The sequence below is a fragment of the Strongylocentrotus purpuratus genome, unplaced genomic scaffold (assembly GCF_000002235.5).
Source record: "Strongylocentrotus purpuratus isolate Spur 01 unplaced genomic scaffold, Spur_5.0 spur5_scaffold_16, whole genome shotgun sequence".
In the NCBI taxonomy this organism is placed as follows: Eukaryota; Metazoa; Echinodermata; class Echinoidea; order Camarodonta; family Strongylocentrotidae; genus Strongylocentrotus; species Strongylocentrotus purpuratus.
Window position 1 is genome coordinate 29,897,533 of NW_022145601.1, and position 72,089 is coordinate 29,969,621.

Genomic DNA, 72,089 nt, shown 5'->3' on the forward strand with positions numbered 1-72,089 from the left:
TAGAAAGTGATGCCATACAGCATGGACACTTTGGTGGAAAGGTAAGCAGGCTTCTTGATCGTCTGTGTCCACTACTTTTTAAAAGTATTCTTCTTTATTCTAATTGAACTGTCATTGGAGAAAAATAATCAATGTGCAAATATGTAAAGGTAAATCTAAATCATGACATTATATGCACTGCGACAATTGCTCTTTGGTGAAGTTGAATATTGCAGTCAGTGCCCTGCATGGTAAGAAAGACAATACATTTCTAACACTAATAGAAGTCATCCAACGTTGATACCCTAAGACCCAACAGCAACCCAAATGGTAACCCTGTAGCATATATACATATATATATATATATATATATATATATAGTAGTGGGCTCTCATGGGTAATTTGACACCATTCGGTGTTTATCCAAGTGTTGTCAATCACCAGGATTAGCCTTCAGTTTTATGACCAAACAGCTAATTAATGTAATGCTCTATCTTTTCCCTATATGGTAAAGTCCTTATCTGACATTTGCATTACCCGAAGACTCTCCGAGAAACGAGGGGGTAGTTCTTGATTGACCTACGGGTTTGCTGTGTGCAGACTTGTACACCCATTATAATGGTATGACCACGAAATCTGGTACGGTGTCAGCAAATTATGAACCTCTGCACCTGGAAACTGACGACCCATTCCCTTTACCAACTTTGAACCCCGAGTAAAAACTTCACCGGAGCAAATATCTGATAACTAAAAAAATGGTCCTCAGATTAAACACCCATCAGATAATGTAACTCTCTGCCCTTAATAGAAATATGCCCTACTTTATTTGGTCATGCAACGTTCGTAATTAGCCCATGCCCTGTATACTTTTTCTTCTTCATATATTATTAGACTAATTTGAGTATCAATTAATTTGCAGGAGATGGCAAACACATCATCAAGATCATCATGCCACAAAAATGATATCTTGAAAGGAACAGATGATGTGATGTTATCACAGCAGCCTTACCTGACTGAGTTACTGCTTGTTAAAGCTGGTGATGTGGAGCTTAATCCGGGTCCTCTTGACGGGTAATACAATTTAAAATAAATATATTAGTACACACGACATGCACCATGTACATAGCAGAACATGCACACTACCCACGCGTACACACGCGTGCACCTATATTATATATTTATATATGCGTACTAAAAATATTACAACATCTTATAGGATTCAAACGAGAGGAGCACGGTGCAAGTGCTTTCGATTTTTGTTCGCATCATGTGAAAATATAACGAGATTAAAACAAAAGGTCTTGTAAAATTAAAACATTGATCCACTCATGTGTATTCTATATGATGTTGTGAACTTTTCTTTTTTTTAGTACATATTTTAACACTCCCTCTTGTCGGATTTTATTTCCCTCTTAATATATATATATATATATATATATATACATACGAGTGCATGGGGTGTGTATGTGTGTGTGCGTGTGTGCAGGCGCGTACGCAGGATTTTTTCGAAGGGGGGGGGGGTTAAAATTTGTAAATCGTGCCGAAAATTTCGCAAGAGCACTTTTTTTTGGTCCAGGATTTGATGAAAAATTCGCAACGACTCAGCCAGCCGCTGAATAAGCGAGGGGGGGGGGGGGGGAAGTGTATTCACGGGCTTTTTTTTTTTACATTAAAAAAACCAATCGAATTATTCGATTTCTTGTACAATGTGGAATTTTTGAAAGTGATTATTACTCCTTTATGATCCTAGTCATGTTGTACATTTATTATTATAAGTTTGTTCAAACCGATTATCAACCATGTCCTGCACATGTCAACATGTAGTTTGTTACTTTATGTTTGGAAATAAAAATAAATAAAATGAAATGAATTTGTTCCCCCTTTTCATGAGCAAAAAGTGAAAGTATTTCTTATCTTGAATACATTGATTTTAATCTTTTTTTCTCTTCTTCTTTTTTCTTTCAGATCGATAGACAGTGTACTGCAGGAGAGTGAACTTATAAAGCTTGCTGAAGAAATTCCAGGCGACTGTTACTCTAAACTGTGCATTGGTCTTGGTTTCAACTTAACGCAGAGCAAAAATCTACTGACCCAACATCATTTGAACCTCACAGGAGCTTTGATCGAATTCTTCTGCAGATGGAAAGTCAGGCAGAGAGATGGTACCAATTGTAGAGTACTTCTTGGAGAAATTCTTCAAAATGCTGCTATGGGTGCACTTCAAACAAAATTATTGAAAGGTAACTTTGCTATTATATTTGTTTCATGAATGTCGTCATTTTTTGCGTAATCACAGAGGTAAATGATAACGATAAACATTGTGATACACATATATACAACGGACAGTAAGAAATAGATACGAAAGCGTGAATTTTTTTATTTATTATACATTATTATCACAATTTATTAAATATAACTTAAAAAGTATAAGTATTATGAGTCAAGAAAAATTACTAAATAGGCGTGGAAATCATATCCCCTTAAAACTCCTTTACTTTATGTACAATGTTACAAGATATGAGAAAAGAGAAAGATGAGGAACTATGTCCCACCTTGCTAATTATTTACATAATTTTCAGACTTATGCTCTACCCTCCCCCTGCCAGAGAAACACTGTTTTGAATATGGTATGTGGAAATCTTTTTTACAACTTTATTTAACAAAATGTTAAATGTTCCTTTATCCGTGTAATTTTATTTCCGTTCTTAAGGTGAATATCTTACATCTGGAACCTCACCGCCTGGTAAGTGTATATTACACATTTTACATTCATTAGGGAACTTTATCGTGTCTTATCAATAAAAATTCCAACAATTGAAATGTAGCTATACTGAATTTTTAAAGTAGTTACAGAACAATTTAGGTTTGGTTTAGATAAATATTATATATTTCAGTGTGAAAATTCTTTAGATTTAAGATACTCTGTTCTCTCATTCTCTGATCATATTAAGAATAACATTATTTTAGGGTGAATTTTCTCTTTAAAGCTAGCCTTTTGGACATATTACTGGACAAATATGTAACGTAATTTGTTACGTTGTGTACCCGTTACTATTAAGAGCATTGATCAAGTTTATGTAAATCGTCTATTCATGAGATATCTATAACGTACCGTCGAAGACTGATAGTAATTGTATGTTCGGCCCATATCATTTCATTTCAAATGGGTTGTGTCCAAAGATATATAAAAACATGTAGATATATGATTTGTTCTTATATTCACCACCCAAAGATGTAAATTGCCTTTCTAGAAGGGTTAGTCATTTAATATCCGTGTCCTTATTTATAACATCTGTTGAAATATGGATGTAGTTTGTTGCATTTACATACACTGTTTTTAATCTCGGTACAGATCCGATACTGGATACTTCCCAAACAATTTTGACTGAGGCACAGGTGTTACAGTGTGGGGAAGACTTGAAGACATTCTATAGCGAAGAAATGTGCAAAATTAAACCTGACCCGCTTGATTTCAATATCATCGTTGAATTCGAGCAAATTTACACGAACTTAACGCTGCTTAGGAAAGAAATGGGAACAAAGATAATCGAAAAGCCACTGGATTACACCAATCTTCTTACTACAAAGATTAATGGGGTACTCCCTAAGCGTCTTCTGGTAGAAGGTGAAGGTGGAGTTGGTTAAAACGACCTTCTGTTCAAAGATTGCATGGGACTGGGTCAATGGATCTTCAGAGTTTCAGCGCTTCAGTTGGGTTTTGGTTATACCCCTGCGCAACGTTGTCAAGGGTCAGACAATTGGTGATATTATGAAAAACTATCTCTCTGACAATAATGCTGTACACCCTAAGCAGATCGATAATTACATATTGTCTCAACCTACAAAGGTTCTGATTGTACTTGATGGACTCGATGAGTATGATGGGGACCTCTCTGTCAAAGAAAGCTCAGACATTTCTCAGATTCTACGATTGGAGAAATTCAAGAAATGCGTAGTTCTGGTGACAACAAGACCATGGAGGGCGGATAAGATCAAATCCAACGAAGGATTGAGTAGGTTGTATGCTTTCATTGCGGTAAAAGGATTTAGTGCTAAAAATGTGTCGACATACATTAGCAAGTACTTTGTGAAAGATGAAAAGGCGGGATCAGAACTAATTCGGTTTATTAATGTGAATGATGTAATCAAGCTGAACATGACTCCCTTCCCAATTTACGTAGCAATGCTATGCATCTTATGGGAAAATTGTGACAGTGAGAAACGAGAAATAATACGCAGACTGAAGACATTTTCTCAATTATTTGAACAAATGATCATGTTTCTACGAGACCATTATGTATCAAAGGTTGCCAAAGTGTTAAATGAAGATCTAGACAAGGAAATGGAAGATACCAAGCTTTGTTTGCAAAGAATAGGATCGATTGCCTTCTCAGGACTCCTGAAACAAAGATTGGTTTTTAATGAGGAGGACTTCAGCTCGTGTAAGAAAGCCATGGAGAAATGTTGCAGAATCGGAGTTCTAAGCCGGGAAAATCGAAAAGTATCCAGATGGAAAAGAACTTTGACTGCTTCACAGCCTATAACCACTTGTGTCTTCTTCCCTCACAAATTATTTCAAGAATATATTGCGTCTGTTTATCTAGCCTCTCTATATGACACAAATCGCGAAGAGTACAGTAGGTCGATGGGCGAAGTACTGAACAAGAACCCACAAGAATTCCGTTACCTCTTTTATTTCACCGCTGCACTGGGAGAAGAGGTGGGACTTGATATTGTCAAGAAAATACAACAAAATGATGTATGCCGTAGTAAAAATATTCCAGCCCTTTCAAGAGACAGGCAAGGTGACTTCGCATACGAACAATCAAGAAAGACATACGATAATTTTCTTGTAGATGTCACTTTTGAAGCGTATAACAAAGACACGGCGAAAGCAGTAGGACAACAGTTATTTGAAGACGAGAAAATGTTGACCATCGATGAAATCATGCCTGCTCACACAATTTCTGGTTATCTATACATCATGGAACAGCATGGAATGGTATGTAATAGTATAGAGATATCGACTGCTACGAGAGAACTGGCTGTTCTAATACGCTCAAGGGCGCCTGGGTGGGCGGCGCGCCGAGGGGTGATGACAAGATGCAACTTTCCCGCGAGCCAGTATAGAAACAGCCAGTCCTCGAATATTAAAGCAGTTGATATCCCTTTTATATACCGAATTGACACAAAAATCTACCGAGAATTCTTACCTTATCTTTCTTGAGTAAAGATTGGTTAAAACATCAAAGAAAATCTGAGACACTGTCTGTTAATCTTCGCTGGAAAATTGACTGAAAGTTTCAATCATTTGGGAATCGAAGACAAAAAGCACTGTATGGGTGTCCGCGCTCGCACAAAGACAATTTAAACACGTAAACCAATGGGGATCGCATTATATGAAGGCACTTTTCAAAAGACTAATGACTGGTAGGCGGGTATGAAGGCACTTTTTTTTAAAGACTATTGACTGGTAGGCGGGGCATGGCTAAAATCACGACTTCAATTTCGACCAATCAGATGGCTAGATTTATAAAGTGAGGTATGTAATATCGTTTATAGATTGCATATGAGGATCCTAAACCTCTGATAGGTTGAAACAGCAGGCACGAAAACCACTACTGACTGCTGGGCAGTATAGCGAAAAATATTGAATCTGCATAGTTCAAAGACGCAATGGTTCTCGACAGTGTCAGTGAATTAGCACAATGAAAAACGCGCTGTTAATTTAGACGTGCAAAAACTGCAAATAAATACATTTTGACAGGTATTTTTGTCAAAATATCTTTTTTTCAGAATTGATTGCCGGGATGCGGTGTATAAAACAAATACTGCCTATTGTTCGGGTCACGCTTAAAACTATAGCTCCTCTGTGATCTTGAGACTGTACTATGTCTCTCGACCTTGCCTCGGGCACCATACAGTTTTCAGATCACCTCGGGAAACCATGTCGCTCAAAGCAATCAATATTTGCATATTGTTGAATGTAGGACAATTAACTATAAAAGTGTGTGTATCTAGAACAGTGTGTGTAGCCGGCATATAAACCTCCATTACAACTATAAATCTTATCCAATGTTGTAATAATTTCTTTCATAAATGTATGTAAAAAAAAAACGAAAAAAGAATGCCATTCAATTGTAGATTGAATGAAAAGTGGGTCCATGAATCTATTTTGGTTCATGGGTATATTTCATAACCACTGGGTGCATGTCGGCTCCATTGAAAGAAACATAGCGACCTAATCATTACACTGTTGGTCATAATGGTGAAATAATTATTTTTACCTCAATTTATTGAATGATTTTGACAATGATTTATTCCTAATAGATCTAGATAAAAGTATACATTCTCATATTTTATTGAATGACAATTGGGAAGTGTTTGCATGGACCTACAGATTTTTTTCCTGTTGGGGACTGGGGGAACATGCAATGAATTATTGAAAATTTGTTGCATTTTCTTTGTTTTTTGGGGGGCGTCGACGTACCCTAGCGCCCGCTGCGTACAATCATGATTCATTGGCTAAGCAATGGCCTCGTTACTGTGACCCCCCAGAATCAAAACCGTGTCGATGGGCTATATTAGTGCCCTTTTATGAGGCATTAATCCCCATTACTGTCAGTTATGACTTAAGGACGTAGGTCCCCTAGTTGATTAGCATAGTAGCACACACATGCTTTAGCAGTCACGCAAAACAAACGCTCCTCAATTGTCATTCAATAAAATCTGAGAATGTATACTATTATCTAGATCTATTAGGAATAAATCATCGTAAAAATCATTCCAAAAATTGGGGTAAAAATAATTATTCCAATTATGATCAACAGTGTACATGTACAACTAGGTAAACACATAGTGGGGTAGTTCTTCATCAGTTATGAATTGTTGTAAGGGAACTGCTGCTTTCATAATGTAAGACACGGTACCCTTTCCTGCACTTGGTCTACAAGGGAAGCACCCAGATAAATCCCTCCTGGCACACACCTACTCTTGTATTTTTCTGCAAGCAATGGTATTATTGTATTATTGTGCTTCTTTGAAAAGATGCTGATATTCAATATAGAAGCATTACTAGGCATTATCTTAGTTGACATTTATTACAAGTTGAACGTCAATGAACTATAACGATAACCTGAGAGAGAATTACATTTATACTGAAACTAGAAAACAAGTTCTGACAATTCAAAAGTATGGCTTTATGTATATGTTTCATGTATAATATACCTATGCCTATATAACACATCAGGATCATTTTAGCAATAAGAAATGTATAGAAATAATAACATGTTTATGTCTATTGCAGGAGACTTTGGTATTCAAAAATCCTTGGAGACCATTTGGCCCGAAGGTATCGCGTGACCTAGCAGATGTCCTATTGACATGCAGCTCATTATCAAGACTAGAGTTTCATTCTACAACATTGGATGATGACTTCTATCAGTTAATACATGAACGAGTTTCTACAATGGCGGTAAATAAAAAAATCATTTAAACAGAATACTAACGATTACAAATTCATCTTTATCACATTAATTTTAGACATGGTACAGTGTGAATTATACTTCCATTTTGTGTTCAAAGACGTTACACTGGGACGTGGCTCGCCGGAACCATTTCATGTTTGTTTGTTGTTTTTTTTTTGGGGGGGGGGAGGGGGGCAACTAGCGTTGATTTGTTTTGCTCCCATATGTGATCTTGTTTCAGAATCTGAGACAAAGTTATGACAAATTACAAATGCATGATAATAACATATAATTTTCTTGTGACGGGGCTCTTACCTGAATTATCGGGGAGGGGGCGTGCAGATGCCAATCTGTAAGCAAAACAGTCTCAATACTTTGGGATTTGTGCTTCCATTAACACCAAAAAACAGGGGGGGGGGGACTCCCTTCTAAAAGTTTTTTTTTAAATCAAATAAAGAAGTTAATAAAAAGTATATGACCGTAAAACAGAATGAATACTAGGAGAAAAACAGGAGTGAGTATGTTTTCTTTGATAAATGATTGGAAAACACAACTCAAATGGGCCGTAAGATATCTATCTTTAGGGAAAACCATATCTGCCTCATCAAGAAAGAGTTGTACTTAAAATGTTTTTCTCTTTCAAAGGAATGGGAATTTCTGTATGTATGGCATTGTAAAACATGACTAAACTGCCATTCGATTTCATAAGATTTTTTTTTTGTATGTGTAGAAAATACAAATCATAACTAGAGTCTGATGTTATTTGAAGATCGACCTTTTAATAATACTCTACATGGTTTTCATTTCGCATACAGGGAGATAATTCCTCAATCAAAGAGCTGGTTGTAGATCATCAATTCCTAAATGCTTTACAGAGGGTTAATAACGGTGACATTAATGTCACCGTTGAGGACCTGTTTCCAAGCTTGACAAAATTGACTTTTTCCACTCTTCATGCTGTCTCACCGGGAGATGTTGAACGGTTGGCACATTCCACACTAGCAGAGTTGTCTATTGAACGTGGAGAGAAAGGGAGAGAATTAGTTCCTCTCATTGGAGAACCTACTTTACTGGGACAACTTTTCTCCAGTTCATTCCCAAAACTCACCTGTCTGACCTTCCAAGAGCTAATAATGGGCAACATACGCAGTGAAGCAATACTACGTAATCTAAAGAACCACCTGCATTTGAAATCAATAAGGTACGTTCAGAGCCATGTCTGTAGAAGTTATCACTATTTCCAATGATAAGAATAGTAAAAATAATGATATTAATAATAATGATAATAATGATAATGATAATAATAATAAATAATAATAATAATAATAATAATAATAATGATAATTATAACAATGTTAATGATAATAATAGTAAGGAAAATAATAATGATAAAAATACAAATTAATGAATAAATAAATCAGTTGAATAAAAAAAAAGGAATAGGCCTATACTATACGTTAAGAAAAAAAATGCGAACAAATGAATTAAATGGATTCAATTTCTGATTCAAAACCCCTCAGTAGCTGGTATATAGCCTGGTTTCAAGGAATCATAATTTAATATTATATCACAGGGTATTTTATTCTTCTTTAATTCATTTAAACATTCAGTGATTCAAAAGGTTTCAATATGTACTTTTCTTTAACATTTATTAAATCATATGTATTATTATTTTATTATTTTATAGTATCATTAGCTGTTTTACGGATGACGAACTGGACCTCCTGGCTAAACAAGTAACTACTGAGAACAGGATGAAAGTTATACTTCAACATGACAAAGTAAATGTCTTTTTCATATCGGCTATGTTTGTGCTAAATAATGTTAAAAAGTGAAATTATGGTACTTAAAGAGAAGTTCACCCTGATATTCAGTCGGTTTTTATACGAGCAGGAACTTGAGAGAAACAAACAAATGAATTTGTGTGCAAAATCTGATAGAGAACAATATAATTATTGGCTATTTTGAGTTGTATAATCGATCAAACACAAATTGACAACGCTATGAAGCTTCTTGCAGGTCATCTCCCAATTCACTCTGTACAAAAACAAATATTTTCCTTAAAGAAATATCACACATATAATAATTCTGCATACAATTCTGCACAATGCCTGTATGAAAAATCTTTCATCAGCAACTAATAAAATTGAAATTTGTTGTTTCTTGTACAGCGCAAATGGAAGAGGATACCAGGGGGCGAATGAATTGGAAGTAATGATTTACTTCTTTTGGAAATCCCATCCCACATCATCCTACTTGAGTTACCATATACAACATACTCGGGTTGTATTTTGGAAACTTTCCAAAATATCCCTAAGTTCTTTGTGCTCACTATGAGGGTGATGTAATGGTATGCACTTATGGGTTTAAACAAAATAATAAACCAGTATGTATTCTTTTCAACAGGCACAAAGGACGTTAACATTTGGATGCAATATGGGACAATTAACAATAGATATAATAGATACACTTTGCCATCGAACGTGTGTCCATCACTTGAAAGTGTTTGAGTATGGCGTAACAATTGCAGGTGAAGAATGTTTTCCAGACTTTCATGGCAGAGAAGTGGATTCAAAGGTTAGTGAAACAGTGAAGCAGCTTTCTTACACTTTTACCACCCTCCCCCTCTCTCTCTCTCTTTCTTAGTTTGCACCTCTTCCTTGACCACGAAAGCTCTTTTTTTGCTTACTTTCTTCTCCCATTTTCTTCTATTCTTTCAATTTCTCTCTCCTTCTCTGAGCTCTTTTATAATTAGATGTCCGTTAACAGAAATATATGTTATTTCTTTTTCATGTCGAAATCTTAATTTTTGGATGAATAGGTGATGATGTCTAAACTAATCCCCACTAGTGAGGAGAGCCTTCAAGTCAAACCAGATTTATTTGGATTATCCTAGACATTATATCTTTTCGTTTATTGTTCTCCAATGATTCATTAGTGTTCTTTCATGCTGACCTTTGTATTCTTTTCTTGCAAATATGTAAAGAGGGAAAGAAAAATTACATATTCTGACTATTAGTGTAAAAACCTCATTGTGATTATCACGACATGAATTTTACCCAGAAAATTATATGATAATCTAACGGGCATAAGACCCTACAGCATCTTGTAAATTCCGAGAGACAATACACATTTTGGTTAAAATCCAAAAGGTTCAATCCAGATTTGTTTCATTTACAGGTTTTTGTGTACGTTTTCCATATGATATGATAGGATAGGGCCATAATCTTTTGGATGCATACCCTTGAACACGAAACCTTTGTAGCACTCATTTGCAACACAACAAACAAACAAATTGTAATAAATTGCTCTAAATCACAAACTATTCGAGTATTCATATGGTGTAACCGATTATCCGGATTACCATTACATTTCTCAGGCATACCGATGTCTTATTCTTTTTACCCTTTTTGCGTGAGGGGGGGGGGGGGACACTGAGTTACAGACTGAAGGGTTTCCACTATCTTTTATCAACATTCCCTGTCTCATGACTTGCCGGCGTATACCGTATTTCGAACGTATTACCACTGATTCAAAAGTTGAAGGATGAATACTTGAAATTTGTATTATTATTACTCTAAAACAAAACAAAAAAAAGGGGGAGGAACTTAAGACTTTCTCTCTTTGTATACAAGATGACCAATCAGTATCCTCTTGTCTGGAGGAGTTACTTTGTCTCCAGAATAGAGCACGAATTTGTATATATATATATATATATATATATATGTATATTTTCATTATGTGGATATATTCATTTTATATGGAAATTAAAAACCAAAAAATCAACCAAATAGTGAGTGTTTTGCTCATCAGACTTTTTCCACCCCCTTCAAAATCCCGGATCATCCCTGTGATTATGTGATTGCTCATTATCATAAGGGTTTCCACTATTTTCCACATTTACTGTTTCCTAAACTATGAACGACCTTTGCCCCTCCCCCTTTGCCGACTGCGTGTGGCTTCCTTTTCTTCGTCATCTTTGTTATTGAGCATGAAATATATTATGTTTTTGTTAATGATTTAGAAATAAATTTGAATTAAATTTAATAGAATTGAATTGAATTGATTTTTTTTATTTCCACAGATTAAAAGGTTAAGTATTAGAGGCTTGAAATTACATGATAACCAATTAGTATCCTCTAGTATGGGGAAGTTTGTCAGTCTACTGCCACATCTGACAGACCTGGGCATTGAATCGTGTGACCTTCACGATGATTTCTACAAAGAATTTGCTAATCGAGCTTCTTCTAATCAGGTAAAATGTTTTATTTTTTAAAGAAGCAGATAAAAAGAGACGGGTAGTTTTTCTTTTTTATAGCCCAAGGTTGCGGGATAGGAATACGAATAAATTGGAGTAAATATTTTGTATACTTTTCCATGCGAATAATATTTTGTCACTAACCAGGTTAAATACCTGAAAATATAATTATTCTCTACCAAAAAATAGAAAAACGATAGACTTTTTCAATATATACACGATGACCAATCAGCATCCTGCTTTCTGGAGGAATTACTCTGTCTCTGGAATATAGCTATCCAGTTGTAATTATAAAAATTGATTTGTATATTTTGGGTATGTTGATATAATTCTTTGTTCATTAGCTTTTGTTTCTCATGTAAAATGAAATGCAATCTGAGGGAGCTGCAACCATTAGAAGCTTTGATTTTTGTTGATTTCCTTTTCTTTGTTATGATCTATGATGTTGAACATGATTGATATATTTCGTATTTGTTAATGATATTTATGATTTACAAGTAAATTTGTATTGAACTGCATTGCATTGATTTGAGTTTTACTGAATTGAATTAAATTAAATTGAATTAACTTAAATTAAACTTAATTGAATGTAATGTTTGTATTTCAACAGATTCAGAAGCTAAGTATTAGAGACTTTGAATTACACAATAACCAATCGCACTCCTACTGTCTCGGGAAGTTTCTCAGTCTCTTGCCTCATCTGACGGACGTAGAGATTCGCTCATGTTCCCTTCATGATGATTTCTACAAAGAATTTGCTAATCGAGCTTCTTCTAATCAGGTAAAATGTAATTAAAAAAAGAAGCAGTTAAAAAGAAATGTGGAAATTTTTAATTTTCAAAGCTTGAGGTTGCGGGATAGGAATACGAATAAATTGGAGTAAATTTTCGTTATACTTTCCCATGCGAATAACACTTTGTCACCAACCAGGTTAAATACTTGAAAATATTATTATTACCTTACCAACAAATAGAAAAACGATACATTCTTTCAATAAATACACGATGACCAATCAGCATCCTGCTTTCTGGAGGAATCACTTTGTCTCTAGAATACAGCTATCCAGTTGTAATGCTGATAATAGATTTGTATATTTCTGATATTTTGATACAATTCTTTGTGCATTAATTATATTTTCTCATGTAAACTGACATGCAGTCTCATGGAGCTTCACCTATTAGAAGCTGTGTTTTCTTTGTCATTATCTTTGTTGTGGAACATGTTATGTATGTTGTATTCGTAAATGATTTTTATGATTTAGAAATAAATTTGAATTGAATTGAATTGGAATGAAATGAGTTGAAATGAATTGAACTGAATTGTTTTTTATTGAGTTTAACTGAATCAAATTTAATTTATTTAAATTTAATTTAATTTAATATTTGTATTTCCGCAGATTCGGACGTTTTTTGCTGATGGATTGCACCTACACAATGACCAATCACAATCCTACTGTCTCGGGAAGCTTCTCAATTTCCTACCTCATCTCAAGGACCTGGACATTGCATCATGTGACTTTCATGACGATTTCTACAAAGAGATTGCTGATCAGGCTTCTTCATCTCAGGTAAAAAGTATTTTAAAAAGAAGCAGATAAAAAGAAATGGAAATGTTTATTTTTTAATGTCTAAGGGTGCGGGATAGGAAAACAAATAAATTAGAGTAAATATTATTTACACTTTTCCATGAGAAAAACACATAGTTACCATTCAGGGTAAATACTTGAAAATATTATTATTACTCTACCAATAGATAGAAAAACAATAGATTCTTTCTATATATACATGACGCCAATCAGCATCCTGCTTTCTGGAGGAGTAACTTTGTCTCTGGAATACAGCAATTTAGTTGTAATTCTGATGATTGATTTGTATAGTTCTGATATTTTGATACACTCTTAGGGAGCTGCACCCATTAGAAGCTTTGTTTTTTGTTTGATTCCTTTTTTTTATTATGATCTAGGATGTTGAACATGATATATATATATTTTGTATTTGTTAATGATTTTTAGGATTTACAAATAAATTTGATTTGAACTGAATTGAATTGATTTAAGTTATACTGAATTGAATTAAATGTAATTGAATAGACCAGTTCGTAGTTAGCACATGGGTCATATGACCCCAAATATCCACATATCTTGTAAACATAGATAAATCCAACTTTGTGCCTTTTTGATGGAGGCGATTCTTTGTTTGCCCTCTTGAAAAGATTTTTTCAACCTGTATTCAATAGAATGCATCACAGGTGCATGCATGAATAATGATAAAATAACTTTCGTGAGCATGTATCCAGTATTAGTCTCAGTGGGTTTTACAATTTTGTTCAAGTGACCTTTATCTGTGTATGCGGAGATCAATCCGCGTATGCTCAGGTTGTATCTACGACCTGGTATATTGAATTAGGCTTGAATTGAATTTATTTTCATTTAATATTTATATTTCAACAGATTACCTCTTTAGGTATTACAGACTTAAAATTACATGATAAGCAATTAGCATCCTGTTGTCTGGGAAAGTTTCTCAGTCTCCAGTCTCGTCTGATAGGCCTGGTGATTATGAAATGTTCGCTTCATGGTGACTTCTTCAAAGAGATTGCTGATCGAGCTTCTTCATCCCAGGTAAAACGTATTTATGAATTATATTTTCTCATGTAAACTGACATGCCGTCTCATGAAGCATCACCCATTAGAAGCTTTGTTTTCTTGGTGATTATCTTTATTGTTAAACATGATATATATTTTGTATTTGTTAATGATTTTTATGATTTAGAAATAAATTTGAATTGTCATGAATTTAATTGAATTGAGATTTACTGAATTAAGTTGAATTGATTGAATTTAATATTTGTATTTCCACAGATCCGGGTGCTCAAACTTTACGGCTTGAACCTACATGACGAACCGTCAGCATCTTTTTGTCTGGGGAAGTTTCTCAGTCTGCTGTCTCATCTGACATACCTGTCGATTGACTCATGTTCCTTTCATGATAATTTCTTCAAAGCGATTGCTGATCGAGCTTCTTCGTGTCAGGTAAAATGTTTTTTTTTTAAAGAAGCAAATAAGGAAATGGAAAAAGTTTCTTTTTTAAAGCCTGAGGTTGCGGAATAGGGATATCAAAACATTGGAGTAAATATTCTTCATTCTTTTTCGTGAGAATAACACTTGTCGCCAATCAGGTTAAATACTAGAAATTAGAATTATTACTCTACGAAGACATAGAAAAACGATTGACTCTTTCTATAGACCCATGGTGACCAAATAGCATCCTGCTTTCTCGATGAGTTATTCTGTCTCTGATATATATTTCTGATATTTTGATATAATTCTTGTTCATTATTTATATTTTCTCATGTAAACTGGCATGCAGTTTCATGGAGCTTCACCCATTAGAAGCTTATTATCTTTATTGTTGACATATATATTGATTGATATATATATTTTGTACTTGTTAATAATTTTTTTGATTCAGAAATAAAATTTGAATTGTCCTGAATTGAATTGAATTGGATGCGCTTGAATTGAATTAAATTAATTTAATATTTGTTTTTTCCACAGATTCACACATTAGTTATTTTAGACTTGGAATTTCATGATAACCAATTAGCATCCTTTCAGCTGGGGAAGTTTCTCAGTCTCCTGTCTTATCTGACAGACCTCGTTGTTAACCCATGTTTGCTTCATGATGATTTCTACAAAGAGATGGCTGATCGAGCTTTTTCATCTCAGGTAAACTGAAGGAAGTATAACAAAAAAGATGCGAAATATTATTTCTTTTGTTTTTTTAACCTGACGTTGTGTGATAGAATATTGCCGTAAATATTCTTAATACTTTTCCAAAAGTGTAACATCCTTTCGTTACAAATCAAGGTAAACAATAGATGGGCTAGAGTAGTACGAGTGAAGATTATCCGAATCGAATACGATTTGTTTAATTTCAGTAGTGTGCTTACTAACTGATACTGTTAAAATTTGTTAATCTATGCTTTCACCACTTTAATTGATGAATGTCTACTTTCGTATGAAGATTCAAAATTAATGTTCCCCTATAAAATGTGCTACTGCTCCAATAACTGTATTTTCTTCCTCAATGAGAACTTATAATTCCCTCTCTAAAGTTTTGTCTTCCTCACCTTTGCGGCTATCTTCTGTTATCCATTGAAGATTGTACTGGATATTCACAACATGATGCTTGTGATTTCATTATCAATGATGCGTACATGTGATATTATGTTTGCTACATGTACATGACTGATGCCAATTGATTTTCTATCCCTACAGATCCAAACAGTGGAACTGGAGTTCGGTTCGAGTCATGACATTCCAGCTGAGGTACTAAATCATTCGGCATCAAAGCAGCTAGCCAAGATTCTCTGCTCTCTGCCCTGCCTTACAGACTTCGGGTTCAATATGTATGGACATATTATACATGATGATTTCTTCACTGAATTAGATTCTTTGGCTGCATCGTCAAAGGTAATTAGACAAGTCAGTGCTCATGTAGTAGAACATGCATGGATGTAGAAGCACTTTTGCGGCTCTTCATCAATTTTCATACTGTAGTATAACTAAGAAAAGTAATGGATTTTGTGTGGGGGTGTTGCAAGCCAAACTCGTCCATTTATAGATTTAAAAGACATCCTGGATAAAATCGGGCAAGTAATGAAGAAGAAGAAACATTGGGTCTACGAGTCAATTCATATTTTAATCCAAGTAAGTAACTATTCTTCAAGAATTATTGAATTATCTATGAACATGAGAACTTAGCATACTTCATGAATCCTATACATTTTTCACTTTTATCTTGACCTTCAGTCTATTTATTTTATCGAATCATTTGTTTCATCACGTGGTATGAGTAGACCCCGTTCTCACTCACTTCCTAGGCTAGATTGGTCTAACGGTGAGTGTGAACGGACAACCGAAATTTGAAAATTTGACATTATGTCAGGAAGGAAGGGGGGGGCTTTTCACAAAAACATACACAAAACATACACATAAAAAAAATCAAGGGGGGGGGGTTAAGTCAGGAACATTATGTCAGGAAGGAAGGGGGGGCTTTTCACAAAAACATACACAAAACATACACATAAAAAAAATCAAGGGGGGGGGTTAACCCCAAACCCCCCCCCCCCCCCCCCCCCCTGCGTACGCGCCTGAGAAGAGGTGACATTTTAAAGGTCTTACACTAAAAAAGTATTTAAGAATACAGATTCATTACCGCAATGACTCGGAAAGTATTAAAGCAACATAAACCAAATTGTAATGAAGTGGCGTACAAAGATTAACTGATTAATGGTAGAGGGTGGAAATGTCAATAGTAAGAAAGTCATCAGAAATGTTTGAAAGTATCAAAATTATACAGGAAAATACAATTGTTATACCGGATAACTTGAAAAACATCAAGCAATTCAAACCAAATCTTGGACGAAATAGGTATGAGCATACAGGGGTGAACTAATTAGATTTCGGATGTAAAAGATCATGAAAGTGAAAGGATCTTTGATCTTGAAAATGTTAACAATTTCAGAAATTACTGTGATATTTTAACCAAAATTCAACCAATGTCAAACAAACTGGACCCATGCATATTTTAAGGGGGTTGGAGGGAGCTTCACCATTAGGACAGAATGTAATTTCTGAAAAACTGCGTTAGAACACTTTTTTTGGTCCCTTGCATTACTGCTGTTCATTTTTATGTATATAATCCTACCTCCTTGCATTACTGCTGTTCATTTTTATGTATCTAATAAATAATTGTAATGGTATTTTTTACAAACTCTACATGTACACTTGTATCATTGTTCTTAGACGTACATGTATAACAAAACAAAAAAAATGTAAAGGGGAAATGTACGAGGTTGGTCAATTTCGTACTTTCTGATTCCCTCAGCTTGTCCCTTTTCCCTCATTATTGCAGCTAATCACTTTTATTTCCTTTGTTCTCTAAAAATCCGTGTACGGTTGTCATGTCAGAATCCTTACTTCAGGGAAAAGAAGCACATCAGCATGCTACAGGAGTGGTCAGAAAGTAAACATCATCATCAACAAAAACAACAACTCATGACTAGTACAGAACAAGAGCCATAACTCCCTCACGATGTTCACCTGCTGGAATAAGCACGACCTTCTGGACAGTTCTAGAGTGAACCTCAAAGATACTTTTTTTACACTGGTAAAATTTTGCTTAACCCCGAACTATAGGTGGGGCTAAATGGTCTTAGCCTCATCTATTGTCCGTTCGAGGTTAAGCTTAGCCCACTTTCTGTTCAGACACGAATTCATCCAAGGGCGTGTTCACACAAGAAGGGACCGTGGGCGGACCGTGGATCGCGCTATCGTAGCGCGACCCACGGTCCGCCCATTGGCATTCGCCGGATCCACACCGCAGTGAGATAGCGCGGTCTATATCGTAGCACCCCCCTTTTTTGAGAGGTCCTGTTGTCATGACGCGTGACGTCATGAGGTCAGAGCGGTCAAAGATTTCGCGCGCTATTACGAACTAGGAATGTTGAGTTGTACCTATTCAGATTCAGATCGCACCAAAATAGAATGAGTATAAAATTCCCCGCGTGTAGAACGATAACTTCCGGCGTGCTTTCGTAGCTCGGGTTCACACCGGCAGAGATAACGCGGTCTAGCGCGCGCTATCTCTCGTGGACCACCCCCAAGAGGTGCTCCAGTGGCACGACGTTTTGGCTCACCGTGGCTCGCTGTTGAGCGGACCGAAACGACGTTGTACCTTCCACGCAGCAGAGATAGCGCTGTCTAGCGCGCGCTAGACCGCGCTTTCTCTGCCGGTGTGAACAGTCTCCAAGTGGGCTAGCCCCACCTCTAGTAAGAGGTTAGCTGGTCCTGCAAAAAGGCAGGGCTAACTCCGCTGTGCCAAGCAAATTGAATGAGAACAGAAACGCAAAATAGTCCGGTACTACGCAATGTAGCGTATCGGAGATGGCCAGAGGTGAAGCAAGAAACCCACCATCCAATCAGACACGACGTATTCATGAATATGCATTTCCCGAAAAGCACTACCGGTGCGAAAGGTCATTTTAAGCGCGTTTGAACTGTTTTGAAGGTACCGAGTGTGGGTAATTTTACTAATGCCTGAACAAAATGCTGTGTATTATTTGTTTTATAAGATTATGTTGTATTTGTTATATGAAATGATGTTTTATAACATGATTTTACTAACGACCGGTCATTATCCAAATTACGCGTTAGACAAAATATATGCCTGGTCACGTGTTCGCTTTCAACCAATCATTTGATGAGGATCCACGTCATCATTTTATAATGTATACTTTACTCCGCAGACTTTTTGCTGAAAGTTGTTTTTACAACCAGTATTCTTTTTCGAGATAACTTTTGTTAACTGAGTAATATTACTGAAATGACAAAAATTAAGATTATATATGTTTCAAAAACTCAGCTGAATAATAAGCAGCTTAACTTTAGTATAACCCGATCAAAACGAAGTATGTCCGTTGTTCGCCAACGCGCCAACGTACCACTTATTACACTTATTACAGTCCCGTCCGTTAGTATTCGTGACCAGTTTCCGAATTTGACAACACATCAAATAGAGTTCCTAATAAGCAATTATACCTTTTTTTAAAAATTATTAGATATATTTCGAAGTTATATTACCTAACGCTTTGTCTTGATTTTTTTTTAACGTTATTTTAAACTTCATTTGCCCCTCTCTCTATGTTGCATAGCAAATGCATCCTCCGCGACGACGCTAAAGATGGTGGCGATAGAGTTGATGAGAGTTTGGAACAATGTCCTGGAAAACGACGAGCTAAGACGGATCACACTCCTACCTCCTCTTTCTCTACTATCCAATCCAATTTCAGCTGTTTACAAATGTTCTTCAATTTGTTTTGTTTTTGCTATAGTGTTTCTTATTTACCTATTATGCATTCAAGATTTAAGGACAATTATAACGTATCTTTATAAATATTTATTTTGTACATTTTTGTCAAAGAATATATTTTATATTTATATTGGAAATAAATGTCTATGAATTGAGATTGAAAATTTTGAAAAAATTGAGGATCCTTATAGACGAGTTGCATATTTAAACCAGTTCATAGATATCATATTCAAAAGTTGTAAAACCCATCGAGACAGATACTGGATTTATTTTTCATTCATTCACCGACAGACTGATACGCAGATCAATGTATTATTTTCGAGAGGGTATTTACGAAGCACCTCCATAATTTTGGCAGTGATTATTCTCACATACCCGAAGTGGGACGTCTCTATAATTGTATGAATAAAAGATCAGTAAATATTTTTGGTTCATAATTATGTTCCAAAGCCAACTATGAACTGGTCTGTAGTATTATTGTATAACATCCAGAGCAGGAGGGGTTACAGAAGATTTTTACTTTTAAATAATGGCCTGGGGGAGAAGGGGCGATGTAAGAGCCACCCAGCCTCAAGCCCCAAGACCCCCTTTATTGTTGGTGGGGATTGGACTTGAATAAATTAAGGGAGGGCTTGAGTTTCCCCTTCCCCTCATCTAGAACCACTAATGTTCAAGATTGTTTAAAAGTACCAAAGGTTATGGATTAGATGTTAAATTATGTTTGACTCCAGCTACAAATGAGTAATGATTTGATTATATTCTCCCTGTTACCATGGTTACTAAGTGGGTGTGGCTTGATCGTTTGAAGGTAGTATTTCCTATCTGACTGAGTAGTCAAACCGCAGGTCCCCCAAAAGTGATGTATTATATTTCCAATCCTGCTTGACTGGTTCAGTTTATGAATACTAAATGACTAGGAACATCAACTTTCCGTATGGGTGAATGGACTAGTTAACATTTACCGATTTTCATGTTTTCATATCAAATGAAAGAGGGGGATCAAAGACCAGTGACATAGTTTCATTGTCTTGGAAAAGTATGATAATTTTTGTGTGGAAATAGTGTTATATTATGATAATTTGAAAATGAAAGAAAGTGATTTGTTTCTTCATACAAGTGGAAAATACTCACATACTCAGTGTAGTTTCACTTTTGTGAATCAGGTTGAATTTGACATGAGGGTAGAGGACAGTATGAATATTTCGTAAATATTGAAAGAACATTGATGTGCACTTAATGACGTGGTCATGATTCAGCAAAATATAACCTAGGTGCCCATTGTGTTCTTCAAATAGACAATCTCAGCACTCTGATTGGTTACTTCATACACTCTGCTACAATCATAGTTCAAAAGTGAAAGATGAATCTCCAACATTTCCATACATATGTGTTTTGTTGGTGACTCATATAATTTGTATGTTTATTTTTACCACTTTAACCTGAATTAATGAAGGTGCCTATGTGTTGCTCTACTATCTATTTATCTTTGCAGAACATTTGATGAGCACAGCATTAATTATTTTGAGTTGCAGAACTTTGAAAATGACCATGCAGTACCGCTCACTGCTTACAGGAACAGTGTGCCATTTCAGGTACTGGCAATTACATCAGGGGCCCGTTCCTCGAAACCGTCATAAGTCTTACTTCTTGACTATCCCATTGGAACGTGTGTTTGACTATGGCTCTATTTGTTGTGTTAAAGCCAGTGTATTTTACCGACATTAGTAGGAGACCAGCCTGTAGGTCCCGTGACCAATCTCTGGGAACAAAGGTTTGAAAATGTTTTTGTGTTCCCTGATGAATACCGAACAATTTTGACTTGGGCTGCCCCCTTGAAAATCCCAGGCATTTTCGTGAGGGGTCAACAAAGGTCACACAGGGATAGAAATTCAAATAGTTCTGATGGAATATTTAATTGATTACTAGTACTCCCTATTTTTATTTCTTGCCATTCTACCTCAAAACAGCTGTTACATATAAGTGCAATCATAATCGACTATGCAAACACTTACAAGTGTTTAACTGTTGTGCATTACAAGTCATCAGAGTTTTTTTCTTCTTCTATTGGCGTATATTTTCTGTTAGTCTAAAATTGTATAGTTTTCATGAAATCTTGCTTTCTTTTGTAATACAAACATACTGTATTCATCTTAACAGTATTACCTCTCGGATCTATGCAATTTTTAAATGTTCTGTATATATTGGTTATATTCTATGTCACTCTTTATTTGTAAATGGATGGGCGGATATTAATATCGTATTAACTGATTATGAAATGCAATACAAGTAATATTTAATGTTCGCTTTAGGCCATGGGCCTATTTGTGTTTTTTATTTTTGGACATTTCACGAAAATGCTCTGGCAAGACATTAATCTGTATGTGCCTCTCTACACCCAGGTGTAGGAAATGTTAACCTGGTACGAAGAAATCTTAATGTCATATTTTCTTGTAACGTTTGCTAGCCCGGCTAAAGGTGGGGGTAATGATTATTTTGTACAGCGCTTAGAACCATAACGCTCTATAAATACTACAATGTGATACCGTTTTACAGCACTTAGTAATAAATTATTTGTATCAAGCGCTCTGTAAGTCTTACAACACATACATTATCGATATTGACAACACCGTTTTTACAGCTGATGAAAAATTCCTGTTCACTTCTAAGTTATAGATGTAACATTTAATTCACCTATTCCAGACACTAATTTATTGTCCATTATGATTCTGTATTTTTCAAGGTTTTATTAGCCTTTGATAAGACCTTTTTTATGTGTGTTTCGTTTATTAAATTTCAAGTGTATTAGTGTATTTGGCACTTGAAAAATCTTATATATACAATTTCTTCATGAACGGAGGATAATCATTATTTCTCGTATTTCTGTGCATTTTATCGAACTTCAAGCAGAAATGTGTACACATATAAGTATATATATATATATATAATAATAACAAAAACGGTGCTTATAAAGCGCTTTCCATCGAAGTCTCTAAGCGCTATATACGTATTTATTTTGCGAACGATAGTCAGTTCAGGTATCAACAGATATTGTTGGCAGCTTGCCACACCATTAGTCTCTGTATTAGAGTCCCAAATGGGACATTCAAATTTGATTCATGGCTGCTCATATGATGTCATGTTTCTCTTGTCCATTGAAAAACAAGATTAACTTCACATTTCTGACACAAGTAAGAGCAAGAATTGTTCTCTTTCTGTCAATCTAAATGAATGGCAAATGTGCGCAACAAATAACTTGTGCGGTATAAAATACAGACATGGGAAGCATGTTGCACATCACGTCATTATTTTATTTTTAACGGCGGTTTTGCCGATTTATATGTGAACAAGCTGTTAGTGTTGGTTGGAGACGTACTTAAATCAGGATTATCTTATACATAAATCTGTATATTATTCATACATATATATATATATATATATATATATGTACTCAGGCGCGCACGCAGGAGGGGGGGGGGTAAACCCCTCAATTTGTTTAAATTGTAAACAAATAACATTTTTCGTACTAAAGGAGGCAAAACAAAAAGGGTTCCTTCTTTTCAAATACTGGAGAGAAAAAAGTTATCAAAAAAATTGTGCTCTTACCCCCTCCCCCCCCCCCCCTCGTTGCGAAATTTTCGGCGCGATTTTGAAATGTTAAAACACCCCCTTGAAAAAACTGCGTACGCCATTGTATGTACTTACATATTTAACATCATCTTTATTTTAGTGGAAGAAAATCAAGAGAAATGTGTAAAGCAGATTGGTGAAAGTTTAAAAGAAATCTGACAAACAAAAATAAAGTGCTATATAATAATATCCCAACTGTTGTTAGCTGATTTATGAAAGTGTTTGTTTAATATTACACATGTGTCTTTAGGATTTATGCCAACGATTGCTAATGGATTAGATCATTAGACCATGCATGTCAGTGGCGGATCCAGGAGGGGGGGGGGGCGGGCGGAAGGACCCCCCTGGGAAAAAGAACGTGTAAAAACACGTGATTTTTATCTTTTTGGGGAGGAGGTGCAAATTTTCAAATGTTCGATGGCCAAAAAATAAAATGTGCTCACTACCCCCCACCCTCCCCCCTCCCCCCCCCCACCGAGCGATTTTTCGATCGGCGAGATTTTCAAATTTTCGGGAGCAAAAAAAAAAAAGAAGATGTGTGCACTACCCCCACCACCCCCCCCCCCCCCCCCCCCCCCCCCCCACTGAGCGACTTTTCGGCCGGTACGATTTTCAAATTTTCGGGAGCAAAAAAAAAAAAAAAATCGGGCCCCTTTCCCTAAGAAATCCAGGATCCGCGCCTGATGCACGTAGTTACTAGATAAATAGATAGATGGATATATAAGTGTACATACATGATTTAACACATCATACTAAAATAAAATGCTTTGAATAAAGTGGTAAAATTTCACATTAAAAAAACTAAAAAAAACTATAAAAAATAAATAAAAAAATTCAAATTGATTTGAAATTTGGGCCTCCCCCCTAAGAAATCTGTGAATCCGCGCCTGGTTTAAGGACAGGCGTATTCACAATCGAAGGTTTTTATTCACAAAGTGTGGTATAGCGTGAACATGATGACAGTCAAACTATTCATTTTTTCCCAATAAGGAAACCTTTTTATGCGGCGTTTTATTCCTTTAAAAAGTGAAATAAAATGAAAATGAAAAGGGGTCAGAAGACGGGAGCATAGTACAGGACAATAGGGACTTTTACACTGCCAGTGCCTTAAAAGGACGTCACAGGTATATGTCGACGTGCAAATCTAAAAGTCCCTATAATGTCAAATTAGAAGACGTAGATAGAAGCGCTCCTGGGTGGACTCGAACCACCAGGCGCGGATCCGGGATTTCTTAGGGGTGGGGGCCCAAATTTGAAATCAATTTGAAATTTTGTGTGCTGAAATTTGAAAATAGTGCCGGGCAATATTTCGCTCAGTAGGGGGATGGGGGGGGGGGGGGGGTAGTGAGCACTCATTATTTTGTTTGGCCCTCGAATATTTGAAAAATCGCATCCCCCCCCCCCCCCCTTGAGCGAAATATTGCCCGGCAAGATCTTGAGCACAAGGGGGGGGGGGCTATCTCAATGAAAAAGGTAAAATTAACGTGTTTTTACACGTTTTTTTCTCAGGCCCTCAGAAGCTCAGGGGTTTTATACATTAAATTATCGTCAGATGTGCACATTTTATACCTTATTTGTGACACTGGCAGGTCACGAATTGGTTTGGGGTCCAGGGGGCGGAGCTCCCAGAAGCTCAGGGGTTTTGGGACACTTATACATTAAATTATCGTCAGATGAGCATATTATATACCTTATTTGTGACACTGGTAGGTCGCGAATTGGCGTGGGCTCCAGGGGGCGGAGCCCCCGGAAGCTCAGGGGTTTTTGGCACTAAATTACTGTCAGATGAGCATGATTTTATACCTTAGTTTTGACATCGGCAGGACACAAATTGGTGTTGAGTCCAGGGGGCGGAGCCCCAAGAAGCTCAGGGGTTTTATACATTAAATTATCGTCAGATGAGCATATTATATACCTTATTTGTGACACTGGCAGGTCACGAATTGGCGTGAGGTACAGGGGTTTAAGGCAATACATTACTGTCAGATGAGCATGATTTTTTACCTTATTTGTGACACTGGTAGGTCACAAATTAGTGTTGGGTGCAGAGCCCCATGAAGCTCAGGGGTTTTATACATTATATTATCGTCAGATGAGCATTTTTTTTTCATTTATTTGTGACACTGGCAGGACAAAAATTGGCGTAGGGTACAAGGGGGCGGAGCCCCCGAAAGCTCAGAAGTTTTAGGGAATAAATAACGGTCAGATGAGGATATTTTTATACCTTATTTGTGACACTGGCAGGACACAATTTGGTGTTGGGTCCAGGGGGCGGGGCCCCAGAAGCCCAGGAGTTTTATACATCAAATGATCGTCAGATGAGCATATTTTATACCTTATTTGTGACACTGGTAGGACACTAATTGGCGTGAGGTCCAGGGGGCCGAGACCCCAGAAGCTCGGGGGTTTTAAGCATTAAATTACCGTCAGATTAGCATCCAGCTTTCCGCTTTAGGGCTTTAGGTGGGGTCCAGGGGGCAGAGCCCCCGGAAGTCAAGGGGTTTTAGGCATTTATTTTCGGTCAGATGAGCATATTTTGATACCTTTGATATCTTTCCCCTTTTAATTCCTTTTTTTGTTTTTTTCCTTCTTTTTTTTTCCTTCTCTTTTTTTTCCTCCTTTTTTCCCCTTTTTTTATTTCTTTTTTTTTCCCCTTCCCCCTTTTTTCCCCTCCTTATTTCCTTCTTTTTTCTTCCCAGGGGGGTGGGGGGCCGGGCCCCTCTGGATCCGCCACTGCGAACCACCAACCTTTCGGTTAACAGCCGAACGCGCTAGCCGATTGCGCCACAGAAGCTTTGTTGATTACCTTATTAATGTTTATGGCTATTGATTTGAAGAATAACAGGTAGCGTTTGCAGGTCTCGTGTAATGCAAAAGCACCATTGACTTCTTTATATCAGGTGCGCACGCAGGGGGGTGGTTTTGGGGTTAACCCCCCCCCCCCCCTCGAGTTTTTTTTTATGTTATTTTGGAAAACCCTCCCCTTTTGAATTTTTGTTTATCTTATTTTTTTAAATAAATAAAAAAAAAAAAAAAAAATGCCAATAGGTGACCTTAAAAAGGTGACCATACCTCTCCCCCCCCCCAACTGGACAAAATGTCAAATCTCAAATTTCGAGACCCAAAAATAAAAATAAAAAGTGTCCTCTTACCCCCCCCCCCCCCCCCCCCCCCGCCTGCTTATTCAGCGATTGGCTGAGTTGTTGCGAATTTTGGGCCCGATTTGAAAACCCTCCCCTTGAAAAAATCCTGCGTACGGCACTGCTTTATATGGACTGGACTTCTTTAGATGAGCATGAATAGTTAACCTCTAAATTGATGTAACCGTGTGCTTGAATGTACCCTTCAATGCAAGGTTCAAACTATACAACAAATGAAATTTTACGCGACCTCGCTTTAACAAAAGTTAAATTGATTGTCGTAAACGTCGCCATCGCCAAGAGGGCGATTGTGACCATCAACGAGGAATTACCTATGAGTGCTTCGACATTAAGTTTACACATGTTTTTCATGAGCTCTCTTGAAGCTGTCCGAAGTATTGATGATCTCAGAAGGGTCAGAAGGATGTACAACGTTACGGCCACTGCCATGGCGAATACAGCTGTTCGGCCAGTCAATATCTGTATAATATCGCAGAGGTTTCGCAACCATCATATACCGTTGATGTTAAGAAGGCTTGCCATCCAGAGCTTCTGGGGTCTCGGCCCCCTGGACTTCATGCCAATTAGTGTCCTGCCAGTATTACAAATAAGGTATCAAAATATGTTTATCTGACCTTAAACCCCATAAGTTTCCGGGGCTCCACCCCCTCGATCCCGACCAGGGACCCTAAGGCGGGCCCCTGCATGCTTGTCTGACCGTTATAAAATGCCTAAAACCCCTGAGCTTCTAAGGGCTCCGCCCCCTGCACCCAACACCAATTTGTGTCCTGCCAGTGTCACAAATAAGGTATCAAAATATGCCCATCTAAAAGTAATTTATTGCCCAAAAGCCCTGAGCTTCCGGGGCTCTGCCCTGGACCCCACGCCAATTCGTGACCTGTCAGTGTCACAAATAAGGTATAAAATATGCTAATCTGACGATAATTTAATGTATAATACCCCTGAGCTTTTTGGGGCTCCGCCCCCTGGACCCCACGCCAATTCGTGACCTGCCAGTGTCACAAATAAGGTATAAAATATGCTCATCTGACGATAATTTAATGTATTAAACCCCTGGTCTTCTGGGGCTCTGCCCCTGGACCCCACGCCAATTCGTGACCAGCCAGTGTCACAAATAAGGTATAAAATTTGCTCATCTGACCGTAATTTATTGCCCAAAACCCCTGAGCTTCCGGGGCTACGCCCCCTGGACCCCACGCCAATTAGTGACCTGCCAGTGTCACAAATAAGTTATAAAAATATGCTCATCTGACAGTAATTAAATGCCTATACCCCCTGAGCTTCTGGGGGCTCCATCCCTTGACCCCCGCGGGGCCTACATGTAAGAGTGGGGATGATGGGGATTTTTTTGGTCTTCCCCCCCCCCCCAAACGTTTTTGCCACTGCCGGTGTCACCATTACGTACCAATATTTGGCTCGCATAATTTCAATTTGGGCCCCCCCCCTAAGAAATCCTGAATCCGCGCCTGTTGCCATCAGGCCTTGATACAACAGCGACGTGACAGCCAGCCCGACTCCTAAAATTGCACACCATATTATAGTCAACGCCCTCAGAAGCCTTTGCCGGTTACGACGTCTAAACCACTTGATTCTTGACGAAGAATAAAGTGAGAAAGGCGTTTGCGATGACACATAATGGAGACTGTCCAACAACGATGCAAAACAAGGGAGAGTAATTTGAGCTAGAATTGGGAGATGTGACTCTCTTACTTGTCTTACATGCCATCGATCAGTTGATGGTCATTGATCAAATGGCCACCGATGTTAAATTGTTTGTTTAAATCATCAGTTGGTTACATCATGATATGAAGGAACAGGCCGATATGATAATTATTAATATGGGCGGACATCTTCAGGTCCATTGTCTGTATGAAAAAAATTTGATTGTTGACGGCCGCTCCAGCAGTACATCTCTGCCTGGCAGTGGCGGATCCAGGGGGGGGGGACAATTACCCCCCCCCCCCCCAAGACATTTACCCCCCCCCCCCCCCCCCCCCCCGAGACAACCACCAAACGAGGACAATTACCCCTTGGAAAATTTCCGTGAAACAATTTCTCTCTTCAGTTTGTACGTGACAGCGCCACCTCGTGATAGTTTCAATGGAGGTCTCTTCCTGTAAGGCCCCCCAAAAAATCATTTGGTTGTCCTCGACCGCCTGCTCGTCATTTTCGGGCCGCTCGTATTTTTTAATATTTTTTTAATTCATTTTTTTTTTTTTTTATTCAATTTTTTTTTTTTTTTTTTTTTGGAGGGGGGGGGGGGGGAGCAATCTTAAATGCCAACCATACCATTTTATGCATTTGAAAGGATCAAAATGCGTCCCGTTGCCAGGATGGTCTTTTTCAGTACGCAATTAGGTATTTATTGAACTTGCCATTTTTATTTTTCTATGTCAAAATGTCGTTCATTCAAATCAGGTTCTGAGCATTCTTAAACTCATTTTAAAGCCCATCTGTACTAGATTACAGGAGGGATTAGACCACCCTGCAAGGTCACTGGACAGGTGGTTATCTCATCAAATCAGCTCTCAGTTAATATAAGATACAGAGGATAATGGGGGACCAATGGTTACCGATTAGGCATTATTTGCTACATAGAGGGCGCAAGTAGCTATAAGTAGTACAATGGCGATTTAAAAGGTGCTGTATTTCAAAGCCCAAAATACTTTCTGTGTTGGTCTTGATATTCATTGTACATTAAACTAGTTTTTACCATATTAAAGTGTTTTATAGACTTTGTTTGTTTGAATGCTTGACAATCCCAATGATTTTTTTTTTATGGAAAAAAGTTATTAAAAAAAAAAAAAAAAAAAAAAATCCGCCCGCCCAGAATAGCAATCGAGGACAACCAAACAATTTTTTTTTGGCCTAAGTATCTAATTAATTTGCCTTGGTTTGGTAAAACGCATATTTCGTCGTAGAGTTCGTTTTTTAGTGTCATGTTCTTCTTTCCTGTTCATCTATTTACTTCAACCATTTGCAGCTTTGTAATGAAGCGAAGCCCTGACCCTATTTCTTTAACAATTTAAGCCCGGAGTAGATTTCGCCAGTGTACAAGACGGATCACCGATTGATTTACATGTATAATAGTAATATCCATCCGAGGGGAGGCTCAGTGGGCCTGCTGCTACTACTACTACTACTACTACTACAACTACTACTACCACTACTACCACTACTACTACTACTACTAATTCTACTACTACTATTACTACTACTTCTACTACTACTACTTCTACTACTACTACTGCTACTACTTCTACTACTACTACTACTACTACTACTACTACTTTAACGCTGCTCCACTGCCCTTATGCGGATAAAATTTTCATGGAATAACGCTATTGCACTTTGGTGGAAATTGGCGAATATTATATTTGTCGCAGGACATGAGTGCCGTGATTGGGTCTTGAACCGCAAACCATGTGACCACAGTCCATCAAATGTATCCACTATACCACAAATGAAACACCTCACCCACCACACCTCCTATATAATACTTGCGAAAAAAATTAATCACTGGTACTAAATTTAGCTCTCATTTATATACAATTGAATGCAGTGGATACTGTCTGGCCAGTCGTTTTGTGTAGTTCTAAAATGTGGGAGTCTCGACCAGTTTCGATGATAAAAAGATAACTTCCCGGAGGTGCAGCGTTCGGTTCGTCTGACCCGAACGTTTTGTGTCACAGCCTTTGATATTCGAGGAAACAATAAACATTTTAGAGGAAGTATTTCAGTCATAACCACAACTGGGAAAATGACGATTCCACTGGTCAACCAATTTACAAAGGTTCATCGATAAGGTAATATTGCAATATGTGAATAAAAAATATATACAAAAGTTTGAATAAACTAAACGTGTATTTTCCTTTCTCTTTACATAAGTGGGTGATATTTAAAGTCCCTCTTAACGACCTCTTGAAAAGAATCGGACATTATACCACATTTTCTTCGATAATTATGTGTAAGATCTTATTTGTCATTAAAAACACGAAATTAAAATAAAAAGAAAAAAAGAAAGGTGACTGTATACACAAAAAATATACAAGGAAATACATTCGTGCCAATTTCAAGGACTTTTTATTTTAGGGAAATTCCCTACGTTATTATATTAGAGTGAAAAAAGTTTTTGATTAAAAACAACGATTGGAACAGATTGTTCTCACTTTACTAGGAAAATGACGACTCTGCTGGGGTTCTAGGACAATTAACCCCTTGGACTATCACCAGTGGCGTACGCAGGATTTTTTCAAGGGGGAGGGGCGATTTGTAAATCGGGCTGAAAATTTCGCAACGCCTCAGCCAGCCGCTGAATAAGCGGGGGGGGGGGGGGGATAAGAGCACATTTTTTTTGTCCCAAAAACGACTCAAAAAAAAATCGCGTAACGAGGGGTTAACCCCCCCCCCCCCCCCCCCCCCCGCTGCATACGCGCCTGACTATCACCCCCGGCGAATTTCCAGCGGGAAAATCCCCCCCCCCCCGAAAAATTCTGCTTCTATTATGACTAACTTTTCAGGATGGACTTACCTTTTAATTAAAAAAAAGGGGGGGGGTAATTGTCTTATAGGGTATTTTGGAATGCTCCCCTGGGAGTGGAGAATGTGCGTACATTGTGTGCGGATAAGCCTGAATCCGATGACCGGGGTAATAATATGATTGCAGTGCTATCCTGGGTAACAAGACATATCATTATTATCATTAGAAGCTTAATACGGTTGTTTTCACCAAAGTCCGCTCCCTGTGCTTGTGGTAACAAATATTGCACGCACACTTGATCGATTTAGACGCTTCTCATTGGCTACATTTTTTAAAAACCCATTTCGTAATCCCTGTTAACGACCTTTGCTAAGCATCGGACATTAAACCCCCGTTTTCTTCAATAATTATGTGTAAGACCTAATTGGTCAACAAAAACAAAAACATAACACACAAAAAAGACAACATTTTCAGTGGAATGACTTTCATTTACATTTCCCCGGGTTTTCTCCTCATTGGACTCATCGACGGATGATAAACTTGCTTAATTACTGTGCCCCTTACGAATGCAGTCTGATAAAAGTACGATGCGGAGATTAAGACCAACATTTTTGTTTTTTATCTAAGTATTTTTTGTTTTGTCGGTCTCGTGGGATTTTTTTGAAATTTCTTCTAGGCAGTCGGTCTACTGGGATATACCTCATTGTGATAACTGACTGTATAAAAAATTATGCGTAAAAAAATCAGACACTATTAAACGAAATCTATTTTTAAACTTCAACTTTAACGAAGTTTAACACGTGCGTCACCTTCAGTATCATATTTGTAGTTTATACCAGGAAATACCAGGAAAAAGTATTCGTGCCAATTTCAAGAACTTTTTCTTTTTAGAGAAATTCTCTACATTATTATAAGAGATTGAAAATTGTTGTTGAATACAACAACGATTTGGACACATTGTTCTCACTTTACTTTACAGTGTCAAATCTGCTAAACAAGAAAGAAATGGTATGGTAAACAAAAGGCACCTAGCAATATGTATATAAATATTTATACACACACACATATATATATATATATTGAAAATGCGAAGAGGAACATTGTCCAACGAGATGCATATATATATATATATATAATATCCCAGTTTTAGTTCCCAGTTCCCCCAAGAAATATGTGCAATCGAAACGATTCCACACGAAGTTTTTCATATATATATATATATATATATATAAAACAATGTTATGATGTATATTTTAAAGTATACTTTAAAAGAGTGTATCTGTAGGTATAGTTTTTCAAACAGTCATCTGCAAACAATTTCACCGTAGACTGGACTGATATGTAGTCAAGAAGATCGTTGATGAACAGCGGGAAGAGAAGAGGCCCGACGACACTGCCTTGGGGAACGCCCGACAGGACGGGAGAGGTGTGAGAAGTGCAGCCATCAAGTAAGACCCTCTGTGAGCGTCTTGTAAGGAATTCCTCAACCCAGCTATGGGTAATACCTCGGATTCCATAGTAGTGGATCTTATGGAGGAGTCTTCCATGCGGAACGTTATCAAAAGCCTTTGATATGTCCAACAGGATTACATCTGTCTGGTCTCTCGAGTCAAGTCCATTGGAAAGGTCTTGAATAGTGAGGAGAAATTGGGATGTGCAAGACCGTTTCTTCAAGATACCCCCACACTCCTCACAGCGAATGTAATGCCGAAAATTCTGTTCACTGATGCAGGATGCGAATAAAATAGCGGGTATGTTCAGATATGGCGCGGTAAACCACTGCAAAAAAAAAATTCATAGGGTTTTTGTTAATGTGTAAAACGCGCAACAAAGGATTTGCACGTATTCACTGAGGTCTGTGTTATAAGGTATAGAAATGCGAACCGCACTTTACGTCACCATAACACCAACAAAAAAAAACGCCGCTGTTTTTCGCCACATGTCTGAAAGAGCCTTTTAGTTGTAATTTTGTGATGACCAACAAACTGTTAATACTCGTACCTCTAAAATATAATGAGCGAATTAACGGATAACCAACAAACTGTCAATACTCGTATCTCTTCAAAATAATGAGCGGATCTCTCGCCAATCTTAGCAAAAGCTAGATGCTGGATGATACTTTGGGCAGTAATTGCTAATGGTTATTACGAGAGACATTGTGCTTCAAAGATAATTAACGTCACTTTTGATGTGTTGCAAATATTAAACGACGGATTTTATCACCCTTTGAAGGATATGATTGATGAAATATAAATTCAAACAGGCACTTAAAAGGGGCTTGCAACGAACACTCACGTTCACGTATCACGTTTTGCGCTGTTTCGTAAAATAGGTGACTCTAATTTACGAAGTGTAGGGTCTACCATTCGTTGTTTTCCACGCCGGTAAAACACGAATGATCACGTCTTCCAAAACGTGACGTGAGTGTTTAATCAATATTTGTATAATTGCAAGCGCTTGTTACTAAGACTAGTCATGACGTCACCGTAATATGTATGATTTGTGTGTACGAGTATACGTATCGCCTGCGCCTAGCTAGCTGACAACAAAGTCGGAGAATGGGTGAGTAATTGATTGCAATATGAGTAGATTTAGTGAATTTAGTGATTAATTTTGAAAAATTTGTAATAGTTTTCGTGATCTTCGGTAATTTCTTTTCTTTTTGAGACTGTTCTCAACAGATATTTGGGGAAAAGGCTAGGGAAATATTTCTCTTTAAATTGCACTTTGATTTTCATCGTCGTGAAGTAGTTTGACTGCGGTTTGCCGTCATGTCACCCAGTTAGGGCCCGGGGTTCCGGCAGGCCCACCCCGTGGAATTGCGGTGCTCATCTGCAAATTTGATCGTCATCATGAATCTAATTCACCAATCATTGATTGAATTTAAATCTAGATTTAACGTACACCTTGAAATAATCTATGAAGTAGTCTATGATTTCTTTAATAATCCAAGTGGGTTAATTCTTGTTAAAATCTTTAGTAGACCCTTCTTCTAGACGTGGACTCTGTTGAGGTACTCACTACCCCTAGACCCCTAGATCTAGATGTAAACCTGGAACTTATTAATAAAAATATTCAAAAAACAACAACTAGGATTTGTTTATTTAATGTTTAGATTTTGTGTGGGTCCAGCATGCTTGACTAGTTGTCATAACTCATATTCATAGGGAGTCTACATTAAAGATTTGTTTCCAAATTGTGCAGTTCATGTTGATAAATATATTTTTGTTGGACGTTGTATAAGAAATGACCCCTAGTCCACAATTATGTTTACTTATCTGTAGTCCACCTCTTCTTGTTATAATAAACTAATTCTACTTAGTACTTCTTCGTGCTCATAGGCCATAGAAAGCACTGTGTGAGGTACAAGTGAAATATTCCATTAGTTTTACTTTGTACTGTGGTTCATTAAATAGGAATGTTGATTTCCACACCATGTTAAATTTAAGGCCAACCATGACATAAAAAATAGCTATTATGCTTGATCTATTTTATTGTTAAGGAGAAAGGGATGCCTTGATTATTGTATTGGTTTTTTTCCTTCTTTTTGTTCCAACAGATTGAAACTAAAGAGCTGAAAGAAGTTAACAACATGAAGCAGAAAGTCCCATGCAGGTAAAATTACCAGGTTATTTAGCACACAAATATTAAACGATCACCTACATGAATTAATTCACTAAAAAAAATAAATGGAACTAAGTTGACGTTGCAATTATAGCGCTTAGAGACTTCGGTGGTGAGCGCTTTATAAGTAACATTTTTATTATTATTATTATTATTATCGTATATAGTGGAGGGTATATTTTATTCTAGTTCTGCACCTAGCATACAATTTCAATTTCAATTTCAAATTTATTCACATTTCCAACAAAACATTACAAATAATTATAAGCATTTAAAACAAATTTAAGAAATACATGTTGGAAACAGAGGGGTCCACTAAAAAGCAATGCTTGTACAAGTGTGAACACCTCAAATGAAACTTAGGAATAATGAGTAATTAAATTTACTATTCTGTAATGACAAAAGGAACTACAAAATAGGGGAAAGAAAAATGGGGATGCCAACAGAGACGAGGAAGGGACAAGACAATACTTTTCACGACAAAGATAGAAGAACATGGTCATAATTATACAAAGAGTAGACAATGACAAAAAGAAGTGAGAGATCGAGGGTACAGAAAAAAATACTAAATGATGAGCTGCATGTGGGGTTGAGAAGAAGATAAGGAAAGAGAAATATTGTTGCTTTAATTTTTTTGGTTTACAAAGGAAAATGTGTCCTTATTTAAAGGAGGTCCTGTGTGCCCGCCCCCCCCCCCCCCCACTCAGTGTTATTTGGGGTCTGGTATGCGTGTTCCCTCCTTTTGAAAAACCCCCCCCCCCCCCCACTAAGTCTGGTGTGTAAAGTCAATACGGGCCGGATTTTTGTGTACTATGAGCCAGACTTCGTGAAAACTACCCCTTTACTGGACATTTTGGGAATACGCATGCGGTCCTGCCGACACTTGAGTTGGGGGGGGGGGGGGGCCTGTGTGTAGAAGAGCCATATCTAATCCACATCCAAAGCACTACATGTAGGGTATACACAGGACCCCTCATTACTTTTTTGTAAGGGCTCCTTACAATGAAGATGAAGAAGAACACAAAATAAGATGAAAGTCTGTTTATAGGATGTATTATGGTTGATATGTATCCATTAGTATCAGTGAAGTACCTACTTTGTTTTCTGTCATGTAGGATGATGCTTCTCTACAGTGGGTGATGAAGGCATGCTGGTTTACAAACTCAGGAGAGGAACAAAGAAGAGATATTGACGGGATCATATCTAGAGATGCGGGCCTACTACACTTCATACGAGCAAGTGTGCTAATATACATGTAGGTACCCCAATAAACTTTTGTGGAACACATGTCATGCAGAAAATTATAGATCTGACGAAGATATTTTTCATTGTCAGTTGACTTGTAAAAGAATAATTGACTGAATATCACAATTGTGATTTAGATTAAAAATTAAATGTCAATATAGATGAAATATAAGTCTACGTTACGTGTGTTTTAGTAGCATTATTTCCAGTATATTCTCTGGTCCAAGTTGTTTGGTCATTTTATGTCCCATACTTAAGTATGGGACACACAGTTTTAGTATGGGGTCATAAATTTGGTTCAAATGAACATATTGGACGCATATGAGATCCTACAATATTCAGTGATCGTTGTCGCGGTTGTAATCGAGTCTAAAATTATGAAATTGTAAATAATAAACTCTTTATGTTGTATAGCTCCCTCTCAAGGTCAAGATATAAAATTTTCTTGACTAAAATCGACCAATTTGCTATTCTCGTTTGGAAGTTATATATCACATCTACATATTCTGAGATTTTCATGGTCGCAGCTACCATTTGAAATTTATCAAAATTTACCGGGAGCACCAGTAAATATTTATATTCAATTTTTCTCGAAAGCAGAAGTGTTTTAGAGGCTAAGTTTTCTAGTGCTTATAATACATCCACAGGGGCATTCAAATATATCAAAATTGTAAAGAATCACTATCCACCCAATTTTCAAAATTTCGTCAAACTTTGTATTACCTTTAACCGAGTATTATTCAATAATGAGCACGAGTTTACATCACAAGTACATTGTATTACTTATTTCATACCTTGTCTGAACCAAACTCCAGCAGTCCTATCGTCTCAATGGGATCATCAGAAATAATCTAAAATGTGGTCAGAAACTAGTCTTGTACGAAAAATAGTTTCGGTTTGCCCAATAGAACCCCAAGTGAATTTCAATCCTTCCTTTTTCTGAGCAGGTATCAGGGTGTGTGTTATTAGTCGTCATTGATTTTCTTATATCTTATTTCATTTTTCCATTCACAGACTTGGGTTATCACTACAGCCCTTTCTTCTGAAAACTAGGCTACAACTTTAGTGATGAATGCAAAAGACATCTACACGGGACTACGTCTTAAAGATGCCACCCTCATATTATGAAAGAGTACAATAGAGATGGGTTTTAAACTGGAATATTTACATGATATTTATTTATTATTTGTATTATATGTTTGTAGAATACCACATTCAATAAAGCCAATGAAGTTTATTATCTTGTCAACGTAGAAATAATTAAAGATAACTAATCCTCAATGAATAAACATTAAAATTCTAACAATGTAAACTACCATCTTATAAGATGAAACTGAGGACTGGGCAGAAAGATTCTCTTTGAAATTTGAGTGATAAAGATCTATCAGTCCATATCAAAGATTGAATTAATTAATGATATTTTAATTATAATTATACTTGTTGAAATTCATTTACCTCTATGGACGGGGGGGGGGGGGGGGGGCTTGCTATCCTCTTCCTGGTGCTGTTATTACATGGCCCATGTAACGGGTTGCAATAGTGTACACATATGATTATATGTTTATATTAGAAGGACTTAGAAAGTGAAAAGTTTTTGAATTATAGCATTAGTGTTGGTAGAAGTAACGGCAGTGTTGATTGTTAATGGGAGGGGGGGGGGGGTTGTTTCCCCAGTGAAATTAACGGTATACAAATGTAAAGTTAATTAAAAAAGAGAAAACTATTCTTAAAAATAAAATGTATACAGGACATAGCCTCCTAACAAAAACCCTGGTACCACTTCGGTGGTGTTGTTGTGTGTTTTTTTAGGGGGGGGGGGCAAACCAATTAAAATTTCTAGTGTTAAATTCAATGGTCTTTAAAAAAATTATGTCAAGATATTGAAATTAAACAATGGTTCACTTTCCTTTTTTCAAGTTAGAAAACTTGAATAAAATTCTAACCCTAAATTAAAAATGTTCTACTTCTAGCAAAGCTTCTGCAAAGGCTGCAAAAGGTAGAGTGAAGAGAATCCAATTGAAATGTGGACAGTAATGGAGTGAATATGGAATGGTTGATCGTAGTTGATAACGAGGGAATGCAAATGAGTGGTAACAAGTACGACTGAAAGTGAGACAGAAAGGAATTGCAAGAGGTTGTTCAGTCAATGGAACAAACCTTGCAGAAGATAATTTTCGGAAAGAAAGAGAGAAACGGGGAATCATTAAAAAGGAAAGGGGCACCTATCAGTAGAAAAGGGTACTTACAAGAAAGGAAAAGGAGGCATGTGTCATAAGGACATTGATGAGAAAGGAAAGGGGCTCTTATTAAAAAGGTAAAAGGGCACATATCAAAAGGTAAAAGGGCACTTATTAAAATTATAAGGGGACGCGTGACAAAGTAAAGAATAAAAAAGGCTTTTATCAGATATCACAAGAGGCACTTATGAAAAGGGAACAGTGGCACTTATAAAAGGTAAAAGGGCATCTGTCAGATTTGAATAGGGAGTAATTAACGCAGGTGGTGAGGGGGCGTTTAATAAGTAGGCCTATGTGAAAGAATGTGTTTTTATCTCGAGTTTGTCTCATCATGCGTGGGATCTGTGGGTGCTGGGGTTCCTGAAGCAACCCTATACATGGATTTTCTTCAGTGGGTGCATATAACCCATGGAAATTTTTGTAAACCTTCAAATGATGAATTATCATCGAGTCCCCCCCCCCCCCCTCATTTTTTTTTGTCAGCTCGTGACAAACATATAATCCAGATGAAATAATTTCTTCACAGCATATCAGTGGCGGATCCAGGGGGGGGGGGCGAAATGGCCGCGGCCCCCCCCCCTATTGGCGGCGCAAAAAAAGGGAAAAAAAAAAGAGGAAGAAAAGAAGAGAAAAAAAAGAAAAGAGAAGAGAAAAGAAAAGAGAGAGAAAAGAGAAGAGAAAAGAAAGAGAAGAGAAAAGAAAAGAGAAAAGAAAAGAGAAGAGAAAAGATAACGAAATTATTGAATAGAGGGGGGGGGGCCGGGCCGGCCGCATAAAATCTCGAGCCGCGGATTCAAAGTTAAACGTTAAGAACAGCCCCTGCGCTACAAAGGTCATCACTCTGAAGTGAGAAATTTGAAAGGGCACAATATTTTGGGTGTCTTTTAAATAGAAGTTATATACTCGACAGTCAAATTCTAAATTAACGGTAGGGCCGCTTCACACTCTTATTTTGCCCTTCATTTGGATTCAGCTCATACCAACTCGCTTGTGCTTGTATTTGAACTCATGTTGGTAGTAATCATGGACAGGGGCGGCAATCCTGGGCCCGATAGGGGGACACGTCCCCCAGGAAATTTAGAAATATAGCTAGAAAGAAATATAGCGAAAAGAACGTACATATTGGGCTCAGAGATTTTCTAGAATGCATAATTTCAGCATTCAACATTGAAAAAATCTCGCTTGGTCGCTACGCCCCCGGCCGGCCGCGGCCCTCACCCGATAACACAAAACTATGACGCTCCCGGCCGTGATTTATCCATGGTTGGTGTAATAGATCTTTTTTCCGTTTCATTTCTACTAACCTAATTGTGTGCCATCACAATCATGATTGTTTCATTTTCCCTTTAAAGCAGGCGCGTAGCCAGAGGCGGTAGGGGCAGTAAGGTGACATAGGACGAAAAAGGAGCAGACAAAGATACATTTTTGAAAATTCTGACAAGTCGAGAACGGTACAACGAATCGTCTTCTTTCTCTAATAATTTAATGAAATGTCAAAGCTTCCGCGCATCGCTCGGGAGGGGGCAACTGAATTCAGAAAAGGATTGGGAGTCGAGAATGGTAAAACGAATCGTCTTCTTTGTCTGATAGTTTAATGAAACGTCAAAGTTTCCGCGCGCGGGAGGGGAAAACTGAATTCGAACAAGGATTAAGAGACGTGAATGGTACAACGATTCGTATTCTTCCTCTAATAATTTAATGAACCGTCAAAGCTTACGCGCTATGCGCGGGCAGGGAAAACTGAATTTAGACAAGGAGTCGAGAATGGTACAAAGAATCGTCTCCTTTCCCTTATAATTTAATGAAACGTCAAAGCTTTCGCGCTTTGCGCGTGAGGGGGGGGGGGAACTCAATTCAGACAAGGGTTAAGAGTCGAGAACGGTACAACGAATCGTCTTCTTTCTCTAATAATTTTATTGAAATGTCAAAGCTTTCTTCGCGAGGGGGGGGAAAACTGAATTCAGACAAGGAATAGGAGTCGAGAACGGTACAACAAATCGTCTTCTTTCTCTAATAATGAATAAAAGGTCAAAGCTTCCGCGCTTCGCGCGTAATTGGGAGGGGGGTGACAGCGAGCTGCCCGAATATGAGTTTTTTGATATCTTTTCTCGTTTATTTTGGTGATAAATAACACTTTCACAATATTATGGTCAATTTGTTGCTCGCTCACTAGCCGAATTGTGAAACCAGAAAATTACTTTTTCGGGCAAGAGGCTATAGCCCCCCCCCCCCCCCCGATGAAAATGTCCAAAATTGTACGGTATGGTGCTTCCAATATGACCTTGAAAAAACGGTCTGCGCAATTTTGGAATTTCCGGCCCCCCCCCCCCCCCCCCCCCCCCCCCCCCCCCCCCCTTAATGGAGAATCCTGATCCGCGCCTGGCATATGAGTAGGGAAACAAAAATGTGAAAAAGAAACCAAATATAAACTTTAAGAAAAAAAATAGAGAGAAAGGAAAGAAATAGGCCTATTATCTTGCTCCTTTTCATTTCAATTTTCTTGCAATTTATTTATTTCTATAATCTTCAGCCTTCTCCACTTCCATCTCTCTCTTTCTCTCTCTCTCTCTCTCTCTCTCTCTCATTATGGGATAAAAAAAATAGCATATGAACCTACTCATGTAAGGCATAATTTTTTCCTATTGGTCTGTATTAATTTGAAATTATGCGAGCCAAATATTGGTACGTCATGGTGACCAGCAGTGACGTAATAGGGGGTAGTGCAGGGAGGGGCGAGTTTCCCCCTCCATCCTCCGCGAAGCTTATGACGTTGCATTAAATCATTAGAGAAAGAAGACGATTTGTTGTACCGTTCTCGACTCTTAATCCTTGTCTAAATTTAGTTCCCCCACCCCCCTTCTGCGCAAAGCGCGAAAGCTTTGACGTTTCATTAAATTATTAGAGAAAGAAGACGAATCGTTGTACCGTTCTCGAAATAATCTTCGTCTGAATTCAGCTCCCCCTTGATATCCCTCCTGCGCGAAGATCGAAAGCTTTTACGTTTCAGAAGACGATTCGCTTTACCGTTCTCGACTCTGAATCCTTGGATCAATTCAGTTCCCCCCTCCCCCCCCCCCCCTCTCCTGCGTGAAGTGCGGAAGCTTTGACGTTTCATTTAATTATTAGAGAACGAAGACGATTCGCTGTAACGTTCTCGTCTCGTAATCCTTGTCTCAGTTCAGTCCCCCCCCCCCCCCTCCTGCGCGAAGGCTTTGATATTTTATTAATTATTAGAGAAAGAAGATAATCGTTGTACCGTTTTTGACTCTTAATCTTTGTCTGAATTTCAAAAGTGTTTTTTGTCTGCTCCCTTTTCTTCCTACGTCCTCTTCCTTTACTATCCTCTCTCTTTTTTTGGGCCGACTTTTTTTTTGGGGGGGGGGGGGTGGCGCCCCCACCGCCCCCTAGCTACGCGCCTGCTGTCAGATGAACATATTTTGATACCTTGTAAGGCAATAAATTACGGTCAGATAAGCATTCAGGGTCCTGCCTTAGGGCCCCTGGTGGGTTCGAGGGTGTGGAAACCCCGGAAACTCTGAGGTTTTAGGCATTTGATTACGGTCAGATGAACATATTTGTATACCTTATTTGTGACACTAGCAAGACATTGATTTGCGTGAGGTCCAGCGGGCGGAGCCCCCACAAGCTCAAGGGTTTTAGGCACTAAATTACGGTCGGATGAGTATCAAGGGGCCCACCTTAGGGCCCTTAGTTGGGTCCCGGGGGCAAAGCCCCCGTTTTAGGCGTTTAATTACTTTAACTACTCTGTCTTTCTTGCTCTCTTTCTAATATTTTTAATATGCTTTTTCAAAAAATTCGGGGGTGGGGGAGGAAGCTGGAAGCTCCCGATCCCCGCCGTTCCGCGGGCCCTGACATGTAGGCATCTCAAAAGGCATATTTCTTGCCTGGCTGTAAATTTAGGAATTTGTCATTTTACAACAAACGCATAAAAAAGTATAATTTACTAAAGAATGAGAAAAATATCTCGGAAAATTATTACATTTTAGCATTGTGTGTAAACCACCGTAATGGAATTAGAAATAAACCACGATTAAATTTTATTTCCCCCCCCCCCCCCCCCCCCCCCCCTCCTCTTGTTGGCGGAAAAATCGCAACTGATCTTCCCTACCTTTCTTCTTTCTCTTTTTTCTTTTAAGCTTGCTGGGGAGGGGGAGGGGGGGGGGCAAGGTCCTTTCGGCCCCCAACCTTTTACACACATTGTTGGCGGGATTAACCGCAAATGATCTTTTTCCCCTTCTTTTCTTTTCTTCTTCTCCAATTTCCTTCCCTTTATCTCCTCTTTCCTTTTTTCTTTCCATTTCTTTCCTTCTCTCTTATTTTTTTCCTTTTCTTTCTTTTAAGTTTAGTGGGGAGGGGGGAGGGGGAGGAGGCAAGGTCCTTTTGCCCCACCCCACCCCGATCCACAACTTGTTGGCGGGAAAATTGCAACTAATACCCCCTTCTTTTCTTTTCCTCTTCTCCAATTTCCTTCCCTTTATCTCCTCTTTTCCTTTTTTTATTCCATTTCCTTCCTTCTCTCTTATTTTTTTGATTTTGGGGGGGGGGGGAGGCAACAGCCTAGGACGCCCCCCCCGATCTCCTTCTTCCCCTGTTCTTTTCCCTTTCTCTCCTCTTTCCCTTTCCTTCTCTCTCTCTCTCTTTTTTCCTTCCTTTTTTTTTTCCTTCTTTTTTGTTCCCCCTTTTTTTTTTTTTTTTCCCCTTCTTTTTTTTCCTTCTTTTTTTTCCAGGGGGGGGGGGGGGGGGCGGGCGGGCCCCCAGCCCCCCTGGATCCGCCTCTGGATCCTCCCCCCCCCCAAGTCAAGAGCCTCCCCACCCCCACCGAACTACAACTTGTTGGCGGGAAACTTGTTACTGATATCCCCCTTATTTTGTTCTCTTCTTCCTCTTTTTTTCCTTCCCTTTATCTCCCATTTTCCTTTCATTTCTCTCTTTTTTTCCTTTCCTTTCCTTCCTTCTCTCTGTTTCAGGTTTGCAAGGGGGAGGCAAGGCCCTTTCGGCCCCCGATCCACAGGTTGTTGGCGGGATTAATCGCAACTGTTCTCCCCCTCTTTTCACCCTTTTCTTTTCCTTCCACCATTTTTGGGGGGCGGGGGGCCAGAGCCCCCCCCCCCCCCCCCCCCACCGAACTACAACTTGTTGGCGGGAAACTTGTAACCGATATCCCCCTTATTTTTTTCTCTTCTTCCTCTTTTTTCCTTTTTTCTTTCACTGTCCTTCCTTCTCTCTTATTTTTTTTATTTGGGGGGGGGGGGCGGGGGTGGGGTGGTAAACTGGGAGGCAAGGCCCTTCCCCCCCCTCCCGATCTCCTTTTTTTCCCCAGTTTCTTTCTCTTCTTCCATTTCCCTTTCTCTCCTCTTTCCCTTCTTTTCAATCTCTCTCTCTCTCTCTCTTCTCTCTTTTTCTGTTTTTTCATTTTTCCTTTTTTTCCGGGGGGGGGGGGGGGCCTTGATCCGCGCCAGAGTTGCACAACATATTCTGACCTGAAGCAGCTTTTTTGCTATTAGTCTCTTCTCAATGACAATTTGCATTATTTTTTTAAACGCCAGCGTCAATTTACGTGAGCTTTCGTAGATTGCATGAAGCAAATTAACTATTTGTTGGGTCACGTAACCCAACACTTCGTAGATTTGGGTGACCTGTTTCACGAAAGGGCGCAATACGTGATACGTGATACGTGAGTGTTCGTTGCAAGCCCTTAAAAGGGACGTTAACATGTGGATGATGTGTACCAGGCTGTCATAGTCTTCAAACTGGGACATGTTAGGACATATACCGACAGTCCATGAGACCATGACTTTATCGGTCTGATAAACACTCAAAAAGGTGTGAGCAGGCCAACGTGAGTGACATTTGGGTCGTGGGTTTCTAGGTCATCGGTCACGTCAGTGAATTGTGGTTTCTTCAATAATGGGGCTCGACCTATATAATTTCTAGTCAGGACACCAGCTCCCTGACCAGATCAGGAAAGATCTTAGAAGAACAATTTCAAGGGGTGGCTTTTTTAGGGGAAGCAGGGTTTTGCCATAGGGTTTTTTGAACTAATTTTGTTAAAGGATTTGCCTCACGAATCTTCTAGAACCATCACTGCGTCAGATAATTCAATTATCGTGTATTATACTATTCTATCACATCGACGAACACCACGCCAAATCCCCCCACCTGACAACAAACCCGTGGACTATCGAGCACCTCAATATAATGTACTACTTTAAGAGTCCCTTTTTCAGAGGAGTGTTTCTCGGGTGTATGTCCTGTTTGTAGTGACGTCTGATGTTTGTTTTTGCTTTTGTTTTATTTGCTCTTTTACGGTTGACGATAATTAGAATAGAGTTCGCTTTCAAATACGCTTTGGGTTACTTACCGTAATTTTCTCCGTGACGTGACATATAGAGGGGTGTCTTGATTAGAATAAGTTATATATTTGCATCTGGTTGACAGTGCCTGGTTGGTGTACGCAAGTAGAGTCTCTTCCGTTCTGTTCTGGTTAATTTCTCAACCTCGATCGTTGTTCAGTCATAACCTTTTGTGCTCCGGTGAGTTGTGCAACATTTGGAACCATAAACAAGATATATATGCCTTGCTATTTACCAGGAGGAATACTTGTTTTAACTGAGAACCAGAATTCTGTATTTTTGATGCTAGACCATGGATACCACAAGTAGCGCAATTTAGACTCCCAACACAGTGTTGGTAATCCCCGTGTACGACCCAAAATTTGCCGTCTTGTAATACGTTCTTTTGATCATGGGACCCTTTGCAGTTCTAGCAAACGGATTCACGTACAACATTCTTCGCCAAGAGAAAAGTGGCTTTGACGACGTCACACAAACAGGTCCTGAAGGTTTTTCACGATAACGAATGCCGTTCTTGGAGTCGGGGAAGCCCTGATGTCGCTTTTACAAGTGTTCCCATTGACCATCAGGTAAAATTAGCCGTGTGTATGTACCATGGTCCACTGATCTACCTTTGTTTCTTCTTCACGTTGGCATTAACGTGTCTTCTGAATATCAATCGGTATATCATAGTCACAAGGCCGCTGAGATATCATCAAATAGTGACAGATCGGAGAGCTTCAGTGATCCTTGGAGTGGTCATAGCTGAATCCATCCTCCTGACCATCATCATGGCACCTATTCCAGGGATGCCTGCAGAACAGCTTCAGAGACACATGTGTGAACAGAAGGAGAAAGAGATCAAGGGCAGTTACTATCTCATATTCTTGATTGCCTACGTAGTCGTCACGGTATGCATAACAATCGTTTCGACAGTCCGGTTGTTGGCTATTTCCAGAAGGCAATCGAAATCCATTGCAGCTATTGGTAAGATTACCAGTAAATCGGCTACCAGCTCAGGAGGAACAGAAGTCTCCGATCTGAAAGGCACTAACGCATCAGTTACCAATGTGGATGGTAAGGAAGAGGTGGTCACGACTAAGAGACAGCACACTCGCAACAGAAGAGCCTTCTTGACCATCTTTCTCTTGAACGTTGTCGTCTTTGTCTCTTGGATGCCTCTCATCATCTTCTACGCGCTGGCCTTTGGTGGTGTTACGGTGCCATCCATCTTGAAGAGTTCTATGATGATCCTTATCATGTCAACAACATGGTGGCATTGCCTGGTTTACCTTGTCACCAATAAGGCATTCCGTGAAACAGCCTTGCATATCCTAAAGAGATTCTGGGCCAAGTTTTCCTTCTAGAGTCGTTAGAGAACTTTTTTCTGGTCAAATTGTTATTGAAAAATGAACGAAAATGGTGCACAGTCAATCGCATTTATTTGAATTGGTAATGCTGAATCAGGATCAACATTGAGTTGGCGGGATGAGAATTTAACGATGATTTTACCGGGGCATTATCACCAGGCACGTACGCAGGGGAGGGGGGGCTGGGTGGGGGTTAAACTCCCCTTCATTATTTTTAATGTGTATATTTTGGAGAAGAAAAAAAAAAACCTTTCCTTTTTTTTTTAAATGCTAACGGGTGACCTTAAAAAGGTGACTTTAACCCCCCCCCCCCAAAGGAAAACGAAATGTCAATCGGTCAAATTGTCAAATTTCGGGGAAAAAAAATTAACCCCCCCCCCCCCCCCCCCTTGAAAAAACCCTGCTTACGCCACTGATTATCACGTAACTATATGTCTCGGAGCATGTACAGTACAAGCCCCGCTTTTTTAGATGCCCCATCGTTTTAATGTTTGCATTAATTTAAGGTCATTGATAATCCGTTTCCTTTTTTAGTTTGCAATACCTATATTTTGTGTCATATAGTTTATTTATTAGATTGCTCTATGTTGATTATTGAATCAATATGTATCATAATTATACATGCTTATATTGAAAATGAAGAAAAAATATATCACAAATCAAATTATCACATAATGATTGTTTTCTGATGGAAAGTGGGATATTGTTCCACGTTTTCGAAGCAGCCGCTATTAATCGTAAGCGGTTGAGAATAATTAGTTGGGAATATTTTTTTTCGGGAGGGGGTCAATTGTTTGGCGAAGGTTGCAAGATGATGTTTATATTTAGAGGGTGTCAAAAGGCTCGTCCCAAGTAAGGTTATATTGTGCGCGCGTGATATTGCAAATAATACTGGCATTTAGTGCGAAGCAAAATAAGGGCTGATTGCTAGAGGAACAGAGAGTTTTCGATGTGTGTAGTATGATCAAATATAACTTTGATTCATGCTTGCCTGCACACAATGCATGCACATTCTCTACTCCCTGTGGCATAGGGAGCTTCCCAGCCAGGCGCCACTTTAAGAACGCTCACAATGCTGAGCAAACTACAATGACTTTCGCATCCTACCGGGTACCAATTTGAAGGGATGGTTTAACAATGTTAAATCTGAGATACACGGTCCTACATGTTACAAGTGTCTGTGATATGGTGTAATATTAAAGTCCTAAAAAATCGCGCTTCAAAATGATCAAGAATTGCCTCATAAAAGTAAAAATCTTTGAGTGACCGGTTTTACCATACTCGTTTCCCCCAATAGACTGTAGTGTTATGAAAACCGTTCGGCGAACGGTTTTCAAAATTTGTAATTCCAATCATTAATATCTTGATAATCAGACAGGCGATCGGCTTGTAAAAGTCATGGAGTTCCTGACTGACCTAAAGGTTTATAATTACCATTGCAGCATGAGCTAAATCAAAGATTATTTCTAAAGGATCTAAGACAAAGTTACCGGATCCCTTTAAGACGTAGGTGGAAAGTGGTAAAAGTGAATTTATGTCCTGCCAAAGGACGTTAGTGCCGGGCTTGGAATCGAACCCTAAACCCTAGTATTGAAAACCAAGTGAGTGATCCACAATACCACGACACCTCCAACTGTTATGATCAAGAGTCACCGCCTGAAGAATGGATGCAACGTGCTAATCATAGTATTTTGTATGGTGTATATCAACACAAGGCGGCGCTATTCTCTGCCAAACTCAACTTTAGCTTGAGTTTTTTTCTTTTTCTTTAAAGGGACAGTTGATTTATTGTTTAGACCGTATATGCACTCAAAATGCATGGTTATTGCTCTTATTCGTATTTATGACATTTATTGGGAAGATGTGTGTTGAGTGATTCTTGATTACGGGTGTGGACGTGCTGACGTGTTGTGAGTGTCTGAAACAGAGGGAGAAAGAGAGAGAGAGGGAGGGAAAGAGACCCCCCCCCCCCCTCGGGTGTCAACAGATAACACCGGCCCTATCATACCATATCTTCCGTTATTCAAGCGAGTCTGCAAAAATATAATAATAACCCCACCCTCCTCACAACGAATGTGGTGCCAACAATTCTGTTCACTGATGTCAATGACATACCGGATATGCATTAAGGCTTGTTCAGTTATGACGCGGTAAACCACTGCAAAAAAAGGCTCTTTTTTGTTGTTGTGAATGTGTAAAAATGGATGGCAACTGCGCGCACCAAAGGTCTTGCACCCATCACTGAGCTCTGTGTTATGCGAAACAGAAATTTAAACCCTATATGCTCTCTCCGTCATCATAAAAAAAAAAAACGCAGTGGTTTTCGCGACATATATGAACGAGTCTTTTATGTGATAACCAACATACTGTTCATACTCGTACGTCTCCAAAATAATCAGCGGATCTCTCGTCATTCCTAATAAAACGAAGCTACTTGATGATACTTTGCGGGGTATTTGCTAATGTTCATTACGAGTGACATTATGTTTCAAAGATAATTAACGTCATTTGTTATGTGTTGCAATTATTCAACGAGGGATTTTTTCTACTTTGAGGGATATGATTGATGAAATATACATGTAAACAAGCACAAGAAAGGGACTCTAACATGTGGATGATGTGTACCAGCCTGTCAAACCAGGGCATCTTAGCACATATACCGACGGCCCATGAGATCATGCGTTTATCGGTGTGATAAACACTCAGAAAGGTTTGAGCAGGCCAACGAGACTGACATTTTGGTCTAAGTGCCGTAGGTCCCGTAGGTCATTGGTCACGTTAATTGTGGTTTCTTCAACGACAGGGCTTATCGTATATAATTTCTAGTCAGAACACTAGCTCCCTGACCAGATCAGGTAAGGTCTTAGAAGAAATTAATTGAAGGGGTGGCTTTTTAGGGGGAGCAGGGTTTTGCCATAGGGTTTCTTAAACTAATTTTGTTTAAGGATTTGCCTCACGAATTTTCTAGAACCATCACTGCGTCAGACAGTTCAATTAAAGTGTATTATACGATCCTATCACATCGACGAACACCACACCAGAAATCCCCCCTCACCTGACAACTACCCCGGACTATCGAGCAACTCAATATTAGGTACTACTTTAGGATTATTTTTTTTTCTTCAGAGGAGTGTTTCTCGGGTAAATGTCCTCTTGGTAGAGTCGTTTGATGTTCTTTTTTTTCTTTCCATGGGGCATAAATGGGACAGCTATCATGAAGAGTAATCAGCATTGAGCTATTAACGATGCAGTTGATCCGAGTCATATGTGAACTGTATACGCAGTATGGTAGACTATCAAACTTTCATAAGTGGTGCTTCTCTCATTTTCTCATAAATATAGTCAATCACATTTCGAGCGGACCACAACTGCGGGCAGTTGACAACAATGTGTGATATGTCTGCTTCTCCAGGTTGATGAAAAATTTGCCCTTTTATGTACGGTTGACGATAATTCGAAAAGAGATTGCTTTCAAATACGCTTTGGGTTACTTACCGTCATTGTCAAGTTCTCCGGGACGTGACGTATGGAGGGGTACTGTGTGATTAAAATAAGTTATAGATTGACATGTGACTGACAATGCCTGGTTGGTGTACGCAATTAGGGTCTCTTTTGTTTTGTTCTGGTTAAATTCTCAACCTCGATCGTTGTAGAGTCATACCTTCTTGTGCTCCAGTGAGTTGCGCATCATTTGGAACCATGCTGTGAGCGTCGAAATCGGCAGCCTAACATAGTCTGGTAATGTTGGAGCGCCTTGAGGACCTTGAAAGGTCGATACGTGCGCTATATAAGAATAAAATATTATTATTTATTTATAAAGCATTATATTATACGCTCCACTATTTACCTGAGTTTTAACTGAATTAAAGAATTCTATAACTTGAATGCTAGACCATGGATACCACAAGTAGCGCAATTCAGGGATCCGGCCTCAAAGACTTGGTAATCCCCCTGTACGACCCAAAACTTGCCGCCTTGTATTACGTTCTTTTGATGATGGGACTTTTTGCAGTTCTAGCAAACGGATTCACGTACAACATTCTTCGCCAAGAGAAAAGTGGCTTTGACGACGTCACAAAACAGGTCCTGAAGGTTTTCACGATATTGCATGCGGTTTTTGGAGTCGGGGAAGCCCTGGTGTCACTGTTACAAGTTGTTCCACTTGACCGTCAGGTGAAATTAGCCGTGTGTATGTATCATTGCCCACTGATCTACTTTTGTTTCTTTTTCACGTTGGCATTAACGTGTCTTCTGAATATCAATCGGTATATCATAGTCACAAGGCCGCTGAGATATCACCTGATAGTGACAGATCGGAGAGCTTCAGTGATCCTTGGAGTGGCCATAGCTGAATCCATCCTCCTGACCATCATCATGGCACCTATTCCAGGGATGCCTGCAGAACAGCTTCAGACACACATGTGTGTACAGAGGAGAAAGAGATCAAGGGCAGTTACTATCTCATATTCTTGATTGCCTACGTAGTCGTCGCGGTATGTATAACAATCGTTTCGACAGTCAAGTTGTTGGCCATTTCCAGAAGGCAATCGAACGCCATTCCAGCTATTGGTGAGGTTACCAGTAAAACGCCTACTATTTCAGGGGGATTAAAAGTCACCGATCTGCAAAGCACTAACACATCAGTTATCATAGCAGATTGTAGGGGAAGGGCGACTACGACAAAGATACAGCCCACTCGAAACAGAAGAGCCTTATTGACCATCTTTCTCTTGAACGTTGTCGTCCTTATATCTTGGATGCCTCTCATCATCTTCTACGGGCTGGCCTTTGGTGGTGTTACGGTGCCATCCATCTTGAAGAGTTCTATGATGATCCTTATCATGTCAACAACATGGTGGCATTGCCTGGTTTACCTCGTCACCAATAAGGCATTCCGTGAAACAGCTTTGCTTATCCTGAAGAGATTCTGGGCCAAATTTTCCTTCTAGAGTCGTTCGAGAACATTTTTGTTCTGGTCAAAAAAGTTATTGCAAAATTAACGAAAATGTTGCACAGTCAATCGTATTTATTTGAATTAGGAATGCTAAAATCAGAATTAATATTATTTTGTGTCATATTTGGTGTCATATAATAACTTATTAGATTGTGTCATCTGTATTATTTAATATATAATGTATCATGTAACGAAAATTCTAAAATGTCAAATAAAATCACTCCGTTTGTTTGTGTATGTTTTAAAGAAAAAAATCTTACATTTTGTTCATGCAGTTTAATAGGAATGTGCATTTAAATCAAAATTATATGTAACGAGCACGAGAAGGGAAAGCTTTTCATGGGCCCTCCGAGCCTCCGACATGTTCTCTGGTGACAATATTGCTCCTGACTCAACTTTATGTGGTCAAATGTAGGTAAGAGTTGCAACCAATGGGACTCGTTCAGATATGATGCGATCAACAGCGGCGTTTATTTTAAATTAACGTGTAAATGAATGGCAACTGACATTAACTTTGCGCAACAAATGCTGTCCTAAGCGTATTCACAGAGATCTGTGTAATCCGATACAGAAATGTTAAGTACACCTTACGTCGTCATCACCCCCCCCCCACCCCCCCCCCCCCCCAAAAAAAAAATATGCTGCAGTTTCCTTACTTCATCTGAACGAGGCTTTAATGTTAGATTTAGGGTTATGATTATGGTTGATATAGTATTTGGTCAATGGCTGTAGTTAGGAATTCAGTTAATGTAGGGTTGTGATCAGGAAGCAATTTTCACCGAAGCATGTGGTTGTACGACCAAATATAAGACAAAGTGACAAATTCATTGACTGGGGAAAAGCTGTGGTAAATAACTGTGTTTATAATGAGTGTAGATATCTGCTCGCCTGCTCAAAATATGTTTGCTGTACAAATAAAATATAGATAATCATGCCAATAACATGCATATATATGTTTATTTTTTCATGGTTATCGTTTCTAATAAAGAGACAGAAAGGGTAAAAACATTACATGAATACAGACAGACAAAGGAAAGAGCGAGAGAGAGAGAGAGAGAGAGAGCGAGAGAGGGAGCAGAGAGGGAAAGTGAGAGAGGAGGAAGAGAAGGGAGGATATGGGCTAATTATAAGCTTTGACGAAGGAAGAGATGACGGGGGAATACAAAGCGATAGGGCGAGAGAGAGAGAGAGAGAGAGAGAGAGAATGAGGGAGAGAGAGAGAGAGAGGGAAAAAAAGAGAGAAAGGGGGGGGGGGAATATTTCTTGTATCTAAATATCAAACTTCATTGACACGGTCATTATCCTGCAGTGTATATTCGTTTTTTAAAAAGAGGGAAAAGGCACATTTTTAAAGTTTTATAGTTTCCATAGTACAAGAATAGAAGAAAACGTACAGAAACGTGACATGGATGCATTTATTTTGAAATGGGAGGCAAGAATACCAGGAGGGAGGAGAGGGGGGGGGGGGTTCAAAAGAATGACCATTGGTGACGAGAGTTCTACTATCTCATATACCTAATGTTACACCCACGCTTGGTTTGCCTCTCTGTCTCATCGTCGTCGCTATCGACTGGATGTCGACATCTCTCGGGGCGGCTCTGGCGAGTCAGGTCCGTGTCATCTGTCTTTTTAACGTCGCCTCTCATGATCTTCAGTATCTCTGAGTTTCCAGATCGAGGCGAAAAGGAATCGAACTCGTCACCATTATCGACATTGTCTTCGTACAGCTGCTGCTGTTGTTATGCCGACAATGACGAACACGCGCATGCAAACGCACGCGGTTCAAATTATATTCATACGTGTTAATATAAATGTGGATGAAAGACAACCATTACTTGTGGATAGAAGCAGTTCAGTTCAGTCAGAACTTCCACCACCTGAACATCCCTTACAAAGAAACACACTTTCTCGAAATGCCTTGAGTTCTCCGTCGACTCATTTTCTGTAGTAATTAACATCTCCTGAACGGCCTTCTTAACCATGTTTTTCTATTTCACAGATAACATGGGCCAGGCTATCTATTTCTTTATTGATACTATTTTGTACTTATTTTACCTTAAGCTTCTGTCGAAATTGTCTGGTTTCGGCTTTCTGTTCATTCTCTGATGGGCGCAAGACGAAAACTTTATTATTTGCTCATGTTCATACATTTGTACTATTTTAGCCATATTTCAGATAAATATTAAATTGCTAATTCATATATATTTTTGTCAGTTATGTATAAATTAGGAAAGAATTCTACAATCCTACAAACCACTCTGGGCAGTCAAATCCCCTTCGCCCAAATCACGGTCTCCACACTCCTCGGCCCCATCATCCATTCGGTCGGTACCCGACTCGCCCTCGTCGCCTTTGCATCATTTACCGCTTTCATTTCGTGTACATCCTTTCAGCTTATTTCATCAGCTACGAGATTTGACGATTGAAAGGATACAATGATTATACATTTTGTAGATACATTTTAACCATACATATTATTGTGACAATATATTTTACTGAATATAGAACTTCGTTCATAATAATACACATGTGTCATGTTCATACAGTAAATCAGGGATCTGGGAGACAGTGTAAGATTGCCAGGTCCCAGTATAATGACGAAATAAGACCTGTATAGACATCACATAGACAATATTTGAGTTGTGATAATTTATTTGCGGATAATGAATTGATTCATATAATATACGATAACAACGAAACAATTTTTTAAATAATTTTTTATAATTAAAAAAAAAAAAAGTATTATGTTTATTTATGAAAAAAAAGTAAAGAGCGAGAGAGGGAAAAAAGAAAGGGACAGAGAGAGAGGGTGGATGGGGAGGAAGAAAATGAGGAAAATACATGGTGAGCGACAGAGAGAGAAAGAGAGAGAGAGAGGGGGAGGAAGAGACAAACAAGGAAGAGAGGGATAGAGAGACAGGGAGAGAGGAAAAGAGAGAGAGAAAGAGGTAGGGGTATTAAGAAAGCGCCAACCATGACGTCTGTAGTGCACAGAATATCACATACTGAAAATTCAATTGGTCACTTTCTACCTTTTTATAATTTGTCAAATTTATCTTACTTCTCCAACACAGCGCATATTACATGTATTATTGTTACTTACGTTAGACCTATCTGAAATGCCCAGGTGTAAAAGTAGTTTGATGAGTCTTCTTTTTAAAATCGTCTTGTTTATAATCATTTTGATGACAAGGCAATCGCAGCAATAAATCATTCACTCGCAAAATTAATGAACAGGGAAGCTGATATTCAACGAAAAATGTCAGCGCTCTCCTTTCCCGACCTGGCGAAATGAGCAGCGCCCTTATGCTCTAATATACTTCTTTTTTGTTACCAGAAACATCTCTACAGATTAATTAAATGTCTGTAAAATAGCGTTGATTGTCGCCCTTTCTATGATATTAAGATGTGCAAAGTCTCCCTCAGTTTACTGACTAAAGTGCTTTTTCAGGACACGAATTTGAGAGAAAGAGCTATTATAGAAATTGGCTGTTATTGAGCTGTCACTCATGTATCATTCAGGTCTGAAAAGAATGCAATCTAACATTGCTCTGATTAATACTGACCCATTTACTAGACAAGTGCCGGCGAACAAAACACCCACATACACACACGCACCCTCACACGCACGCACACATAAACATGTACATGTACATGTATATTCTTAATTGCCTTTCGGGGTAAAGTTATTTTTTGTATGGTCTGGTGTGGGTCTCTTTGGTATTAGATTGTGGAATAATTTTGGAATAATTTTGGAATAATTGCAATATTTTTATTGTCCATCTATTTATTCTGACAGGGCACCTTTTGATATCTGGTATATTGGATGCTCTGTTTTAAGTACAATCGAGATTGCTTATTGTCCAAAAAGAATAATTTGGTCTCTAAGGAGCATTCTTTCATTCGTTCTTTCTTTCTTTTTTGAATCCACGAGTAAGGGGAGCTTGAACCCCAAAGCCTCGTCCCTCCCCGGACAGACTAGTGGTATGTGGCCCATTGGAAGTTGTCTGTTAGGGTGAAAATAAACCTTATGAGCTTTATTGTTATATGGAAGTACAATATAGTTCTTGAATAAAACAAAATAACATGCAAAATCATTCTCATCCATTTCTCACCGAGTTGACTACTGATATTCTCTCATTGAAATAGCATTTTTTTTAACTTTAAAAATAAACCCTCCGGCTCGGGGAGGCAATGGGTTAAATTAAAAGACGTAGTGTGATTCGTCCACAAAATACAAGCGCTCCTGGGTGGGCTCGAACCACCAACCTTTCGGTTAACAGCCGAACGCGCTAGCCAATTGCGCCACAGAAGCTTTGTTGATTACTTGATTAATTTGTATGGCTATATATTTGCAGATCCCGTGTAATGTATGAGGACAATTGACTTAAATGTGGAATGGATTTCTTTAGATGAACATGAAAAACTGTTTGGAACCAGAATGTGACAACTTGGCCAGTATGACGTCACATTTGTGTACTCTATAGTTAAATTGAGTCTTCTCGTTTAGAAGGAGGGGTGGCACGAATCGCTCTCCCGATTTGAGAGTTTCAAGTAAATTAAGTTTTATATCACCAAAGCAATTAAAATTTAACATACGTACATAGAACTATGAATTTTTACGTACAAAAAAGAGTACATATATGTACATTGGTACAATAATATGAAGGTAACTTGGCAGGTAGCAGCCACAAAGAAAGTGACCCTTATGAGTGGCCGGCCTAAAGAAGATACATAAATGTAATAAATATATGTACCAGATTACAAGGACACGACAAAATACAACGATACAAAAGAAAAAAAATACACAGATAAATGGAACAAAGGGTTTAAATTAGATGAATATTTTGCAAAAATAACTATTTCAAACCTACTTTTAAAAACATTCATCGATTGGGATGCTTTAATATTATTGATGAGGGAAGCGAATTCAAAATGATAGTTCCTTGGTACTTAATAGTTGTATGCATCGCGTTCATGGACCTAAACTTGTAGCTATATTCTTCCTTGGTTAGCCTCCTCCAAATACTTTTATTCATAAATCTATTACTTATTCTATAATACGTATGCAATATATCAATCTAATTGTTATGAATTATTTATCTATTGTACGTTTGAGATGGATATTTATTTCGCTCACATAATTATAATCAAAAAGCTCAGACATAAATAACAATGAATATAAATATAAACAACGATGCAAAACAAGAAAGTGTAAACCTCAAATTAATTTGAGCTAGGGTTCTAGGACAATAACGCCCAGGACAATTACCCCAGCCATTTACTACCGGACAACTACCCCCTCCCAAGGATATTTACACCCCGGAAAAAATACCCGCTGGAATATCACCCACCCCCGAGGACAACCACCCAGCGAGGACAATTACCCCTCCCCCCGGAAAATTCCCGTAAATTAATATCTCTCTTTAGTTTCTACGTGACAGCGCCACCTCGTGATAGTTTCAATGGAGGTCTATTCCTGTAAGTATCTAATTAATTTGCTTTGGTTTGATGAAGCATATTTCGTCGTAGAGTTCGTTTTAGTGTCATATTCTTCTTTCATTTTCATCTATCAACTTCAAACATATGTAGCTTTGTAATGAAGCGAAGCCCTGTCCCTATTTCTTTAACAATTAAAGCCCGGAGCAGATATCACCAGAGTACATTATGGATCACCGATTGATTTGCATGTATAATAGTAATATCCATCCGAGTGAAGGCTCATGGAATAGCGTTGCAGCACTTTGGTGGAGAATGGCGAATATTATATTTGTCGAAGGACATGAGCGCCGTGATTGGGTCTTGAACCGCAAACCATGATCCACAGTCCATCAACCGTATCCACTATACCACAACTGTAACACCTCATCAACCGCACCTCCTATTATATATAATACTTGCGAATAAAGCTAATTACCGGTAATTCAGGTCTCATTTATATACAATTGAATGTAGTGGATACTGTCTGGCCAGTCTTTTTGTGTTGTTCTAAAAATGTGGGTCTCGACCAGTTTCGATGATAAAAATCTAACTTCCCGGAGGTGCAGCGTTCGGTCCGTCTGACCTGAACGTTTTGTGTCACAGCCTTTGATATTCGAGGAAACAATAAACATTTCAGAGGAAGTATTTCAGTCATAACCACAACTGGGAAAATGACGACTCCAATGGTCAACCAATTTACAAAGGTTCATCGATAAGGCAATATTGCAACATGTGAATAAAAAAATATATACAGAAGTTTGAATAAACTAAACGTGTATTTTTCTTTCTCTTTACATGAGTGGGTGATATTTAAACAGTCCCTCTTAACGACCTCTTGAAAAGAATCGGACATTATACCACATTTTCTTCGATAATTATTTGTAAGATCTTATTTGTCATTAAAAACAAAAACAAAACACCCCAAAACGATAGAAAGATGACTATACAAAGAAGTTTGTACACGGAAATACATTCGTGCCAATTTCAAGGAATTTTTATTTTAGGGAAATTCCCGACATTATTATATTAGAGTGAAAAAAAGTTGTTGAATAAAATCAACTATTGGGATAGATTGTTCTCACTTTACTATGAAATGACGACTCTGCTGGGGTTCTAGGACAATTAACCCCTTGGACTATCAGCCCCGGCCAATTACCAGCGGGACAATTCCCCCCGAGGACAACTACCTCCCGAAAAAAACTAGGACAATTACCTCTTGAAATAATTCTGCTTCTATTATAACCAACTTTTCAGGATGGACTTACCCTTTAATGAAGAAAAAAAAGGAGGGGGGGGGTAATAGTCTTAGGGGGTACTTTTCAAGGGGTGGGGTAATCATCCTCGGGGGGGGGGGGGTTATTGTTAATGGGGTGATATTTCGGGGAGTTATTGTCAATGGGGTGATTTCTCGGGGGGGGGGGGTAATTGTCCTCGGGGGGGGGGGGTGGTGGTTGTCTTGGTGGGTAATTTTCAGGGGGGGAATTTCCCGGGGGTTATTGTCCAGGGGGTAATTGTCCTGATACGCTCCCCTGGTCATTCATACAAATACTAAGTGTTTGTGAGTGTATTAGTGAATACGCACTGCATTCAGGTTAAGTCTCAGTAGATTAATGAACGAGGCTTGTCGAGTTCATTGTCCGTTTCATTGTGGTTTGGCCAAAAGCAGTACATATCACTAATACACCAGCTAAAAACTTGTATTATATGTTTTATAAGATGGAGCTGCAATATGAGTATAAAGTCGAGAAATTTACGGTTGTTATCACCAAAGTCCACTCCCCGTGCATATTGTTAAAATTAATGCACGCACACTTGATCGATTTCGACGCTTCTCATAGGCTACATTTTTTTACTCATTTTTGTTGTGAGTGTAAAACAACCTTTTCAGGACTTCTTTATTTTTTCATAATAATACAAAAATATTCACATTTTTAGCATTTGCCTCCATTTCTGAAGGGATATACATGGTTTTTTAATATTATCTTCTATCTGTAAACAAAAATTTAATAGGTAAATCAAAATATAAAGAAGTCTCACTTTTGTTCTGTTATTTTTAAGTTCTTTTCCAACAAAGCTTTTGCAAATAGTAAAAAGCGCATAATTCAAAATAATATCAACATCTTTTTCCTTCTTTGAATTAAAATTGATACCAAACAATAGATTACATGGCTTGAAATTAAAATTAGACATTAAATATTACCTTATATTCCTTTCAACTTCATTCCAAAACTTATTGACTTCGTTAAAGAAAAAGAAAATATGCATATAATCACCTGTTTTATTACATTAATAACATTGCTCAGTGGCATTTACTTTACATTTAAACAAATGATATGGTATTGCTAAAATATTGTACATGAATTTGAAATTGAAATTAATTAGTAAGCTGTCTTTTATAACTTTTAACTTAAATATCCCAACGTCATTTTTATCTCATTTTATAATCCCTGTTAACGACCTCTGCAAAGAATCAGACGTTATACCACATTCTCTTCAATAATTATATGTAACACCTAATTGGTCAACAAAAAACACAAACAAAACCCCAAAAAGGGCAACATTTTCAGTGCAATGACTTTCATTTACATTTCCTCGGGTTTTCTCTTCAATGGACTTATCGACGGATGAGAAACTTACTTATTATAAATTACTGTGCCCCTTACGAATGCAGACTGATAAAGGTACGATACAGAAATTACGACCTACGTTTAAAAAAAAATCTTCCTTTTTTGTTTTGGTTTTGTTGGTCTCGTGGGCCTTTTTGAAATTTCTCCTGTCGGTCGGTCTGCTGTGATAAGTCTCATTGCCATAGATGACTGTATTGTTTGTTTCATTTATTTCCGAAAATCATCATAAAAACAATAACACAAATTATATTCCACATACTAAGAATCTTGCTCTACGATTGGTCAAAAGTAAATCACGTGATGAAAGATAGTTCGCCTATTATTGATGGGAGAAGCAAAAAGTTCATTACACTGTGTAAATAGTACTACTATCTACACAGTGCAACGCACTTTCACTGAAGATAGAGGTACTATCTACACAGGGCACTGAAGATTATCCAAAAGCGCACTAAAACAGGCGTAATTAAGCGCGCATTACCATTGAGCGCAATTTAAAAAAGCTCATGCGCGCACCGTACCCTCAAGGGGTTGGGTTAAACTTAAACTTTTTTGGTGTGAATTTGGGCCTAGGTGTCTTTTATGTAAATGCATACACGTCCTTTTCTTTTTGTAGTTAAATTGTTTTAGATGTGGAATATAAAGCAAATAATCACCTTTTGGTTTCAGGCGATGGCAAACTATCACTTCCTCGTTGATCAGAATGTATACGCTATCTTTCCTCAGCTTCGTTTCGGAAAGATAGCTACATCCAGATCGCCTCGGAAGTGATAGTTTGTCCCATCACCTTCACCAACGGTAATTATTTGCTTAATATCAAAATCAAAGACTAATACAACAATAATAGAATGATAAAACGGTTAGATAGTCCATTTCAGAGCCATTAATCTAATGGCTCTGTTCTTCCATGGAGTCCAATATAAAAAAAGCCTGTGTACAAAAAACAGAAACTAAAGAAATCTATTTTTAAACTTCAACTTTAACGACGTTTAACACGTGCGTCACCTTCAGTATCACATTTGTAGTTTATACCAGGAAATACCAGGAAAATTTATTCGTGCCAATTTCAAGGACTTTTTATTTTAGAGAAATTCTCTACATTATTATAAGAGATTGAAAATTGTTGTTGAATACAACAACGATTGGGACACATTGTTCTCGTTTTACTTTACAGTGTAAAATCTGCTTTAAAAAAAATGGTGTACACAATATTATAAAGGCACCTAGCAATATGTATATAAGTATATAATATATGTATATACATATATATTGAAAATGCTAAGAGGAACTGTCCAATATTATGCATATATAAATATAATATCCTAGAAAATCGCGTCGCCCGATATTTCACCAAGGGGGGGGGGGGGGGGGGGGGGGGGGGGGGGGGAGGGGGAGGGGTAGGGAGTAGAGGTTACACCTCCCCCCCCCCCCTGCGTACGTGCCTGGTTATTACATGCCATATTTTTAATAGTAAAGCATTAGAAGAGCCACGTTTTTCAGAGAACATTTTTCTTTTAATCTGATGTTCTTCCACACTTATTGCATGATAACAATGATAACGCTCACAAGTTATTTTTCACCTCTTCCCAGAACTCAACCTTCTCTTTAAACATCAGTGACGGCAGTAAAACGAAATTTCTGGCAGAAATTGTGTTGTTGTTGCTGGTATGCGTTTTGATGGTTTAATGAAGTGTCTGAGGTCTAGAATAAGCTCGTACTAAATTAAATCTTGCGTTGACGCATGAACCTCAAATTCAAAGAATATGTATTTTTAGTCAGGGAGAGTTCCCCAAACAGGATAAAAACAGGGTGAAGTTTATGAAGTTCAAATCAACAAATGGTGACGCTTAAGAATGAAATTAACACGTATTATATACCTACAGGAATATTATATGAATATACACCAGAGAAAATATAGCCTTATGTTTAGGAAATGTAGCATAAGTTGACAAAATCGTGTCTCCTTGAGTTTCGACTATATACTCAGCCTTAGAGTATTGTTTTGCTTTTAAAGGAACCATCTACAGCTTTATTGTGTTTGTATTTCGGTATATCACTAGCACTGATGACAAAGCAATGCATTCAATATACATACTAATAGGGGACTACACACAATTACGTGGCGAAATCTAGTCGCTGAAAATGTACACAGTAATTTTACCTGTTATCCTGAGATCATGTAAGAGCAACCCTCGAACGATATTGTTACAAAAATCTTCTTCCTGTGGAAAATTCAAGAGCCGATAGATAGCTCACTGATTATTTCTCAGGACTTTATAAGCCAAGGTTTGCACCAAAATGTATGGACCCTAAACCCCCCCCCCCCCCCCTTAAGAGGCTCGCTCTTAAGGAAACTCTTAAGGAAACTGCAAACGTGGAATCGAAACCATGAAAGGATTTAACCATTATTATTCAATAAGATGTTTATTGGAGCACCGTGGTTTGTTGGTTTATTGACTTGACTTTGCATTGAGGGATTGACGGTTCGAATCCTTAATCACACTGAATGATCCTAGGTGATGCAGTATTGTGTAGATGCCTCTTTCAACCCATGTGCTACAAATGACTGGTGTAAAGCGATTCCTTATGCGTTTGGGCAATATTGAATAACAACCCGTTTGAATCATTTTGAAAGCCCAGATACATCGTTTAATGGTTTATCCGATAGCAATGCGCTGTAAGCCCAAACAAGCAAATAACAAACAAAAGAAAAAAAACATGAACAATATTTACGTTTGTTTTTCTTATTTACCTTAGCAAATTGTACATAATAAATAGTACTGATGAACATAAAATAAATATCTAGATACATCACTAATTATAGTTATGCTTTTCATTTAGAGAATAGATTGAAAACAACATTATGAAGAGCAATGAGGAAGTAAACTATATCATTACATTTGACACGAGTGTAGGTATACTGGATAAGATTTCGGGAAAATGGAAAAAACAAGTTTTCAATCCTTGGAAGGTTTTGACAGTTGTGGTATTTGGAACCAACTTCCGGTGCAGGAAGATTAGGCCTAGCGTCTGCTATAGAGCCAACCACCGGATGAGTATTGATCGCAAAGGAAAAAATGGAACAAGGGATTAAATAGAGCAGCTGTCTGAGAAGCAGGAAAGAAGAGTATTTAACTCAAACATTTCGTTACTAAATTGAAAAGAACTGGAGTTTTGTTTCACACTTAAGCCATTGACAAGGTTGGATCTTATTTAGATAAGGGATGTGCTGCCAAACAACACCTGCAAATAGCCTTCGCATGGCGGGCGACAGATTTGATAGAAACCCCTTTAAGATTCATTCTTCGTTATTATACATAGAGTAATTACGATGGAGCAAAGGAGACTTTACGTAGGTATGTAAAAGACGGGCGTTGGTCATGGATTGCAATAGGGACGGACCCCCTCCCACCCCGACCCCAAATGAATCAGAACATTGGATAACATTGTCGCCGGAGTGTCCTCTGCCTGATGGAGCTAATAATGTTATTCAACCAAGGTCTTGGTATTATTGGTTAAGCACGTAATTATAAATGGCCAATTTGTAACCTTACGAATTGTTTTCATCGAGGTATTGACACATTCAGAAATTTGTTCATTAAAAAAAAATGATCAGTACCTGTACATTTAGTAAAGAATTATTGTCCAGCACAGTAATTCGAGTCTTTTATATTTATTAAAATAACACAAAATAAAACAACATCTACAAAAAACATAATAGTCTTATAGGTATTTAAAAAGCTCGCTTTCTTGTTGCAAAACAGTTTCGTATTCTCTTGTCGTGTAACTTATCCTAAACAGAGCATCAACTATATTCCAACTTCCCGTTACAGTATCGTCCTGTGTTCTTCCCGCTGTTATATTACTGAAGAAAATAAAGGTAGAATAAAACACAAATAGATAATGACTGCCATTTGTTCAGAAGGGAAACCTAATCAGGCGAAGGACGCACATCCCAATTTCGCCGTTTGTTTATAAAAAAAAATTCAATCTAAATTGGCATATCCGGGGGGGGGGGGCATTACATAGAAATTGTGTGATTAATCAAAAATGAAACAAGAGTGCTGATTCTTACTAATTGCATGTACGTACAGGTACATGTGTATGCGTCCTCATTCTGACATTACGAAACATTAAATACTGACCTGCAAACGTGCTGTTACTCAACTGATAAATGTACTACAGCAATGAATAATAGATTTCAAAGGGCCAAACAAAAGAATCACACCTTTATTTGGAAGTTGAAATGAGTCAGACTCTCGTAACAATACTGAATCCGTCTGGCCATAATTAAGCACGAGTCATGAATACGGCCGAAATAAATTTTCTAAAGAGAATATGAAAATCATGATTCCCTTACTGTATTGAAACAACATTAACAATAACTAACCTTAACAAAGTTTATAACTAATCTCATGATATGAAGGTGCGGTTTGGCTCTGTAGTGAAAAGAAATTATGGTATTTGAAGGTAGGTATTAAAAAAATCTTTGTTCATGTAGTCCCCTTCAAAGACAACAAAGACAGAAAGGTGAATCATTCTCACCACAAGTGTTTTCGTCGTAGACAACATCCCCACGTTCATAACAACAACAACAGCAACATGAAATTACAAAAAAAGAAAAGAAAACACACACACTATATCTGTACTCCTCTCTACTTCTTTGTGTCGTCTGCGTGTGTCTGGGCGCAGCGGTGTGTGTGGGCGGATTATAGTGTGCGTGATCATGTTTGTGTATGTCTGTCTTTCTCTCATTCTCTTTCCTTTTCCCACTGCACACCCCCCTTCCTTTCCTCTATTTATTTGTTTAATGTTTTCTCCCTCCCTCTATGTTCTGCCCATTTTCTCTTTCTCGGAAGCCCTACATCTGTGTCTGTCTGCTTGTCTGTCTTTGTTTCTCTCTAATTCCGAACTTCGTATTGTTATCAATAATAAGCTCACAAAAATCAGCACGTACTGATATAAATTGATGAAATCTATGGGATAAATAATTCTTCTTTAGACTATGTGTTCTTTTAATAATAATAATAATAATATCGAATATTTAGGAGCGCTAAAAACAATAAGTACCATAGCGCTTACAATAATACAAATATATGAAAAGAGGACAAATGTACAGTACAGGAAGTATATCACATAGATCGTTAGGGGAAAAAGGTGAGTTTTGAAAGTGGCAAGACAGGTAATTTCCCTTATGGAAAGAGGGATGCTGTAATGATGATAGAATCAACATATATCAGTCTCGTCCAATCATAACATTAGGAAAAAACTTATTGGGGAAATAGCTACATTAAATTATAAAGTTTCATATTAACAAATTTTGACTATCCTGACATTTGACCAATTTAATGACAATTTTGATGGTTGATTTTGAAGGTATACCTAATGATCTCGTCAAAAATATTAGTAATAGTTATGAAGAAAAAAAAAGGTTTCACAAATTATTAATCATGAAATCAAGCCAACCTATGATTGATCACAATCATCTTTTGTGTCTACATCTGTCATTGAATATTAAAATACTCCGCACATACACTCAATTTTTCAGAGTTGTTGACCAAATACTAAAGATGACGTCAATTATTAGTCATTTGTGGTGCTCTTTGGTGTCATATTTTCTGTCTCTCATGGTAGCTAAGATGTTATGGTTATTCAGATATCCCACAATCACTTTGGTTTGCAAAACATTCTTGTTGTGATTCTTAGACACCTTTGAACAATACTCCCAATCATTGTCACTTCTTGCAGACTGCCGTGACTCGCAAAGCGTCACTAAAACAAATTAGTCTTGGTCAAAGACCCTGCTCTCCGAAATTCTCGAAATATTTATCAGTTCGTCATTGTATTAGTGCCCTCTTAAAAGGCAAGTCCACTCCCAAAATAAATAACTTTCAATAGAAGCAGAACAATCAGACAAACCAATCAAAATTGTTTAAAATAAAATCGGAGGAATGCACAGGAGTGGAAGTCCACTCTTTCAAAAGTAATAATAAGGGATCCACCCACAAAATGGAATTTTAAATTGAAACCCACGCTCATAAAAACTGGAATCCATTACAAAGTAGTGGTTTAAAATCACTCTTTAAAGACTAAATTCAACTATCTTTGAGTGTGGATTTAAAATCCAAAATGAAGTGAATCTTCATATGACTCCCAAAATACTGAATTTCACTCTGTCAGAGAGTAAACCTTTCAGCTGACGTGTATCTAATAATAATGGATTTAACCGAATATTGATCTGGGAGCACAGTGGAGGTAACTCTAGGGCATTGATTTATTGACCTGTATCTACCTCTATGTTAGATTTGTAATTTGATATCGTAAAATGGTGGTATATATGGTAAAGAGTCATCATCAAATGAATCATTTCCTCATTGATTGAAGGAAGTATTGAGTATTTACGGCTTTTACGTCGTAAATAAACACAAAGTCATGACATCAGCCCTTAAATTACAGATAAATAACCTCAGATAGTTTGAATGTGTATTCAACCTCTCAATGTATACTCATATCTATTATATTCATATATATCTTTCTTCCTCTTTCTATCTTTATCTCTTTTTATCTCTCTCTCTCTCTATTCCTCTTTCTCTCTCTCTCTCTCTCTCTCTCACTCTCTCTCCATATATCTCTATGTCTCTTTCAATTTCATATGCTTGATATATCGTCTCCACCGATCAAATCGTTCCTTGTTACTCTTTTCCCTCTATTTGCATTCATTCAAGATGGATGCTCCCGGCTACAAATATAATCATGCGTATGATATCCATACAATATTACATCCACAATTTAATATCCCATGAGTTTAACACGTTTTAGGCATTTGCCTAAGTCCCTCCCCCCCCCCCCCCCCCAAACAAAAAACAAAAAGACGAGGAGAAATTTATATTTTAGTGGATTTGTTTATATAGATGACATTCTCTATGACCCTCATTTTAGCTCTCTTTCTGGATGATAAAATGACCTCCTGTTTTATGTATCTACTTTCTGGATTCATGTCATTATTTGTCAAAACATCTGTTTAAATATTAAAAAGAACCTTTTCGAGTTTATCTTTAGTTAAAAGAATGAAACAAATGAATCAATAAGATATGATAGCCTCAGACAATTTAATTAAAAATGAAATAAGGCCATTCCAGTACCTCTTGATGACCGTTTAAACAGATACCAATGTGGTTGGTACTCACGAGACACTTTCTCTGTCATGAATTTATAAATCATGATCATAGTACATGTATATATATATCGAGAAATTCATTACATGCCCGCAACAGGGTCATTAATACCTTTGACAAGCATCAATAAATTCCTATTTCGTTGTATAAATCATGATAGTACATGTATATATATCGAGAAATTCACTGCATGCCCGCAAAAGGGTCATTAATACCTTGGATAAACACCAATAAATTCCCCTTTCGTTAGGGTTATGCAACCATGTCAAATAATGATAATTGATAACTACACTATTTGGGTGACCAGAACATTATTATTTATTTACACAATTGTTGCAGTTTTATTCGTATTCTTCATTCTTTTTAATTTCAAGCGCCATTTAATCAGTTACAATGCTGACTTGTATATATTGCTGTTCATAGAGATCGAGGCACTACGGAGTTTAATTTACAGTTTAGTATGAAAGTGATTTTATCCATGATTGAGTATGCGGTGAGGTTTACAAATGATTGAACATAATCTATATGTTAAACATTTTATATTTTTTATATTGTTTTCTATCTTAATGATACTCTTACATCAAAGATGGATTTTAATCACGTTGAATTGCATTTTTAATAGTAAATTGTGCAGGTACAGAAATTCAGGGTATGATTAATTAGACTAGGCACATAAAACACTCCGATACGATCACATGTGTATTATCTGCTGGTTGGTTGAGTGGCTCTCTCTCTCTCTGTCTCTCTGTCTCTGTCTCTCTCTCACTATCATTTCTACCACTCTCTTGCTCCCGACTTCCTCGTTTTACAAATCGAGTTCACCATTCTGCGATATGCAACGGGTGGGTGATTACGCTACATAAAAACTTCCGTCTGCTTCTGTCAAGCTACTCGGATTAGTGTTGCCGCATAACAAGCTACTTGAAGAGTCGTTCCTCATAGATGGTTGGAATATTGTAAAGTTTAATTTGATTTAATGAGAGCTGATGATAGCCAGGATGGATACTACAGCACCTCTCTCACAAGGAATATCAGCGACGGCGTCTCCGACTTTTAGGCTAGTCGGTTCTACCACGAACACCACTTTCGATCTTAGGTACTCAAACATGATAGACAGCACGACAAGTGCCTCTCATATTACTTTCACTAACTTCAGTGATTTCTCGCCGACAAGTCATGCCAGCGAATTGCCCATTCCTCACCTAGCCGAAAGGATCATTGAAGCTCTGATCCTGACAGTGATCTGCATCGTGGCCCTCTCTGGAAATACTCTCCTTTGGGCGGTGGTGCTCAGGCATCGCTCCCTCAAAACGGCATCCAATGCCCTGGTGCTCTGCCTAAGCGCGGCTGATCTTCTGGTATCGACGGTCAGCATGCCGGTGACCATCGTCAGCATATCCACGGGACAGTGGCTATTCAATGACCGGCTCTGCAAGGCATTGGGATTCATCAGTATGTGTACCTTCATCGGGTCCGTCATGTCTCTAGGAGCTATCAGCATTAATAGATATGTCTTAATCGTGCATCCATCGAAGTTTAGGAGAGTATATACCAAGCGGAATACAGCATTTTTCATAATCGGTGAGTAAGGTTTACCTTTCCTTGTTCGTGTAAAATTTTTGTTTATCTCCATAACGCTGGAATAATATTTTGTTACCTCTTTCATGAAAATAGTGTTTGTGACACTATCGTTTATTCCATATTATAATATGGATTCTTCTCATAACTTTATTGATCAATCTCTATTATGCTTTTGATTGATTAATAGAGTTCTGAGAAATATAAACTTTATCTAAAAATAATAGAATACTATTCTCACTATCACTTCGTCAAGAGGTACGAAAAATCAATCCGACTTACGTGTAACAGTGTAAATGTAGATTCTTATATATATATAAAGAAAAATAAATCAGTAGATTCCATTAAAGGTTGTTGATACATGCAATCTTGTCATTATAGGGTAAAATATATCATACTTTTGGCCAGTACACTTTATATTCTTTCATTCATGGAGTGTCATGAAATTCGGGGGGGGGGGGGGAGGAGAAGTGTGAAGTGGCAAATTTGACCCTGGTCAACTGATGTGGTTTCCCATTTTAACCCGTTGACTACTGAATTATCTAATTCCCATAGACTTAACACAGGAACCCCCAGGTTCCAGTAAGCAATGGGTTAACACTTGAACACGAACCTTCACTGAAAATAGAAAGACAGTGCTGGGGATAAAAATGAAAATTCATCTTTACTCATATGGCTCCGTTTAGTCTCATTTCACAACGCCCCCTATCGTCAGAGCATGATCAGAGTCAGCAGCCTAACATGTTAGCCTATGGACGTTTTTTTTTAAAATCGTTAAAAATTCATTTCTTGTTTAAACGAAAAGCACATCCACCCCGACGTACGTTATCACTAGCTCTTTCATTGGAGCCCTCATGTCTCATTGACTTTTGAAAGTTCACCCACCGTAATTTTTCAAAATAGGTTGCAAGCTCGTCATTGCCTATAATACACATGTGAAACAAGTCTAACTTTGGACTCAGTTTACCAAGCGATTTGAAGATTATAGGTCGAGCACACGAAACATAAAAAGCATGAATTATCATAGATCACTTCTGCCTATTTCATTATGTCCATTTCATCCAACCCCCCACCGTAATTTTTCCATTTAGTAAAAGCAAACATTTTGCCGAGTTTAGCAAACACATGAATATTCATGAACGGTCAGACAATACAGCCTTTTAGTACGTAACGTATAGTGAATGGGAATGGGCAATGATCCGTTCAGGAGGTAGAGGTCAGTGGTTTGTGCTGGCAATGTTCACGCAAGCGAAAATGAGACAATCGGAGCAATATGTCTATGGTGTCTTACAAAACAGTTTTGTTACTGAAGTACTTACCTTGTATTCTAGATTTTTTAAAAAAATTATAAATGAATCAATACATAATGAACAGAAATAGAGTTTTCAAAATGATAACATCAAATTTGCTGCAGTGGTAGGCAGCTCATCTCCCCTTAAATTGAGTGGCAAATATCTGGGCTTGGTCAATGAGAAGTTTCACGACACATGCCCCTATACGGCAGTTGTTCCGCATCAGTTTCCTACACTAATACAACAAAAGTTTTTAAAAAAAACTTTGTATTTTCCCTTAAGAAAATTTTCAATCGCACATTGACCCTAAATTTAACTATTGCAAATATAATTTTATACAACCCCTTGTATGAAACAAATCTATTCCGTCGTCAATAACTTAGAAAATGAAAGTTTATTAATTTTTTCTGTTCAGAGCAAATTGGAGAGGAGCTCGCAAGAAACATCACAGTGTTGCCAAATTGTGTTTGCTTGATTGCACCTTTAAAAATTCATAACTTTCTTATTTTTTCATCGTTTTTGGTTCAAAATTTCACTGCCCTGTTTCTCTCATTCCTCTGCTTCTATTAAAACCAACCTGATATGGACTTGGACTTCCCCCTTTAAAGTACAAGCCTTTTTAATTCATGAAATGGGGCAAGACATGTGCAGAGTGATGTATCACTAAAGGAAATCTTTTAAGTGTAACAACATTAAGTGGACCCGGCATGTGCTCCTAGTAATTGCTTTCTTTCTTCAAATGTATGGGATAAAGTGTTGTCATTAGGTTTATGTCACGACTAACTAGGGTTAGATAAGGGATTGGTATAATTTTGGGCTCCGGGTTTAAAGGGATAGTTGAGTTCTGTTGCAGAGGGCGCTACACAAAATATTTTTTTGTGAGATAATGAAAAACTGAGTGTCAAATGTGAAAGAACATACAATTTAAATGACCAAATCATCTTTGTTTGATCAAAATCGGTTCAGAGATGGCTGAAATATCCATAAATATAACGATTTCTGATATTTGTGTATACCACCACAAATATTCGATAATTTGAAAAAGCCGTTGAAAAAACGAAATTGTGCCTATTACGTTGTGTTTCAGCCAATGCCGATGTTGGATTTTTGATGGCTTTTTCGTGTTGGTTATATAACTCACAACCAGCCGGCCCATGTATTGTTATCATTAATTAATTAATTAATTAATTAACGGTCACCGTATTTTTTGAAAGTGGAGCTGAATTAGTATAATTGTATTGACTATATTTTACACATTTTGGGGTCTAAAATTACTGTTATAGCAATGTTAGGTCCCAAAAGGGCAATAGAAATGTCATAGATAAGAATAAAAGCAATAAGCATGCACTTTGAAGGCATTTGCGGTCTGAAATCAGAACTCAACTCTCCCTTTAAGTCAAGTATCGCTTAGTGTAGGAAATGTTTTTCATTTTTCTGCTTAGATCAAAAGCAAATTATTATCAGGGTGAACTCTCCCTATAAGAATGACCATGAAGAGCTAATTTAATCAAGTGATTAAACAAATTGGGTGGTGTTAGCGATATCGTCATAGGGACAACGAATGAGCGGTAATTACTCCCAAACAGAAGAGCCTACTAATTTGTTATGATATAATTGGCAACGACCAAATCACAAAATCATAATTGTGTACAGAAACACACGATTCCAACGCTGTACACAATGCACGTACAGGTTCTATTCCTTGAAGAGAACAGTGGAACCTGTATATAAAGACCACTCAAGGGGAGCAGAAGGGTGGTCTTTACATGCGAGTGGTATTATGCAGGTTACTTTAGAACAGGATGAAATTATAAAGACTGTTCAAGGGAAACATATACGTCGTCTTTCTACGCAGGCAGGCACAAAGGATTTGACTGTATCAGAATTTATTTAAGAATAAAATTCGATATTTCAAACTTGCCTTAAAAGTGAATTCATAAAGTAACTTCAAGACTCTTCGTAGCATGGACGTTAAATAAAAATGAGAACTCGCTCTCTGATTATGATACGCGAAATTTCACAAACCACAGGTGCTTAATTTGCTTGCATGTGAAAACATAATACAATGCAATTGCAATGTTATTTGCAATTTAATATAAGTCTATTACAAACAATATACAATGAAACAAGACAAATATAATAGTAATGGCACGAGAAAAGAAGAACTAACAAAATTTCATTTCCCAGCTTTCAAAATTTACATGAAATTTTAAGAACAATCCCTTTCAGGGAATATTTCTACTATGATATCCATCCAAACTGACATAAAAATATTCAGGAATCTCACGAAATGATATGTCCACTTTACCAGAACACACCTGCCTCGCTAAGCAGTGTAAGTAGCCTATCCTTCCACTACTGTCAAGTTAATTGGGTGGAAACCATTAGACCTTTAATTGTACCCGACGTAAACCCCATCAAAGCTCTGTAAATTAGAGGAGGCAGAAGAAAGGCCACAGGTTAGGTTTCTTAAAGGAAATACAAAGTTTTGGAAAATTTTGAAAATTGGGTAGATCGTGATTCTTAACAATTTTGATATATTTGGATGCCCCTGTGAATGTCTTATAAGCACTAAAAAAATTAGCCCCTAAAACACTTCTGCTTTCGAGAAAAATTGAATATAAAAATTTACCGGGAGCTATACAACATAAAGAGTTTATTATTTACAATTTCATAACTTTATATTTCGATTTCAACTGCTACAATGACCACTGAATATTGTAGGATCACATATGCTTCCAATATGTTCAATTGAACCAAATTCATGACCTAATACCAAAGCTTTGTATTACCTTTAAAGCAGTGGAAAGTGAAAGAAACGGTTCAGTCTCAAAGGAAGCTTGATTGTTTTTGTAATTTGAACGAAGAGGTTTTGAAAGCCAGGGAATGTTGAGGCGAATATAAAAGGCTTTGGTTTTAATTAGAGTCGTGCTCTAGGAAGTTAGAGACCTAGTAAATGACCTGAAAAATATTCTCATCAAATGGAAATACAGGGTATTATCATTAGCGTAGCGTAGGCCGCCAGGCCATTGAGGGGAACTGTCATCATGGGTGAAGGGGTGGCACCGGCCTTTTGAATAAAAACGTACCCCATGTCCCCTTCCAGTGGCTACATCACTTGGTATAATGATTTCCAATCGTGCAGGAAACATAAAAAGCCGTTATGCCATTCAGTCTGCATATTTGCAGATACAATACAGTGCGTATAACAAAGTGTACCCAACTTTGGTAGCTTCTAATTGAAGAGATATAACTGATGTTCCCCCAAATTATATTTTAATATTGAGAAGAACTGATATCCTGTCTAATGA

At 37.9% G+C, this 72,089-nt stretch overlaps 1 protein-coding gene, 2 long non-coding RNA genes and 1 other non-coding gene across 4 annotated transcripts; 3 read left to right on the forward strand and 1 right to left on the reverse strand.

Annotated features, from left to right (window-relative positions):
- Positions 1–8,420: 8,420 nt before the first annotated feature.
- Positions 8,421–10,067, forward strand: LOC105436887. Its single transcript, XR_004064438.1, has 3 exons — positions 8,421–8,646; positions 9,133–9,226; positions 9,852–10,067. It is a non-coding gene; the product is annotated as an uncharacterized LOC105436887 (long non-coding RNA).
- A 23,209-nt stretch (positions 10,068–33,276) lies between these two features.
- On the forward strand, positions 33,277–37,091 carry LOC105436880. Its single transcript, XR_004064398.1, has 4 exons — positions 33,277–33,407; positions 34,405–34,460; positions 35,585–35,724; positions 36,729–37,091. It is a non-coding gene; the product is annotated as an uncharacterized LOC105436880 (long non-coding RNA).
- Positions 37,092–54,869: 17,778 nt separating this feature from the next.
- Positions 54,870–54,943, reverse strand: TRNAN-GUU. The gene has a single exon. It is a non-coding gene; the product is annotated as a tRNA-Asn (tRNA).
- An 11,963-nt stretch (positions 54,944–66,906) lies between these two features.
- Positions 66,907–67,497, forward strand: LOC115924734 (melatonin-related receptor-like). The gene has a single exon (XM_030987513.1). It carries the CDS (start codon positions 66,907–66,909, stop codon positions 67,495–67,497), a length of 591 nt encoding a protein of 196 aa, XP_030843373.1.
- Positions 67,498–72,089: the final 4,592 nt, after the last annotated feature.

Excerpts from the sequence above, each read along its gene's own strand:
- LOC115924734 (XM_030987513.1), top strand. The coding sequence starts at position 66,907 with ATGGATACTACAGCACCTCTCTCACAAGGAATATCAGCGACGGCGTCT.